Below are 56,618 nucleotides of genomic sequence, written 5' to 3'. Positions count from 1 at the left end.
GGCACAGCTCCCTGCCCTCCTCTAAGTGGCAGCCGTTCAAATACTTAAAGAGAGCAATCATGTCCCCCCCTCAACATTCCCAACTCCCTCAGCCTTTGGATCTATATTTTACTGCTGGCTCCAGTATGGTTCAAATTGATCCCAGTCCTGGCCACATCTGAAGTCTCTGGGAAATCTGCCATTTGTAGGGTTGCCAGCTCTGGGTTGGGAAATACCTGGAGACATTGGGGGTGGAGCCTGAGGAGGGCGGGGTTTGGAGGGAGGAGGGACTTCAATGCCATAGAGTCTAATTGCCAAAGTGGCCATTTTCTCCAGGGGAACTGATCTCTTATCGGCTGAAGATCAGTTGTAACAGCAGGCGATCTTCAGCAACCACCTGGAAGTTGGCAACCCTAGCCATTTGGAATGGCATCCTTTCCTTTATTATTAAGCTCATATGACCAAAGATCTTGGGCATGAATACATAAAAGATAAAAACAACATTAAAACATGATAAAATCTTAAAGGCCTTAGAACATTATAATGTTACAAATATAAACAATAAAATAGACAATCTCCCCAGAAAATAAGAAAATAAATACATAGACCCATCCAATTCGTATGTAATCAGCAATAAAATCATTTTAATGTAACTTCAAAGAAACTGCTATTGCCAGATATTTTGCAACACATCTAGTTATGCCTGGCCTCTTATGTTATTAAAATAAAGAAAGATGGATTGGTACCTAAAATCAAGCATTAAAATATCAGTTTTTGTAGGTTTTCCCAAGACAGTAAGTACCAGCTCCTCGGCCATTTCAAATTTGAAAAATGGTGTGTGTGTGAGTGTGTGGGGATGCTTAACCCTCTCTCCCCTCCTTCCAAATCCTCCCCATGTGCCTGATTTCCAGAGAAAAGGGACTTCTCGGGGGGGGGGCTCCATTCATGGAACTCCCCCATGTCTCATCTGTTTGATCCCTTCAAAAAGTTCTCCATATACTCCAGCTGGGTAAGGCAGAGACCCTCTCTATTGTCAAGAGTCACCTGATAGCACAGTAATTCCTGCGTGTACAGCTGGTCTGAACCCAATTCTTTGGTATTTTACCACCTTGGTCCTTGCCTTCCTATATGAGATATTTAACCTTTCCTCATTGTGCTGCGGCACTGGCTTTAACTCGTCTTAACTCTAACCCCTCTGAAGTATTACCTGGAGTGTTTTGTAATATTCCATATTCAGATTTTCCTTGTCCTTGTGGACAGGGTAAAATTGATACGAAAATACTGGAACACTCTTTATATACTGTTGTTAGGAACTGATGGATTTTACCTGTTTTATCACGTTAATCGTTCAGTAATTCTCCAAAGTGATATCATTCCCTGTCTGATTCTTGACAGTGATTCCTGTCTATCATATTTTCCTTTAGAAACTAATTTAGTACTCTTTTAGTCATTGCTCACGATCTATTGATCAAAGGGGAGGGGAGGGGAGAAAAGGAGACAAAAGAAGAGGAAAGGAAAAGAAAAGAAAAGGGAAAGGAGAGGAAAGGAAAGGAAAGGAAAGGAAAGGAAAGGAAAGGAAGAGAGAGGAGAGGAAAGAGAGGAGAGGGAAAGAAAGGAATAGAAAGGAGAGGAAAGGAATGCTACATTCCTGGATGAGCACCTAATGTTCTTTTCCTTGTGTTTGAATCCAAATTCACTTTGCTGTACCAGTCACCATCCACACTTAGCCGCACTCTCTGAGTTGCCCCTGATCCTCCTCTTTCGAGCTCATTCTCATCGTCGTTCACAAACCGAGAACTGTTACTAGCCATCACCAGGATAACTCGAAAGTGATTGTGTGGCAAGAATTCTTCACCGTCTTTCCTGAGGAGCAGTTTAATAGTACCCAGAAGGCTAACAACTGGGGCGGGCTGTTATCTTGCCTGTCATGTGTTATGTTCCTAGCCCAAAGCCGTATGCGCGGGAGCCATGCTCGCCCAGGACTGGATTCAGAGCTAGTACCAGCATTGGGATTTCCTGTGTGCCTCTGATCCTGCTGGGTGTTTTCCTTGTGAACACTACACGTCAGATTTAAAGAATACCTTGATGCACTTAGAGTAGATTTATTGTGACTCTGGTTAACGCAGCCTCACTCAGTGGTGTCTTGGATGTACCCTGCATGGTGCGCATCTAACACGTGGTGTCACAAAGATGATTGGAGGGTAGATTAGACCTGATTGTATGCCATGCTCCACCCACCCCGCAACGGCTGATCTTGTGTCGTGTAACGATTGTCATCCGCGTAGGAGTAACATTAACCCCTTCTTTGTCTGTGCCTCTTGCTTTACAATGACACCCCCATGCCATGTTTCCCACTCTGCTTTCTTGGATTCCTGTCATAATGTTGTCGTTTTGGCTATAAGGCATGACGTTACTTGAAAGGAGTCAAGTGTTTTTCGGGGAACCACCTGTGCAGAGCCTTGGGTGGTTTCTCTTCTTTCTTAGAAGGGAGTAAAACAAACAGCTTCCCTATCGCCACAAGAACCAAACCAATGCACAAATAAAAAGAGATGCAAACCAGAGTGGTTGAAATGTCTCATGTCCCCACATGGAGATTTACTGAAAAGTGCTATTCTGTGTGGTGACCTACAGGGCAGGGATAACCTCTCCGCCTTTGGAGTACTTAGCACAAATACATGGAACGTGGCTCCACTCCCAGAGGTCAACAGCGGTGAATGGCATTGTGTAGAAAAAGATACCTGTGGTTGTGCCAAAACAAAAGGCAACAGGTTTTTACATTCCTGTGTGTATCAAACGGGGTGTCGCCCTGCGGAAGCACTGTCAGGTCTCCACGCTGCTCCTCTAACACTACGTTAAAGTTGTTGCGCATTTCTCGCAGTAAGCCGGTAGAGGTCCCTAGCTGACAACCCAGAACTGCGTGGCTTGTTTATTTCTGAATAAAACGCCTTCTTTTCATTGACTCAACAGCTTCTTGTGAAGTTCTTGGTAATATTTCAAGCTCACGTGACGACTATATTCTGCCTCCACATTTTCATAGGACTGGGCGCACTTCATGTGGTTCCAACACTGGAGGCCCATAGTATGTTTATAGAGGATGGAGGGTCACTGCAAAAGATGGACTTCTCCTCCCTCATTTCTTAAATCTGGTCCCCTTCCTTGTGGTCTGTCTTTCTCCTGGTTGATTCACAATGTGTCTCTTTTGCGCAGTTTTTCATAATAGGAATATCCTGTGGTTATATTGATATGACAGCAACTTGTTATTGCACCGATTTAAATAACCACTACCCAACATATTTAATTCAGCTGTCATAAGACCAGTTGGCGGGCTGTTTATGACAGGAGAAGTATCATGTAATTTTTTTTGGTCATCATTCTCCCCACCATGAAATCAGTGTTACTCTGACACCGCAGCATTGCTTCCAGTGTGAACCTGGAAATTACGTCACTGAATCCGGATTCACTCTAGGATTCCACCAAAACTCTAGAATCCTAAGGTAAAACCTAGAAACCTCGCATCCTCGAATTTTAAATACATGGGTACCAAGCACTGGGAAGTGGTTTTGGGGGACAACCACATGGCAGCTGTAAAGTATACTTTGGCTCTGTGTGATATCACTCCTCAACCTTGCCTACTGATGGTACCTTAAGCAGGCAGTCTCCACTTAAATTGCCCAAAAGCTGGAGGCTGCGAGCAAGGGGGGGTAACTGGGATTGATAACCTATGTATACCAGGATAGTCCCAGATGAGACCTCTTAAACGAGCAGGCAGTTGTCTAATTGAATGGGATTTATTAAAGACTAAAAATAGTAAAACAAGAAATATATAGTTCAACCAATGAACATAGGCACAACAGCTGACTAAGAGAAAAGGGAGTTTCAGGGACGGGCGATAGTTACCAGTCTTGAAGGGACGTCCAGGGAAAGCAGCATTGAAGAGGAAAGCAACCAGCACTTCCAGGAGCAAAAGGAAGAGCCCACACGCAAGTGAGAGCACGCGCACAGATCCAGAACACACACACACACACACACACACACAATGAATGGCCAAAGGACCAATATTTATATCCCAGAATGGGTCCTGAGGCTGTATGAGGTAAGCTGGCAGGAAAGCCAAAGACAAAGAATTGATTGCTTTTCCGGGATTGCAACAATAAGATAGGAGAGGCTTGATGAGTCTTTAAATACGTGGGTACCAAGCACTGGGACGTGGTTTGGGGGGACAACCACATGGTGTCCGTAAAGTATACTTTGGTGTGATATCAGAGCCCCAATACGACTGGATATCTAATGCCACGGGCAATGGTGGAGTTGTTCCCAATGTCCCCCGAGCCCCATAGCTACACGGCCCGTACGTTGAGTGACTGCCCCCCCCCCCTTAAAGTCACTGCCATCCATTTGGGCAAAGTGGATGGGTTCAGGCAAGTTAACTGCTTTCACTTTAAGGTCTTTGAACGTTGCCTCACTGATCAGGGTGCAGGCACCGCCTGAATCAATTAAGGCTTCTACAGTCAGTTGGGGTCCCCCCTTATAGTTTTGTAAAACTACGTCCACACACACAGTGTCTCCCCAGTCTCTTACCATCGCTGGAGCTCCCTGCTCTTGAGTAGGCACAGTCTGCTGCGGAGCCCCAATTTCAGCAGACTGGGGTCGTTTTTTGATGAATGGCTCCAAGTTTCCTCCTCACTGGAAGTGGTGGAGGGACTGTCAGGGCGGGAATTTGTAATTCGAGGCTCCGGAGAGCCAGAAGGAGATGGAGACAGGTGTTGCTCCTTTCGACCTGGTTGTTGGAGATTGGGAGCGTTGGGCTTCCCCCTCAGTCTGCCGCAGTGCTTCGGCGATGGTCCTTCCCCTCGGGACACCTGGTCTCCTTGGGTGTTCGTGGGACAGGTGGTGGCCCTTCTGGTCGGGTAGGGCAACTGGCTGCGAAGTGACCCATCCGTCCACATAGTAGGCATGCGCCACTCAGGAAACGCTTGGTTCTTTATGTTGTCAGGGGTTTCCCCGGGGTCGGGCCACCTCTTCGCGGGACGGCTCTCTCTTGCCATGGTTTTGACTCCCACATAGTACGTTGCTGAGACAGGGTCAGCAGTTGTCGGCAGTTTTCTACATCTACCGCTAGACGGATCCAGGCCTCCAGGTCGGGAGGGTTCCCTTGCAGGACCGCCCAATGCAGCAGATCAGTATTGAGGCCCTCACGGAAATATTGAACCCGGGTGGCCTCACTCCAGTCCATGATTTTGCTGGCAAGTAGTTGGAATTCACTGGCATACTGCATCACTGATTTAGTCCCCTGGCGCAGCTGTAGAAGGGCTGTCTTCGCCCTCTCGCCCTGGTGGGGGTCCTCAAAACGTCATCTGAGGGCTAGCATGAAATTGTCAAGGCTGCAGAGGGCACGGGAGCGTAGCTCGTACTGTTGGACCATCCAGGCTGCCGCCTCACCCTCCAGCAGGGCAGATACGTACTGCACACAACTTTCTTCCGTGGCAAAAGTAGCCCCCTGCTCCCGCATGTACACATCCACTTGGATCAAAAAATAAGCCAGCTTTTCACTTGCCCCACCAAACGTTGCCTTCAACGTTGCCACCTGGCGGTGGGGCCGGTTGTGCAGGACCCCCAGGCGGCGGGACAGGTTGCACAGGGGCTGGAACAGGGAGCGGTACTTGGGCAGGCAATGGAATGAGTTGCCCCAGAGGCCCTACCGGCTGGTTGGGGGGGGCGAGTACATTGCAGCTCATCCATCTCCTGCCACAAGTCCTGCATAAACCCCCACATCGCGGTGAGCTGTTCCTCCAGCTCCCGATTCTGGTGCAGGAGGTGCTGGCGTTCCATCTCCCACTCACGCCGTTGCAAGTTCTTGGGGAAAGTCTCTGGCCACAGGCCCTCTGGAAGGCCCGAAATCATGGGCCGTCGCCGGAGAGCTTCTGCCCCCGAAGTCATCCACGAGCGGGGGGTGGAGGGAGTCCAGCCAGTCGCTCCAACGGAATTCTGGACACAGGCCCTCTGGGAGCACTCACTGGGCGCTCGCCATCGTCGGGCCGTCCGCCCTCATCGGGCTCCTTGGTGTCCGGGACCGGCTCCACCGGGTCCGGCACTGTAGGTGTATCCCCATTCCCCGCCATAGTGAACCACAAGAGCGGAAAACAGGAAAAAGAGATTAGTGGCCTAATGTCAGACTCAGGGTTTTGTCCTCGCAGTGTCCCTCAAGCAAACCTCGCTCAGGCAAGACTCTGAAACAGGTTAGACTTTATTTGGGGTCAGGATTGGACAAAGTCAGAAGTCGACTGCCACTCCAGCAGAAGGAGGCCACTAATGGGGGAATAGGGCTAGCATACAGAGTTAAAATACATTGCAGAGCGTTACACAAGCCAGTAGAATCTATGATAAGCTTTCCCAGGGTAGAAAGTCATAACAAAGCATATTAAAGCATAACAAGGGTGTGCAGCTGTGGTCAACAGGACGGGCACACAGACCACACCACTAGGCAGAGAGAAACACTATACACAGTATGAGAACCAGAGGCACGTGGCCGGGTCCCTGTCACCAGGCAGGGCCTGGAGCAAAGTCAGGCCAAGATGAGGAGACTGGGCCTGACAATCACTCCTCAACCTTTCCTACTGGAATCTCAACTCATGAAGATCTCTTACTTATTGGGTTTCTCTAAGCACCAACAATATTCTCTAGGAAACTTTGCCAAAGGTTTCTAGGTTTTATCTTAGGTGTCTAGAGTTTCGGGGGAATCCTAGAGTGAATCCTGATTCAGTGACGTAATTTTCAGGTCCACACTGGAAGTGATTCTGCGGTGTCAGAGTGACCCTGATTCCTCCCCCTCCCCCGCCGCCACCCTACCAAGCAGTGGCAGGTAATGGAAGCCGCCAGGCAGGAGCTCTCCCACCAGAGTTTTTCCAGGCTCCCAGCAGAGGCCACCACTCCTCCCCCAGTCCCGATCTTGGCGGGCCAGCCCAGAGTTGCTCTGGGTTCATCTATCGAACCCCTCCCCCCAGTCCTGATCTCTGAGGTCTGGAGCAGGTGTCTTTATCTGGCTGGGGTCTGAGGCAGCTGCCAAAGATAGGTGCATTCTCTGTGCATTCGCAGAGAACTATTTGGTTTTGCAGAATTTAAACCTCCGTTTATTTTTAGAAAAACATTTCAGATTTTTCTGCAGACCCAGGGGTTCCCCCGAGTCTACATAAAAACCTGTTGGAGTTCAGTGTGCCCCTTATCTGCGGATTTAAGTATCCGCAGGCTCACTTGGGAATTAGATATATAGATTACATGTTATGCTGATGATGGGCTATTTCTGGCTCACTTTTCCCAGATGGCGCATGGCCTTTATATGCCTCTGCTGTGCCGTCTTTAGTCAAACACTCTTCCACTTTTCGAGCATGAACATGCACGTCGTGCTTCATGAGAATGAAGGAGGGTCCAGTCTTAGGAAGCCAAGTTGTGGCCATTCCTACGACCGAGGGGCGCAGCTTGGACTTTGCTCCCGAAAACCTCAGCAGCTGCCACTCCCAAACTGCATGTGGTATCAACTCTCACACCCTACTGGGAGAGGTTCCATTAAAAGGTAATTTATTTAAACACACAAAAGGGGCCATCCTCCTTTGCAAAACATTTGGTCCATATAAACAGAGGTGGCCAAATCGTTAGGGCCTGCTTCCTTATTAAATAAGCTTGTGGGACAAGAGTTTCACAGACAACGATGGCTACTTGTTTTCCATAAATATCATGACACCCCTCCCACCAAGACCGAGAACGTCATGCCTAAGTCCAGTGGAGAGAGTGGTGGCCCCCACGGCCCATCTTAAGGCAAAGCCCACAAAGGAGCCGCTACATCCAAGTCCAGGGGAGAGGAGAGTCCCCTCCTCACGAGTGGGGAGGGCAGAAAAGGTCCCAGAAGACTGCAAATTTGAATTAATATAGAATAAGGACAAAGACAGTTCTCCTGTACCCAGTTCTGCATTTTTTTTCCTGCTGTTCTTATCAAGTGGGTGTTAAATATTAAAGAAATACAGTTTGTTTGCATCTGGAGAGAAACTAGTTGTCTTGGGAAGCAAGCCCCTAAGGCCTATCTGTGCTAGCCAACCCTGAGTAACCAGACAAGCCTTTATTCCCATGGGGTCGATGTTTCCATGTCAGGCGCTGCAGCACGTTCGTTCTGCACATAATGCGCCTGCCCCAGGAGGAAGCCAGCGGGGGCTTTCTCGAGCTCCTTCCCCAGGAAGGAAGGGCTGGCCGAGGCGAGGCGTCTCCCTGGCCTCCACACACACAAAGCCCACGGGTTTGTTTACCGGGCCATTTCTTCAAGCAACTCTTGACTACTCCCTGTTCTTAAAGGGTTTCTTATCCACTGATCTCCACAGGAGACCGAGACATGCTGGCTGCCAGGAGGTCATGCATTCTATGCAAGAAAAAGGAAAGATTCCTCTTTCTTCCACGCTTCTCTCCCTGAATAGCCATGTGGTGGCAAAGGCACTGCTTGGTTTGCCCTGGAGTCCTCTCTTTTAATTTTAAATCCCTGATTTGATCCTACCCTTCCTCCAGGGAACTCCAGAGGGCAGTATATACAGCTCCCCTGTTCCCCAATTTTATCTCCAAAACAACCCTGCAGGGTAGGTTAGGCAGAGAGCAAGAGTGATTGGCCCAGGCTCATTTAGTAAGCTTCAGGTGCCTGAAGAAGTGAGCTGTGGCTCACGAAAGCTCATCCCCCTGGCAGGATTTTTGTTAGTCTTTCAGGTGTCACTGGACTCTTGCTCTTTTCTATCACTGTATTATATAATATTGTATCTAATGATCTTAGTTGCCCTGAGCCCAGCCTCAGCCGGGATAGAGGGCGGGATACAAATAGAAATAAATAAATAGATAAATAAATAATACGGAAATGGCAGCTTCAGAGGGTGGACTCTGGGGCATCGTACCCCACTGAGGTCCGTCCCTCCCATCCCCAAACCCTGCCCTCCCCAGGCTCCAGCCCCGTAATCTCCAGGCATTTCCCTACTCGGAATTGGCGACCCTAAGCCAAACAGCTGTGTGGAAGCTGTTTTAGCCAGTAGCCCTAGGGTTGCCAGGTCCCTCTTTGCTACCACCGGGAGGTTTTTTTTGGGGGGGGGGCAGAGCCTGAGGAGGGTGGGGTTGGGAAAGGGAAGGGACTTCAATGCCATAGAGTCCAATGGCCAAAGCGGCCATTTTCTCCAGGGGAACTGATCTCTATCGGCTGGAGATCAGTTGTCATAGCAGGAGATCTCCAGCTCGTACCTGGAAGTTGGCAACCCTAAGTAGCCCTGTGCTCAGGAGGGTGCTGTGGAAGCAAACCTCCCCTCTGTACACCAATCTTGTTCCACTCACGAGGATGCTGATGGGGCATGAAAGTTGCTGAGTCAGATGCCAATAGTGACGTAGACACAAGAAAGTGTCCCAGAAGTCACCTGGCCTCTCAACAGGCCAGAATGAAAGGCAGAGGTGACCCGCGGGACATCCGCGTCCCTCCTGCTGGCACTCTTCCCAGCTTGGGTGGCAAAACCAACACCACAATTGACGCCCGTTTCTGCTGAGTCATGCCGAGTCAGCCAAAGGGGAAAGTGTGGCAGAGGACGATTGGCATCCGGTACCATGGGTCAGCCATTCGGTTTATTGGCATTTTTGTTGGGGGGGGGGGAATGCCACCGAATAGAGGGCTGATCCCCCATCATTGGGTACCTCTGCTGATGGTTTTGCCATGAAATTTTGAAATGTGGATGATAGGGATGCCAGTTCCAGGTTGGGGATTACCTGGATATTTGGGGGGGTGGAGCCTGAGGAGGGCAGGATTTGGAGAGAGGAGGAGGAGGAGGAGGAGGAGGAGGAGGAGGAGAAGAAGAAGAGGAGTTGGGTTTTATATGCCGACTTTCTCTACCACTTAAGGGAGAATAAAACTGACTGACCTTACCTTCCCCTCCCCCCACAACAGACACCCTGTGAGGTAGGTGGGGCTGAGAGAGCTGTGACTAGCCCAAGGTCATCCAGCTGGCCTTATGTGTAGGAGTGGGGGAACCAACCCGGTTCACCAGATTAGCGTCTGCCGCTCATGTGGAGGAGTGAGGAATCAAACCCGGTTCTCCAGATCAGAGTCCATCACTCCAAACCACCGCCCTTAACCACTACACCACGCTGGCTCTCAATGCCATAGAGTCCAATGACCAAAGCGGCCATTTTCTCCAGGGGGAACTGATCTCTGTCGCCTGGAGATCAGTTGTAATAGCGGGAGATCTCCAGCCACCACCTGGAGGTTTGGCAAAACAAAACGTAGCGCTGTGGCTAAAAGGTCAACTTGAACACCCAGTGGTCAATTGATGACAGTTTTAAACAGAACTGAATTAGCTTTCACTTATGTATCAGTATCATACAGTGCTCAGCCTGACTGACAGCTGTATAGAGAAACATTGGTGACTGAAGAAACCTATCCGTGAAAGGGGCTTATATACCGGGTGCCCCGCCTCTCGCCACTCGCGGCAGCTTGATACAAGCTTTTTTATGTTCAGCTATTCGTTTGGACCTGGCGTTTGTCATATCAGCCATTGGCTGGCATTTCTGTTTTGCATTCCTTGGATATGGGATTGTAACCTTGATCATTATAGAACCCTCAGCCAGGGATTCTTTCATTTGTTCTCATACAGACCTTTGTTGCCTAGAACAGTTATGTAATTGTGTATGTACATGTGACGGATAAACTGGTAACTATGTAATTGTGTATGATATTAATACATAATTGTAACCTAATTCAGTTCTGTTTAAAATGGTCATTGATTGACCACTGGGTTTTCAAGTTGACCCTTTAGCCACAGTGCTACATTTTGCTTTGCCAAATTTCTGTGTTAGCACGAGGTTTTTTTCACCACCTGGAGGTTGGCAACCCTAGTGGGTGATGTCTTTTTGTGCACGTCTTGCTTAGGATATTTGGCTGACTGGGGTGGGAGATCTAGTGCAGCAGGCCCGTTGTCCTTATTGGGGTGGGGTCAGGAGCCCCCCGCCCCCCGTAGAATTCTCCCGCATAATAAGCCACGGAGAGGAACCCGAGCTGAGGCTGTGTCGGCTCACTCAGAGCGAGTTAGTGAAAAACAGCTTGCTAGGATTTATGGGGGTATTTCGTCATCCTCATTTCCCCTCTTTCAAATTTTGTTGCAGCTTCGGAGTGGTGGTTCCTGCCACGCTTGCTGCTGTCCCGACTGCCAGGGGCTGCATCTATGACCCCAAGCAAGCCCCTCCTCCTCTCCCTCATCATAGCCAAACCGTCCGGTTTTGTGGCCGCACCGTCTCTCAGAAGCAAATGCAGCAGATTTCAGCTTCCCCCTTTTCTGCAAAGAAGAAGAGTTGTCGAAGGCTTTCACGGTCAGAGTTCATTGGTTCTTGTAGGTTATCCGGGCTGTGTAACTGTGGTCTTGGAATTCCAAGACCACGGTTACACAGCCCGGATAACCTACAAGAACCAAAGAAGAGTTGTTTTTTATATGCCGGTTTTCTCTACCTTTTAAGGAGAATCAAACCAGCTTACCTTCCCTTCCTCTCCCCACAACAGACACCTTGTGAGACAGAGAGTTCGGAGAGAACTGTGACTGGCCCAAGGTCACCCAGCAGGCTTCATGTGGACGAGTGGGGAATCAAACCCGGTTCTCCAGATTAGAGTCCGCCCCTCTTAGCCATTACACCATGCTGGCTGATCAGATGGGACCCTTTTTTCTTGAGCATATCTCTGTATCCATCCATTCAAACCCCAGATATGGCGGGTGGGCTCTATAGCATTACATCCCTGAGGAACTCCCTACCGAAACTCTGCCCTCCGCAGGCTCTGCCCCCAAATCTCCAGGAACGTCTCAAGCTGGAGCTGGCTACCCAGCACCACAGCCAATGTGGCATTGTGTTTCACACTAGGACCTGGGAAAGCCCAGGTTCAACTGCTTCGTCTGCCTTGAAGTTTGCTGGGTGACCCCGGGCCAGTCATGCTCTCTTCCAGCCTTACCTACCTCATAGGGGTGTTGTGAGCTGAAATGAGAGGGAGGGAGGAAGACCCGTGTACACTTTCCTGAGCTCCTTGGAGAAAGGCTGGGATTGCTCAAGGTGAGATTGGAGGCTTATGCTACGATAGGTAAGCAGAATAGCAGTTCAGTTACACATTATTTTTATTTAATAATTAATAAAATTTGCTGCTAGTTTCCTTGGGTTAAATGACCAAATAATCTTATAAAATAATACTTTCATTTTTTTAAAAGACTTTTTCAGTTTCCTAAGATTTTTAACTTAATTTTAAAAAATGATTCTAAATGAATTATATTTCTTTATGTACATTTAATGACTTGTTTTTATTAAATGAGTGTATTTTCCCTGATTACAATAGATCCCCTGATGAAACCACAATCGAGACGTGTCGGGATCAGGAAGTAAAGGATTTATTCAACACATCGATTCCTTTCTTCTGCTTTTTTATTTTATGAGATATTTTTACCCCAACCTTCCTTCACAGCGCACAGGGTGGTGTACATGGATTCTCCCTTCCTCCGGTTTATCTTCACAGCAGCAAACTTGTGAGGCAGGTTAGGCTCTGGCCATTTGTGCACAGTTGTTTCCTCACGGTCACCCCAACTACTCTGGGGCTTGGCTTGGATTATGCTTGCATTTTCTGACCGACAGAGGTTGCCTCCCTCTCCCAGCACATTTGCGTGCATTTTGCCCATGTTTTCTGGATTTGTGTTCAGCCAGCATCCCAAAAATGTGGGCAAAATGTGTAAAAATGTGCTGGGAGAGCAAGGAGACTTCTGACGGCTGGAAAATGCAAGCATGATTAAGGCAAAGCCCCGAAGTAGTCGGCGGGGTCACCGCAAGGAAACAGCCATGCATAAAAGGCTTAAAAGACAGTGGCTTTTTACCTAAGATCACCAAATGAGCTTCATGGCCGAGTGAGGATTTGATCCCAGGTCTCTCAGATACTAGTCTGGTGTTCTAACCTCTTCCATGCTTGCTCTTACTGCCAGTACACTCCAGAAACCAGCCCAGGAAGAGATCCCCAGAACAAATGACTTCTGCCGAGTCCGTAATTTAATTTGAAGTCAGAGCCAGACCCCTGGATCGAACAGCAGCGAGAGGAACCGGGAGCAGTTCTGAAGAAGTGAGCTGTGGCTCACGAAAGCTCCTACCCTACCAGGAAATATTTTTGTTAGTCTTTAAGATGCTACTGGACTCTTGCCCTTTTCTAATACTGGGGGGAGTTCTGGCAGGAGTCGCCGCAACACACCAGCAACTGACCGGAGCCACCCAGAGCAGATGTGGCTGTTTGTGGGCGGAGTGGGGACCCCCCTGCATGCAAAAGCACCACTCTCTGTCTCCCCACATCAGCGCCCTGAACCAAGACCTGCATCGTTCTGGTCTCTCAAGAGGTCTCTCAAGAAGGCCACACTGGCCCTACAACAAGGAGCCCAAAGATGCCCTTTGCTTTGCAGGCCTTCCCCAGGCCCTTGTTGGCGACTTTTCCTCCAGTGACCCCAGGAGCAGATCACACGACAGCAGTAATTTGACACTCCCAGCCACAGCTGGCTCGCACGAGAGAGAGCCTTCCCCAAACAGACATTTATGTAACTGAACTTGAACTGAGCTCCGAGAAGCCCAGAGGAGAAGCGGCTGCTGTTGGGGAAGAGAGACCTGCCAGCCGCCTGCCAAGCAGAGGCAGAACTGGCGCTCCGAAGCCCAGCAAAGGAAGAGGTGAGGAACCTTTGGGGCATCGTTGGAGTTAGGAGGGCAGGATGCCGAGGAACAGCCAAGCCATCCCTGCTTGGGCTCGCGGTTCAGTGCTTCTGCCAGCGATGCTACGGCAGGCAAATGAGCGGGCAGAGGATTCGGGGTCCAGCGTTGGAAGGGCTGGGGAGGTGAATCACACAACAGGCGGTGAGGCACTCAGGATTCTTGGGCTCCACCAGCAGGGTGTTGTGGTTAAGAGCGGAGGACTCTCCTCTGAAGGACCGGGTTCGATTCCCCACTCCTCCACATGAGCAGCGAACTCTAATCTGGAGAACCAGGTGTCTGTTGTGGGGAAGGGAAGGGGAGGTAAACCTCTGCTGCTGCTGCTGCTGCTGCTGCTGCTGCTTCTTGGGTCCTTCAGATGCAAAGTTTCTGTTGAACCACCAGTTTACATCCCAAAGTCCAATTTTGACAGCAGCAGAAGAGGAACAGGATTACATTCTGTGTGATTTGCTTATATCTGGAATATGCACTTTAGTAGTCCACAGAAGCTAATCCATGGAGCATTCTTTTCTTGTCTGTCAGGACTACAAAAATCCTGTGCTCGGCTTTAGCCTCTACCCTCAGAGTTTGCTTAATGCAACAGACCCCAAAACCGGGGGCGGGGGGGGGGAAGCAAATTGATCCTCTGAATCGGCTAGCATATTTAGCATTCCTATAGAACTTTTAGTGTCCAAAATGATTCGCTGTGGCTATTGCAGTGGTTCTTGCAACTATTGCTCCAAATAAGCCAGAGATCCAATTTAGTGTATTAGTTAGGGTATCAGACTAGGATCTGGAAGACCCGGGTTCAAATTCCCCACTCTGCCATCGCAGCTCAATGGGCGACCTTGGGCAACTCACTCTCAGCTTAACCTACCTGAAGAATCACGCGTGCCGTTTTAAGCTTCTTAAAGGAAAGGTAGGAGGAAATGATGATAGATAAATAAGAAATCTCCATATTGTAATAGCAGCATTTGCTTTTTAAAGATCATGGTAGAGATGATATCCAAACCATCGATTTCTTGCTTATGTTTCTTATGATCATGAGAGGGAGGGCACCTTGGCCATCTTCTGGGCATGAAGTATGGGTCACTGGGGGTGTGGGGGGGAGGTAGTTGTGAATTTCCCTGCATTGTGCAGGGGGTGACCCTGGTGGTCCCTTCTGACTCTACGATTCACCATTAGGCTTCTCCACTTCTTCGGTGAAATTTCCAAACTGAGCTGAAAACATCCATATGGAAAGTCAAATCCTGAAATGTGTAGATTTTAACTGACTTTGATAGTAGAAATAGTAGAATTTAATTCATTTTATCGACAATGGGAGCTAGCTACAGGATAGGGTTGCCAAATCCAGTTTAGGAAATTCCTTGAGATTTAGAGCCTGGGGAAGGCAGGGTTTGTGGAGGGGAGGGACCTCAGAGGGGTATAAGGCTTTACGGTCCCCCTCCAAAGGTGCCATTTCCTCCAGGAGAAGCTGATCCCTGTAGTTGTGATTCAAGGAGATCTCCAGGCCCTACCTGGAGATTGGCAACCCTACACACGGACACTGTGCTGTTCACTCCCTGCTGAAGCAAACGGAAGCTGCACAGTGGGTTCGTGTCGACTGGTTAAGCACTTTTCATAAAGCCCTTGAATTCTGACTGAACATTCAGCTCCTGGTGAACAGAGGGGAGGAAAGTCAGTTTGCTCTTTCCGTAGAATGGGTAGATCACTCATTCTCAACCTCAGGTAGAAATAGTCACGATCCAAATCACAAAACTTGGTATGAAGCTGTGTGAGAGAAGAAATATCCTAATGAATTCTGCACGCTGAAATGGCTGTAGATATTCCAAAATTGCGGGCGATGTTTCGGTTCCTGAAGGCTGTTGTTAACATACTGTACATTTAGAGACAAACGTTCTGTTCAAAAGTGACCTCAAAACATTTTAACCTTACAGGCACTTCGTACAGATGGGAACTGCTGATAATATCAAAGACTTTGTGAGCGTTGGCCCCATAGAGTTTTTCACCCCTGGCAAAGATGGAGCAGCAAGAGCAACCATTGGGGATGAAGGAGGGCACGCGGGCACGTTCCAGCGTTCAGTGCCAACCAGGGAATCTCTCCGGTCTCCCCGGGGGTCCGTCGTGAGTTTCCACAACATCCAGTATTCCATCAAGCGGTCTCACGGGTTCCCCTGCAAGCCAACAGTGGTGGAGAAGAAAATCCTTCAGAATGTGTAGTAAGTTTATGTGGCTTTACAAAAGCTGCCGCGCGTGTGATGGGAGAAGGGAGCTAAAACGAGCAGCTAGAAAACATTTAGAAAAGTATTCTTGGTGTGTTGCAGATTACTCTCATCTTGGGCAGTTAGTTGGACAGGCAATCTCCATAGATCGAGGTGGGTCAGCGTTGCTATCATTACTAGATCTGTTGGCAGTGTTTGACACAGTCGACCACAAACTGTTGACCCACCACCTCGTTGATGCTGGGATACGTGGGAAAGCCCTTCCATGCCTAATCTCATTTCTCCAGAATTGGGGACAGAGGGTAGAGCATGTGGAGAGGGGCTCAACACAACACCCTTTCAGCCAGCGTGGTGTAGTGGTTAGGAGTGGTGGACTCTAATCTGGAGAACCGGGTTTTGATACACCACTCCTCCACATGAGTGGTGGACACTAATCTGGTGAACCGGGTTGGTTTCCCCACTCCTTCACATGAAGCCAGCTGCGTGACCTTGGGCTAGTCACAGTTCTCTCCGAACGCTCGTAGCCTCACCTACCTCACTAGGTGTCTGAGGTGGGGAGAAGAAGGGAAAGTGATTGTAAGCCAGTTTGAGTTTCCTTAAAAGATAGAGAAAATTGGTGTGTAAAAACCAACTCTTCTTCTTCTTCTCTTTGGTGTGCGGAGTCCCCCTGGGGCGATCCTCTCCCCAATGCTCTTTAATATCTGCATACACCCCTCGCCCAGCTAGTCTAGGGTGTCATCAATATGCAGATGACACCCAGCTATATCTGTTGATGGGCGGCCGGCCGGGTGCCATCCCAGATACGTTGGCCATGTCCCTGGGAATCGTGGTGAACTGATTGAAGCAGAGTCGGCTGAAACCGAATCCAATGAAGACGGAGGTCCCGTGGCTGGTCCGGGAGGGCCAGAGTATGGACTTCAGCTCCCAACTCTTGACAGGGCACAATGGGTACCAGCTTCCTCTGCCAGGAGCCTGGGCGTGGTCCTGGAGGCCTCCCTTTCAACTGAGGCCTGGGTCATCGTCTGCCAGGAGGGTGTTGTTTCACCACTGCCAAATCACCTCAATAAAAGATAAAAGTTTCTGCAGGTATTCTGTCTGCTTTTCTGGCTCTGACTGTCAGAGGTCACCTCGCTCTTCAGAAAACGTGGTCAAAACAACCAAAAACGCGCGAAGAGAGTGAGGTGATCTCTGACGGTCGGAAAATGCAAGCATAATCAAAGCAAAGCCCCGAAGTAATCGGCGGTTGACCACGAGGAAACAGCCACGCATATATGACCACTGACTTTTTGACAATCTAAACCTGTGAAAAGAGATCTTGAAGGTATGTTATCGAAGGTATCTTAAGAGTGGATACAGAAATGGGTAAATACCTCAAAGAAGCAATTTAGATTTTGCTAAAATTTGGTCAGATTATACCCAGGCCCTCTTGGAGGCCTCAGCCACTTCCAGCTTTTGAGACCCCTTACCATAATAAAAAATTAAACGAGATAGTGTCATATTGGGTCCGATAGGATTGCACATGAAAATAAGTTGCAGAACTCACTCAATGTCAAACAATTAACATGTGCCTGGAATTGAGCTGGAGGCCCAGGGAACACATGAACATATGAACACATGAAGCTGCCTTATCCTGAATCAGACCATCAAGGTCCATCAAAGTCAGCATTGTCTACTCAGACCGGCAGCGGCTCTCCTGGGTCTCAAGGCAGAGGTCTTTCACATCACCTACCTGCCTAGTTCCTTTAACTGGAGATGCCACTGGGGATTGAACCTGGGACCTTCTGCATGCCAAGCAGATGCTCTACCACTGAGCCATGGCCCCTCCTTAAAAATGCCCCCAAACCCCAACTAAACCTCTCACCCGTCAGACTCTGTGCCAAATTTCATGCCAACAGGACGAGTCATCTTGATCTGATAATGGATGGCTGTCCAACTGTACCATGTCAGAACGCTGCCAAAACCCCCCTGCTTACTCACTATAATAACTGGAGACCCCTCGTCATTCCTTTTCCTTCTAGTGGAATTATGAAGCCGGGCATGAACGCTATTCTGGGTCCAACTGGCAGCGGTAAATCATCGTGAGTATATTTGGGGTTGTCCAACAGTGCTTCTGCTGCGCGGTGCGCTAAAAGCGACGGGGCTATTTGCAGTTAACACAAAAACACTGTTAAGGCTCTGCACTCTCTGGTTTTGGAGTCAGCCCCATTAACTCAATGGAACCGACTGCTGAGTACACATAACACTGCAGAGTAGGAGCCCCCGAGGGAAACGTCTTTAACCCATCTAATGCGTCAGCTGTTGAGAAACTTCCCAGCATTTGGTGAGACAAGCTGAGGGTTTTGACAGTTACTATCTTCAAGTCCCTTCAGTTAAAAGTAATCCCTGCGGGTGATGAGAACGCCAGTTTGGTGTAACGGTTGGACTGTCGGACTATAATCTGGGAGACCCGGGTCCGAATCCCCACTTGCGCCATGGAAGCTCGCTGGGTGACCTTGGGCCAGTTACACACTCTAACCTACCTCTCAGGGTTGTTGTGAGGATAAAATGGAGGAGAGGAGGATGTAAGACACATTTGGTCCCCATGGAGGAGAAAGGCAGGGTTTAAATGAAGTAAATAAATAGAAGAAATGAAGATGCTCTATCACAGGGGTGTCGAACTCAATTGTTCCGAGGGCCAGATATGACATAAATGTGACTTGGTACGGGCTAGGCCAACCCAGATCGAAAGTCGTGTGTGTGTGTGGGGGGGGGGGCTGCCTCGGCTGGCTTGGGGGCCAGATAAGAGCTCTCAAGGGGCTGGATCTGGCTCGCAGGCCTTATGTTTGACTCCCCTGCTCTAACAAGCAGAAAAACCTGAGAGAAACCTTTCCTCTCTGCAGTCTCCTAGATGTTCTGGCTGCTCGAAAGGACCCTGCCGGCTTGTCTGGGGATGTTCTTATAGACGGTGCCCTGCAGCCTCCCAATTTCAAGTGCATCTCAGGATATGTCGTTCAGGTTAGTGTCTCATGTGTGAGTGTATGTGTGTGTCTGTTAAGTGCTGTCAAGTCGCTTCCGACTCATGGCGACCCTATGAATCAAAGTCCTGCAAAACGTCCCATCGTTAACAGCCTTGCTCAGGTCTTGCAAATTGAGGGCCGCAGCTTCCTTGATGGAGTCCATCCACCTCCTGTTGGGTCTTCCTCTTTTCCTGCTGCCCTCAACTTTTCCTAGCATGACGGTCTTTTCCAGTGACCATGATGTGACCAAAATACGATAGCCTCAGTTTAGTCATTTTAGCTTCTAGGGTCTCATAGTGGCAGGAAAAGCAGAGAGTGGGGGGGTGGGGGGCAAAGGTTGTGAGCATAGTTATTTTTAAATAACTGTTCACAGTTCTGACAGGAGCCCACAGAAGTAGTAATAGGACTGTAATTATATTTCTGTGTATACCTCTCTGATTTACACGGTTCACCCCTCACTAGCTCTAAAAATCTGGACAAAAGGGTCAGGATTTCGCTGTGGGAAAGGACTGTCTTCTGATCACGCCAGCGTGCCGGCCACACTCGCTTTATAAAGCACGTGGCAGCTTTAACAGTAACCCAGCTGGGGGAAAAGGCCTTCCTGGGAACGAGGGGGTTACAAAATTTAAATTATCAGATTCCCCAAATATTTGTCTAGCGAGGAATCTCTTCCCAGTGGGACTGAGGTCTCCTTCCAACACGCCAAATATAAACAGCCTCAGAATGCCGTGTCAGTAGATGGGTGTGCAAGAGGCTTTTTTGGGGAGGGGTGGAACGACATCCAAATGAGCAGCCGCGTCTGGAAAGCAGGGGGGCCCTGTGGACAGTGAACGGTCAAGAGAGAGAAAGGGAGACTTCTGTGAAAGCTGGAGAGTTGATCATTCCCCAAAGGTTACACGGGACTGGAAACCCTCAGCTATAAAGGACAGGAGCTATAATTCTTTAAAAACCAACCATCCCACCATGGCAGGGGTACCCAACGTGGTGCTCGTTGGTTCCATGGCCCACGCCGACACCTTTCCTGGTGCCCGCCAAGTGTTTCCAGAAAGTGGGTGGGGCCAAGTGGGGCTTTGGCAGCAGCTGGCAACACAACAGGAAGGTCTTCACTGGGCGGCTGAAGGGAAGCTGCGGCGGCCATTTTGTGGCTCTCGCCGCCTCCTGTGGCAGCCATTTTGTGCAGCCATTTTGTGACCGCACCAACCATGCCGTGTCAGAATTCCAGACTTGCCCCCGGGCTCAAAAAGGTCGGGGATCCCTAACTATGGTGCTCTAAACTTACCGTTAAAATCTCTCGTTTGCATTCCAAGGTGACATTTTCCCCATTTGATCACCATGTAAGGTTACCAGGTCCCCTCTTGCCATCGGCGGGAGCTTTGTCATTGGCAATTAATGTCACTTTCAGGTTTACCCCGGAAGTGATGAGGATGCTCTAGCACTTTCCTCCATATATATATATATTTGGTTTTTTGAAGGAATGTGCTAAAGCATCCCTGTCACTTCCGGGATAAACCTGGAAGTTATGTTAATTCCTCCCCCCCTTCACTGGCCAGCTTCCACCTGCTTAGGGTTGCCAGGTTGCTTAGATTGGCAGGTGATTGCCTGCCAATCCAGTGCCCAGCTTGGAAGCGGGGATTGTGTACGCACGGCCGCGCTGACACAATCATGTCACTTCCGGTTTACATACGGAAGTGCCGCATCACAACAGGCCTTGAGTGGCAAAAGGCCCGTTGCAATGCGGCGTTTCTGGGTGTAAACCGGAAGTGATGCAATTACGTCAGCGTGGCCATGAGCACGCAATCTTAGCCTCAGCCCCGCCCCAAAAGCCTCCCGCCGGAGCCAAGGGGGGACCTGGCAACCCTACGCCAGGTAGCTGAGGGTCGATCGGTAGCCCCCTTAATTGGCGGGCAATTTCCTGCCATTACTGGGTATCTGGCAACGCTATCTCCATGCCAGAAAAAGGTTTACCAGCAGTTAATTTCTGCCAGGTTGTTGGAGCAGAACCCCTTCCCAAAACTATGCTTGATTTTCAAATCCTGGCATCAGGAAGAGCTGGGCAAGGGTATCCCTTTGCAAGGGCTTTCTAACACCCCAGGGGTATGTTGCTTTCAGGATGATGTTGTCATGGGCACAATGACAGTGCGGGAGAATTTACTCTTCTCTGCGGCCCTGCGGCTCCCGGACTCGATCAGCTTCCAAGAGAAAGAAGAGCGGGTGACCCAGATCATCAACGAGTTGGGGCTCAGCAAAGTGGCGGATGCTAAGGTGACGTCCTCCTGGGAGTTGGCACTCTGGGACCTCAAGGGCTTGCAGTGAGCTTGCATGTTATCTAAGAGCTGTTCCAAGGGCTTCCTTCAAAGACCCCCGAGGATTATAATTGCTGGGCTCTTTATTGCATATAAATCCCACCTCTCTGCCATCTGGTCTACCTACCCATTACGTAGGGTTGCCGGCTCCAGGTCGGGAATGACCTGGAGATTTTTGGGGCGGAGCCTGAGGAGGGCGGGGTTTGGGGAGGGGAGGGACTTCAGTGCCATAGTGTCCAATTGCCAGTGTGGTGTAGTGGCTAAGAGTGGTGGTTTGGAGTGGTGGACTCTAATCTGGAGAACCGGGTTTGATTCCCCCACTCCTCCACATGAGCGGCAGACGCTAATCTGGTGAACCGGGTTGGCACCTGAAAGATTAAGGTCTTTTATGCATGGCTGTTTTCCTTGTGGTCACCCCTGGTACAACTTTGAGTCTTTGTGTTGATTATGCATGCTGTTTCCGACCATCAGAGGTCACCTCGCTATCCCCCTGCGTTTCCCCGCCTTTTGCCCGCGTTTTCAAATTCAAGATAAAACAGGTCTCTGAAAACACAGGCAAAATGCAGGGAAACGCAGGGGGAGAGCGAGGCGACCTCTGACAATTGGAAACGGCATGCATAATTAACACAAAGACCTGAAGTCATCGCAGGGGTGACTGTAAGGAAAACAGCCATGCATAAAAGACCTAACTGTGAGGTCTAGTCCCGTGATAATCCTATAAACAGACTTCAGCAGACAGACAGTCCAAAGAAAGCTGATTTATTAGAAAAATCCACAGGTATCAGAAGCCAGGAGTCAAAAGGACACTAGTAAAGATCATAGTTCAATACATGGCATAAATAGATGGGCAAACGGGATATAAGCCTGGGTACCATGGCAACCTCCCTCCCTAGAGTTGTCAGGAGCTCTGGAAGGTTCCCACTGGAGAAAGTCAAAACAATCTGGGAGCCGCCCTTGGTCGGCACCTGGTGTAACCACAGCATACCATTCTCAGGCCTATGCCTGACATTAACTGATATTGGTGTACTAAATCCCACTTCATCAGATGTATGAAGCGTGTCTTCCATTGGCACAGAGGAAAAAACTCTATGAAAGATAATGAGATGTGTGGGGCACTTGAGTATCTGTTACAATCCTAGAATCATAGAGTTGGGTCCCTAGTCCAGCCCCCTGCTCAATGCAGGATCAGCCTAGAGCATCCCTGACAAGTGTTCATCCAGCCGCTGCTTGAAGACTGCCAGTGAGCTCACCAACTCCCTAGGAAACCGAGTCCACTGTTGAACAACTCTTACTGTAAAAATTTTTCCTAATATCCAGCCGGTATCTTTCGAACCTGGGACTGTCTGCACAGAAAGCGGAAGCTCTTCCACTGAGCCACGGCCCCTCCCCTGGAGGTTGCCTGGCCACCCACATGGGGCAGGGGCTTTTCCTCCTGGGGGCTAGAGGGTGGAGCTTTCAGCGTCCAAGGCGCACGTGGTGAGACCTTAAACTCCTCTCATGCAGGTAGGAACGGAACTGATCCGAGGGGTATCTGGGGGGGAGCGGAAGAGGACCAACATTGGGATGGAGCTGATCACAGAGCCCCCAGTCCTGTTCCTGGATGAGCCAACCACCGGCCTGGACGCGAGCACAGCCAACGCGGTGTTGCTCCTGCTGAAGAGGTAAGAACTGGCCCTCCTGGAAACCACTGGAAGAACTTCCAGGAACCCCCCTCCTTTGGAAGAAACCCAATGGCTTGCAACTGCCCCACGTCCAGAACTGATCCAGAACTCTGTACCCCACAACTCCCCTTTCTCCCTTGTTTCAGAGATGGTGCTAATGGAGTGGGGAGACCTCTTAGGATAATACTGGGACTCATGTTGCCGCCTGTGTTGTGGAATCATAGAGGGTTTCCGCGCTAATTATTTGTAACATTTAAGGAAACATCATATATTTTTGTGTCTGCACCGTTTTCCCTCCGTTTGATCTCAGGAACATTTTCCAAGCATTTAATGTTCATGTTATCAGCAAATGCTACCAATGTGATGTAGTGGTTAAGAGCGGTGAGCGGCGGACTCTAATCTGGTGAACCAGGTTGGTTTCCCCACTCCTACACATGAAGCCAGCTGGGTGACCTTAGGCTAGTCACAGCTCTCTTAGAGCTCTCTCAGCCCCACCTACCTCACAAGGTGTCTGCTGTGGGGAGGGGAAGGGAAGGTGATTGTAAGCCAGTTTCATTCTCCCTTAAGTGGTAGAGAAAGTTGGTATATAATAACCAACTCTTCTTATTCTTCTTATACTGCGAGGCATTTCCTTACTCCGTTTCAAAGATGACTACCCCGGGGTGCGGACAAGTTGGAGATGCTATTCATGTCTCTGCCCCTCAGTAGTCAACATAGAATCATAGAGTTGTAAGGGACCATCAGGGTCATCTAGTCCAACCCCCTGCACAATGCAGGAAATTCACAACTTCCTCTACCTCCTGTTCCTTTGCTGGCAGCATAACCGGCAGAAATTCAACTGTGATGGCTTTTCATGGCTTTTTTTTTTTTTTTTGCAATTGTTATAAAGTTAACCATGTGGAAGATTTTGAACTGGGAAAAAATCCAATGCTTTATTGTGATCTGATCTGGTTTGTCAGGAAAATAAACCACCAAAAAATATGCCTTCTTAGTTTTTCATGCTGGACAAACATCTGCCCAAACATTTGAATAGCGAAAAATAGTTCAACTGAAATATTTGATTAGGAAAAACATCCCCTAATATGCTTTTTTCTCACACTGGGGAAATATTATGGTAACCCTCAGTGGTTTTGTTAAAAAGCTATTTTAGTTTAGGCTTGTTACTCTGGGTTTGCCCAGATACCCAAAATATGCACTTTAATATTATAGTCAAACGACTTCGAAGCTTTTCTTAATAACGTTTATTGGAATACTTGTAAATATATTTCAGCATGGCAACTAAGTAGCATACACTTCCCTTATGTTATTTTTACCATTTAAGAAAACAGTATAACTTAAAACTATGAATACTTTCAGTTTAACATTCTGGAAAAGCTGTGTATGATATACAACTGTTGTTAGGTGTAACTTTCATTTTGGTTCGGCACTGCTTGCTTGCAAATCAATAGACCCTGTGCATGTGTGAAAGAAAGAGACATGCATGTTCCTTGAGATAGTCGCCAGAAAAAAAAGTTAACTGAAATGGTCCAATTTAACTGGTATTGTAATAATTCAATATGTATCTGCATGTTTAGAAATGGACAATGGAAAAGATCCATTGAAATCATGTCCATTTGTATATCATAAATGTTCAAAATTCAGATTTCTGACATTCAAGAAAGGTCAGAAACTTTTCGATCTCACTGCTATGCTATGGCTCACTGTTGGTTTCATTTTCCCAGGAGGCAGGAGGGTCAGCTAGGGAAGGGTGTGATTCAGTAGATATGTACTTGAAAGGGGCATCATCCAACTAGAACAATTAGCTGATCTTCCCACCAATCAAGATCACTCTGATTGGCACTTTTGTGCATGTGCAGCATTTCCACTTTTCAACCAGCGTTGCACCACTGGGAGGGTTTTCGGTATATGACCATGACTTTTGTTGATGTAAACTATTTCATCCTTAGGGCTGTACCTGCCACACATTTTTATTTGCAGGGCATATGTGGGATGAGAGAGGCTTGCCCTGACCCTCAAATAGGCAACCCGCCCACCTGTCCTTCAGAAGGCAGTATCAAAGGCTTTGCTTGCACACATTGGCAGGCACGGGAGTGCTTCAGAGAGACAGAGGTCCCCCCCAAAAAAAGAGACAGGCAGCTTATCTGCTCTACAAACAAGAGGGGTAGAAGCAGAGGCTTCCTCCAGCGCAATAACAAACATGTGTGTGTGGGGGGGGAGGTAGCTGTTAATTCCCTGCATTGTGGAGGGAGTTGGACTAGATGATCTTGGTGGTCCCTTCCAACTCTATGATTCTATGTTTCTATGCACACATGTGGGAGAGATGAGACATCAGTTGCTAACAAAGAATCAGCCCTCCTCTGTGTGAAACAGAACCCTTGGTCCTGGGTCCAAGTTCTCTGAGGAGCCTTTTTTGCACTGAAAAGTACTTCTGGGGGGGAGCTGAGTATGCACGGCCCCTCTGTTCACATGTAAAACAGGGAATCAGTTGTTCAATCAAACTAGGCTCTGAGGGCAAGGGCAGCTTCCCCTGCCTTAACTTGCTGCAGGCTGTGGGCTGAAACATGCTTTCTCACGTCAAGATCAGAGGAAGAAGAGTGCAGCAGCAGCAGGAAAAAAATCCCGCACACCACGTCCCATTTCCATGTGCCTCTGCACAGAGCCTTTGCCACTCCAAGAGACAATGTGGAGTGTTGTGTGGTTTCTTAGGCCTTGTATGCATGGCTGTTTCCCTCGCCATCACCCCTCCAACGACTTCGGGTCTTTGTGTTGATTATGCATGCCGTTTCTGACTGTTAGAGGTCGCCTCGCTCTCCCCCTGCATTTCAACTGCATTTTGCCCGCGTTTTCAGGGACCAATTTTATCACGAAAACGTGGGCAAAATGTGCGGAAACGAGTGGGGAGAGCGAGAAATGGCATACATAATCAACACAAAGACCCGAGGTCGTTGGAGGGGTGTGTATTTTTCCTCGTGGACTTTTGAAACGTTGGCCTTTTCCTTCCCTCGCAGGCTGTCCAGAAGAGGCAGAACCATAATCTTCTCCATCCACCAGCCTCGATATTCCATATTCAAGCTTTTTGATAGCTTGACTTTGCTGGCTTTGGGGAAGGTTCTTTACCATGGCCCAGCCAATAACGCACTGGAGTATTTTCGTTCTGTGGGTGAGTTTGTTCAGTTCTTAAAAGAGGTTGTAAAGCCAGGATGAGCCTGCCCTGTGACCGGCAGAAACATCAAATTACCCTGAAGTAGGGTTGCCAGCTCCGGGTTGGAAAATACCTGGAGATTTTGGGGGTGGAGCCTGAAGAAGGTGGGGTTTGGAGAGGGGAGGGACTTCAATGCCATAGAGTCCACTTTCCAAACCAGCCATTTTCTCCAGGTGAACTGATCTCTATCTGCTGGAGATCAGTTGTAATAGTGGGAGATCTCCAGACCCCACCTGAAGGTTGGCAACCTACCCTGAAGTGAATGCCTGTTAGAGTTTGTGCCGGGTTTAGTATTAATCTTTATGGGGTTTTATTTCTCATACTTGTTTTAGATATCTGCTTTTCACTGTGGAGTTCAGGTTTTGTCACTGACATTTAAATATTGCTCTATATCCCATTTAAGTAGCCCTACCCTGACCTGGATGGCCCAGGCTAGCCTGATCTCGTCAGATCTCAGAAGCAGGGTCAGCCCTGGTTAGTATTTGGATGGGAGACCGCCAAGGAACACCAGGGTTGCGGTGCACGCGGAGGAAGGCACTGGCAAACCACCTCTGTTAGTCTCTTGCCATGAAAACCCCAGAAAGGGGTCGCCAGAAGTCGGCTGCGACTTGAAGGCACTTTACACACACAATAGCGCAGACGGCCGTGATCTTGTCAGAGCTCGAAAGCTAAGCAGGGTTGACCATGGTGGGTATTCAGGTGGGAGCCCCCCCCCCCAAGGAAGTCCAGGGTTGTTATGCAGAGGCAGGCAATGGCAAACCACCTCTGTTCATCTCTTGCCTTGAAAACCCCATGAGGTGGTACTTCATGGGGTCCCCATAGGGTTGCCAGCTCCGGGCTGAGAAATACCTGGAGATTTTGGGGGTGGAGCCTGACGGGGGAATGGAGAGGGGAGGAGCTTCAATGTCATAGAGTCCAATTGCCAAAGCGGCCATTTTCTCCAGGGGAACTGATCACTATCAGCTGGAGATCAGTTGTAATAGCGGGAGATCTCCAGCTACTACCTGGAGGTTGGCAACCCTACATATTTAACATTTAATTTTAGTTCTAAATTAAGGCAATCCTGAACTCTCTGAGTATGTTTTGGAATATTTTCTTCTCTCTCTTTTCACCCCCAAGGATATGAGTGTGAACCTTTCAACAACCCAGCAGACTTTTTTCTTGATGTGATCAATGGCGACTCTACGGCTGTGGCAGCAGAGAAAGGTGGCCAGAAGTCCATGAAGAGCCACACTGGTAAGAAGGCGGGTTTGAGTGACCAAAGGCTCACTCTTGCTCATAAGAACATGAGACAAGCCCTGCTGGATCAGACCCAGGCCCATCGAGTCCAGCAGTCGGTTCCCACAGGGGCCAACCAGGTGCCTCCAGGAAGCCCACAAACAAGATGGCTGCAGCAGCATTGTCCTGCCTGTCTTCCACAGCACCTGATCTAGTGGTTAAGAGTGGTGGACTCTAACCTGGAGAACCGGGTTTGATTTCCCCACTCCTCCACATGAGCAGCGGACTCTAATTTGGAGAACCAGGTTCAATTCCCCAGATGAGCAGGGGACTCTAATCTAGAGAACCGGGTTCGATTTCCCCACTCCTCCAGATGAGCAGCGGGCTCTGATCTGGAGAACCGGGTTGGTTTCCCCGTTCTTCCACATGAAGCCTGCTTGGTGACCTTGGGCTAGTCACAGTTCTCTCTGAAACTCTCTCAGCCACACCTACCTCACATGGTGTCTATTATGAGGAGAGGAAGGAGATTGTAAACCGGTTTGATTCTCCTTAAAAGGTAGAGAAAGTCGGCATATAAAAACCGACTCCTCTTCTTTTTCTGTCCCTAAGAAATTAACATAAATGTCAATACATCAGTCATGCTGATCAGGTGCTTTTGTTTCAGAGACGGATGGCACGAATCCTGTGGAGGGGGAGGGGGAGGAGGAGGAGGAGGCCGTGGCAAAGACCGTGGTGGACTCGCTGCATGAGAAATACATCACTTCCAGCCAATACGAGGACATGATGAAAGAGCTCCAAAGATGGGAAGGTGCCCGAGGGATCACTCCGAAGAAGTTGAGGCATGGGACTCAAGTGACATATGCAAACGGTTTCTTCACCCAACTCTACTGGGTGTCTCAGCGCTCCCTCAAAAACCTCATCCGGAACCCTCAGGCTTCCGTGGCACAAGTAAGGAGCGAGGTTCTGTGACGGGAACATCTGGATTCCTCTGTGTCCGTCAGTCCCTTCCATGTGTCTGGGACTGGCAGACTTGAGGGTCCCTCTACAGCCTTTTCGAGACAGTGGGCATTTTGGGATTCTGACACAGGGTGGTGGGCACAACCACCAAAGGGCTGCCCGCAGGAGGTTGCCAAACCCCAGCCAGCCGTGGGGCATTCCCCATCCCTGGCTCCCATTTCCAGGTAGGGTTGCCAGGTGCCTGTTAATGGTGGGCAATTAGGGTTGCCAGGTCCCTCTTCGTCACCTGCGGGAGGTTTTTGGGGCAGAGCCTGAGGAGGGGCTATGTAGAGCATCTGCTTGGTATGGAGAAGGTCCCAGGTTCAATCCCCAACATCTCCAGTTAAAGGAACCAGGCAAGTAGGTGATGTGAAAGACTGAGACCCTGGAGAGCCACTGCCAGTCTGAGTAGACAATATTGACTTTGATGGACTCTCAAGGGTCTGATTCAGTATAAGGCAGCTTTGTGTATTCATGTGTGTGTGGCGGGGTTTGGGGAAGGGAGGGACTTCAATGCCATAGAGTCTACCTTCCAAAGCGACCATTTTCTCCAGGTGAACTGATCTCTATCAGCTGGAGATCAGTTGTAATAGCAGGAGATCTCCAGCTAGTACTGCATTCTCTGTCCTTTCTTGGAATTGTATATTATATATAAGCTTTGTATTCATGAGCCTGGTGCTGTAATTATTTTGGGTCGTACCACTTTATTTGACAGCACTATCTTATATTTGGTTTTCCAGTACCTGGAGGTTGGCAACCCTATGGGCAATTGCCCGCCAATTAACAGGCCTGCCCGCAGCTCCTCAGCTAGCCAGCGGGGGAAACAGGCTAGCTAAAGGGTGGCACAATAATGTCCCTTTCAAGGTAAACCCAGAAGCGACGGGGACGCTCTAGCATGTCCCTAAAAAAAAAGACTATGGAAACCATAGAGTTTTGGGAGGAATATGCTAGAGCATCCCTGTCACTTCTGCATTTACCCCGGAAGGGACATTATTGCATGCCCGCGCAAATCTCCACCACCACCACCAAATCTCTTGCCAACAGCGGGGGGGGTGGAGGGACGACACCTGGCAATCCTATTTCCAGGTGCCACTGCTGTGGCCAACAGGAGAAAATTAATCTGGAAAAAATGGCTGTTGGGCAACCGCATGATGTCACTTCCGGGGAAAACCTGGCAGTGTCGCCAATCCTTTCTAGGAATCACCGAAAACTCTGGTTCTGGTGATTCCTAGAGAGGACTGACATCACTTCCAGGTTTTTCCCGGAAATGACATCATGCCACAAGTCCCCTCCCATGTCACCACCACCTCCAGTCTCCCTCTGGTTGCCAGGCCATGACTGGCAGCCCTACTTCCACAAGAGGCTAAGCCAGCCACAAAATGTCAGAGAGTAAGGTCACGCACGGTTCTTACAGTAACTCTTTCAACATTTCAGGCAGAAGCTCTGTCTAACAGGATGGCTTTTAAGAGTAATGTGTTGTTTCCAAAATATTTCCATGCGTACACACAGCTTACCTTCAGTCACACAGGGAAGACCCTGGAGGCGCTGGTGGCAGCGGCTACCAAAACAACATGTCGCGAACGGAATCGATCTGGGGCTAATGAAGAACATTCCCGCTTGTTTTGAATTTTTCAGACCTCTTGGATTTTGAAGTAATTGGTGTCAATGAGTTCTTGGGGGATTTCCTCTTCATTTAATTCTTCTTGTTCCCTTCCAGGTTCTGGTGACGGTCATCCTGGCCCTCATTGTGGGGGCCATTTTCTTTGGCACGAAGCTTGATCAGAGCGGCATTCAAAACCGGTAACCGCTCAACCCTGCGTGAAAACAACTTGCTCCCACCTCTGAGAAACACAAACCAGGCAGTGCCAATAAATCCATTGACTGGGGGGCTGGAGGCATAGAATTAGCAGACATGTTCAAAGATTTGCTCTTGGTTATATTCAAGATTAAAAGGGCCATCCGAAACAGGGTTACACCCTTTAGGCTTGCCAACCTCCTGCTATTACAACTGATCTCCTGCCGATAGAGATCATAAAATCATAGAGTTGGAAGGGACCACCAGGGTCATCTAGTCCAACCCCCTGCCCAATGCAGGACATTAACCACTACCTCCTCCCCCACATCCCCAGTGACCCCAACCCTCCCTCCACCATGCAGGATCCCACAATCAAAGCATTCCCGACAGATGGCCATCCAGCCTCTGCTTAAAGACCTCCAAAGACGGGGACTCCACCACCCTCCGAGGCAGCGCATTCCACTGTCGAACAGCCCTCACTGTCAGAAAGTTCTTCCTAATGTTTAGGTGGAATCGCTTTTCTCTTAGTTTAAATCCATTACTCCGTGTCCTAGTCTCTGGAGCAACAGAGAACAAGCTAGTTCCCTCATTAACATGACATCCCTTCAAATATTTAAACATGGCTATAATGTCTTTCCTCAACCTTCTGTGAGAGATCCCCCTCTCTGAGTTTGCTTCTCCAAATCAGTTGCTCAGACGTTGATACAGAAACAATAGATTTATTGAAGCCTTCAGGAGATGAGACAGGCACAGGTAGAAAGTTGCAAGTGAGGGGCTATACGGGTTTACAGAATATATTACAGATTTTTGAGCAACCATGGCCAGGTGGATTTAACCACCTGAATCCACTCCTGAAGATCAGGGGTAGACTGGAGCTCTGGCGAGACGGGGGCAGAACCGAAAGGGCCAAAATCCGTCCCGTATATAACTTGGAAGGGACTAAAGCCGGTAGAGGAATGAGGCGCATTGTTGTACGCATATTCGGCAAATGGCAGCAGGTCGACCCAGTCGTCCTGGTGGAAATTTACATAGCAACGCAAATAACATTCTACTACCGCATTTACTCGTTCCGTTTGACCATCCGTTTGGGGGTGATAGGCGGAAGAAAGGCCCTGTTCCTCCACTCCCGAGTCGACCAACGCGGGGACCTCTAACGGGGGACCCCCTTTGGGTAGGGACAGATGAACACGCACAAATACATTGTCCTCTTGGGCGCTTACCATCGGTGGAGCTCCTTGCACAACGATAGGGACGGTCTGCTGCGGAGCCCCCTCTACAGCAGACCGACGGCGTTTTTTGCCGGCTGTTCCCACTCTTCCTCCTCGCTGGAAGAGGGGGACGGGGTGGTGGCTTCCGGGGAGCCGTCCGAATCAAAGACGGTATTTGTAATCCGGGACCCCGATGGGACCGTAGAGCCGGATGCCCCATCCTGGGGGCGCGCGTGGAGAGCGGAGGGTGCGCCGGAGCGTCGGCTCAGTGGTCCACTTCTGCGGCGAGGCTGGCTGTCGGCGGCCGGTTTCGTCGGCTCGGCCTGGGTTTGGCGGGGGGGGGTCGGGCGGCCTGAGCGAGAGGGGCATTGCGATGCAAAGTGACCCTTTCCCCCGCAGATCAGGCAGACGCCGGCCTCGAACCGCTTGCGGCGTTCCGCGGCCGAGAGACCCCCGCCACCCCCTTGCCGGAGTTCCCGGCCACGGTCACCTCGGGGCCTGGGGTCTCGCCCAAGCCGTTGCTTGGACAAGTTCAGGAGTTGTTTGCGATTCTCGATGTCAGCAGCATGGCGAACCCAACCTTCCACATCCGGGGGGTTCCCTTGCATGAAGGCCCAATGTTGGAGGTCTGGGTTGAGACCCTCCCTGAAACATTGTACCAAGGTAGCTTCACTCCAGTCCAGAATTCGGCTAGCCAGTGACTGGAACTCACTTGCATACTGCGCCACCGACTTAGTCCCTTGGCGCAGTTGCATCAGGGAGGCTTTAGCCCGCTCACCCAGAGTCGGGTCCTCAAAACGGTTTCGGAGTGCTACCATGAACTCGTCCAGGGTTCGCAGCACCGGCGAGCGGAGTTCATACTGCAACACCATCCAGGCAGCCGCCTCCCCTTGCAGTAAGGAAGCCACGTACTGCACCCGGGACTCCTCAGAAACGAAGGTTCGGCCTTGTTCCCGCATAAAAATGTCTACTTGGACCATAAAAAAGGTCAACTGGTCTCCCGACCCGTCATACGTGACTTTCAGGTCCCGACGGGCCGGGGGGGCAGGGGTTGCGGGCGGAACTACCGGCGCCCCGTCTGGGGGAGCACCGGCTGGAGGTTGCAACTTCAGCGCATCTAGGGTCGTGGCCATCTCACCCATTACGCGTTGCATGATCTCCATCTGCTCCTGCATAGCCCGGCGGTCTTCCTGCCACTGCTTTCGTTCTTCCTCCATGAGGGCCTCTTTGCGGGCCGGGTCCCCTTCGAGTCCCGTGCTGGGGAAGGCCAACCGGCGATCCTTCGCCGCAGTCCGCGAGAGCGACCAGCCCTTGGGAGAGTCCAGCCAATAAGTAAGCCCCCGGGGATGTCCGTCCCGATCTTGGTCGGGTGCGCGACCCTTCGGTTTCTTTGGCTTGGCTCCCTCCTCCTTCGGGTCCGGCTTCTCCGGCTCGTCCGGTTCCTTGGGGGCATCGGGGTTAGGGGTGGTGTCCTCGTCGGCTGACATTCTGTCCAAAGCGGTACAGCTGCAGTCCGAGAGGCAAGGACTTGCAACTTAATGTGAGAGATCCCCCTCTCTGAGTTTGCTTCTCCAAATCAGTTGCTCAGACGTTGATACAGAAACAATAGATTTATTGAAGCCTTCAGGAGATGAGACAGGCACAGGTAGAAAGTTGCAAGTGAGGGGCTATACGGGTTTACAGAATATATTGACTCCAGGGCACTGGGGCACTGGGGTTCACACTTATTGTTATGGGAAGTTACAAGCTTGGCATAATACAAAACATCAGACGGATCCCAGGAAGTTTGGTGCGGCTATCACACTTCCAAGGCCGCACCGGCCTGAGGGAGTACTGGCAGGAAGAACAGCGGGGGGGGAAGATACATGGGCCATCAGGCCTGGCGCCTGAGACCAGAAGGTGTGAACTGCTTTTACGAGTTCACTGATAACACCGCAGGTGATGGAAAGCAGAGACACAAAGACAGAGACCCTCACACCTTCTCTTCTCCAAACTAAACAAACCCAACTCCCTAAGTCTCTCTTCATAGGGCATGGATTCCAGACCTTTGACCATTCTGGTTGCCCTCCTCTGGACACGCTCCAACTTGTTGACAGCCATCTTAAATTGTGGAGCCCAAAACTGGACACAGTATTCCAAGTGAGGTCTGACCAATGCAGAATACAGTGGTAGTATTACTTCCCTTGATCTAGACACAATACTCCTTTTGATGCAGAATTGCATTGGCCTTCTTAGCTGCCATATCACACTGTTGACTCATGTTCAGTTTGTGGTCCACTAAGACTCCCAGATCTCTTTCACATGTACTGTTGTCAAGCCAACTATCTCCCATCCTGTACCTGTGCCTTATGGTGTTTCTGCCTAGGTGAAGTACCTTACACTTCTCCCTATTGAAATCCATTTTATTACTTATGGCCCAGCTCTCCAGTCTATCGAGGTCATTCTGAACTCTGACCCTACCCTCCGGGGTATTAACTACCCCTCCTAACTTGGTGTCATTTGCAAATTTAATTAGCACGCTCTCTATTCCATCATCCAAGTCATTTATAAAAATATTAAATAGTACCGGTCCCAGGACAGACCCCTGTGGTACCCCACTGGTCACTCCTCTCCAGGATGAAGTTGTGCCATTAATAAGCACCCTTTGGGTTCGGTTGGTCAACAAATTACCAATCCACCTAACAGTAGCAGTGTCCAGCCCACATTTTACTAGCTTTGTTTCAAGAAGATCATGGGGGATTTTATCAAAGGCTTTACTGAAATCAAGGTACACTACATCTACAGCATTCCCTTCATCTATCATACTTGTCACTCTTTCAAAAAAAGATATGAGATTAGTTTGGCATGACCTGTTTTTGAGAAACCCATGTTGACTCAGTGAGCACGGCATTTCTTTCTAAGTGCTTACAGACTGTCTGTTTAATTATCTGCTCTAGTATTTTACCTGGTATTGATGTCAGGCTGACTGGGCGATAATTGTTTGGGATTTCTTTTTCCCCCTTTTAAAAGATGGGGACCACATTTGCCCTCCTCCAGTCTGCTGGAACTTCTCCTGTTCTCCATGAATTCTCAAAGATGGTTGCCAGTGGTTCTGAAATCACTTCAGCCAGTTCTTTTAACACTCTTGGATGCAGTTCGTCCGGCCCTGGAGACTTGAATTCATTAAGAGTAGCCAGCTATTCCCGTACTATCTCAGTGACTATACTATGCTGTAATTCCCCTATTGCATCCTCTGCTCCATTATTCCCAGGTTGAGCACTATTCCCCTTTTGGAAGAAGACTGATACAAAAAAGGAGTTAAGTAATTCTGCCTTTTCTGCCTCCCCTGTTAATAACTCACCATCCTCTTTACGCAATGACCCGATCGTTACCTTGATCTTCCTTTTGTTATGGACATAACCAAAAAACCCTTTTTTGTTGTTTTTAACTTCCTTGGCTATCCGGAGCTCATTCTGCACTTTAGCCTTCCTGACTTTCTTCCTACATGTGCTGGCTACTTGTTTGAATTCCTCTTTGTTGATTTTTCCCTTTTTCCATTTCTTGCACATGCCCTTCTTAAATCCTATCTCAACCAAAAGTTCTTTAGTCATCTACCCTGGTTTCTTCAAACCTCTACCTTTTTTTCTCCTCGTGGGAATTGACTGAAATTGCGCCTTCAATATCTCCCTTTTAAGAATTTCCCATCCTTCATGTACTCCCTTCTCATTCAGTGTTCTCACCCACGGGATCATACCCAGTAGTTCCCTAAATTTATTTTTTTTATATAAATTTTTTTTATTGCTTTTTCCATAAAGTTGATACAATAATCCCATTCGATATACCATCTAGCTTATTTTTCCATATATAAACAATAGTAGTACAATGCTGAATGGATATCCTCATAGTAAAATACATATATCAATTTGAACTCCCCCCCAACTTCCTCTAACCCATTCTTAATCCAGTCACTTCTTTGTATTACTCTTTGCCTATCCTTCTAAAACAGTATATATTTATTTTTATTTATCTATTTCTTTCTTATATCCGTGCATACGCCATAACTTTGTAACCCTATCTGATATGATTAATTAACATTGAAAGTAATTAAAAATGCTAATAGAGTATAAATTATTCCAAAAACTAGGATAGAACTACACATACTTTACATTATCATGTAAATTAAAAAAAATTATATTTCCCTACACCTCCCCTTATTCCCATTATTTTAATACCCTCCAACCCTTCATCCCTTCTTTTTAAAAGACTTCTTCTGTCAGGGGTTTCTACTGTTCTTTTCTTGCTTTCTCGGTATAGTCTCTTGAAGTCGATGGTGCCCAGTTGCTACATCTTGCCCAGTTGAGTCTTCATCCCGTCGCATTTCTTCTTGGTCTCTGCCTTGAATTGGATCTGTCAGTTCTTTGTGGTTTAATACAAATCTTTCAGCTTCAACTGGTGAATTGACGGCACATCTGCTCTGTTTATAGATGAACGTAAGTCCTTGTGGTATTAACCAGGCATACTTTATTCCATTTTTCCTCAGCATCATTGTGAAGTCTTTGTAAGCATTTCTCTTTGCAACCAAGTGGCGAGGTATATCTTTTAGCATTATTAAGGGTAATCCATCTACCGAAAGAGGACTATCATATTGGATTTACATGATTGTATTCCTCATTTTGAGATCAAAAAAGACAATTACAATCTCCCTGGGTGTTGATTTCTGTATTTTTGGTGACAGGGGAACTCTGTATATTTTATCTATTGCGTAGTTTAATTTTTGATCACTTAAATGGAAAATGTCAGCAAGTGACTTTATCATAGTCTTTCTGGTATCCCCATATTTTTCCGCGAGATTGCGTATTCGTAGATTTGATTCTCTCGATTTCATCTCCAAAAATGCCATCTGGTCCTTCAAAATCTCTCCTTGCATTTGTAGGTTTTCAATTTATTTCTCATTATCTTTGGTTTCCTTGTAAATTTCCTTTTGTTCCTCCTCCACTTTTGTTATAGTAAGTTCCATCTTATTCATGTCTATTTTTAATACCTTCACTTGTTCTTTAATTGACTTAATCTCATTCATAAGATTGTCAAGTTTCTGGTCGAGTAGTTGAGTCATATGCTGTGGTAGATGTTGAATTTGCTTGTTAAGTGTTTCAGTTTGCTGCATCAAAAGTTCCTCCATTCTTTTGAAATCCATGGTTCCCTGTAGAATTAGTTGCATAGACGGGCAGTATTGATGTAACACCCACCATCGAGTTTCAAGAGTCTTCTAGTTAGGTCTGTAGGGACATCCGGTACTTCTCACTGAGTCTCCTCGCTCTCACAATGAGACGTGGCAGGAAGGCTCAAAAGCTAAAGTATTTCAAATCGGAAATAAAACTTCTTCCCTCCCCCTTCTAACTCGAAGTCTTCAGTTGCTGCGTACAATGTCACTCAAATCCTCAGTTGTTATGTCTACCCGCAAGAAAGATTTATAATCCTCAGTCTGGTTGGTGATTTTTTTTATTTATTATCAAGTTATCTCATGGTCTTGGGAAGGGAGGGGTGGGGGTGTACAGCTAGTTTAAAAAAACTCCTCCATCTCTTTTTTTTTTAAGAAAAGCAAACAAAAGAAGTTCTTGGCACTTACAGGTCTCGGATGTTGGGGTTTCTGATGATTAAAATATTTCAAAAGCTGGTATTAGGTAGAGGAGATCTGATCCCGGTTCCATTAGAGGTGCTCGCAGCGATGGTCCTCCCTCAGCCGAGCGGGACAGCCTCAACCCCCCCCCCCGGTTTTCGTTCCCGGGGGAGAGTTTGGGAGTCAAACCGCACTGGTCGGCAGCAGGAATTGCCTGCTCCACGTTCCACCTTTTAGGAACGTGGTCGAGTCACTGAAGGTGACTCATATCCAAAGCGCCTCCAGGTTCTCTCAAGAGCTCTTGAGAGAAGTTGCGATCAGATCAGCCATCTTGCCGGAAGTTGAGTTCCCTAAATTTATTGAAATCAGCTTTCTTAAAGTCTAGAGTACATGTTCGACTATTTCTTGCTTCTCCTTTCTGTTGTATAACAAACTCCAGGAGAACATGGTCACTCCCACCTAAAGATCCCTCTCCTTCTACCCCATAAACCAAGTCATCATAATTGGTAAAGATCAGATCCAAAATGGCTGTTCCCCTTGTCGTTTCTTCCACTTTTTGGACTATGAAGTTGTCTGCAAGGGAAGTGAGGAATTTGTCGGACCTAGTTGTTTTGGCAGAGTTAACCTTCCAACAGATGTCAGGATAATTGAAATCTCCCATTACGACTACATCTTTCTTTTTTGAATGTTTGGACATCTGTTCCAGGAAAGCATCATCTAACTCTTCAGTTTGGCTTGGGGGTCTATAATATACCCCCACAATAACATCACTATTTTTCTCTCCCTTAATTTTTACCCAGATGGTTTCAAGCTGGGTTCCAGCATTTAAGTCCTGGATCTCCACGCAGCCAGAAAATGGCTGCTTTGGCAATTGGACTCTATGGCATTGAAGTCCCTCCCCTCCCCAAACCCCGCCCTTCTCAGGCTCTGCCAGTGGCGAAGAGGGACCTGGCAACCCTAACACCCTTCCAAGCCCGTTGACTTCAGTGGAATAAAAGGGTGTCACTCCGCTTAGGACAGCTAGGGTTTGCCAACTCTGAGTTGGGAAATTCGTTGAGATTTGTGGGTAGGGTTGCCAGGTCCCTCTTCGCCACCAGCGGGAGGTTATTGGGGTGGAGTCTGAGGAGGGCAGGGTTTGGGGAGGGGAGGGACTTCAATGCCAAGGAGTCCAATTGCCAAGGCAGCCATTTTCTCCAGGTGAACTGATCTCTATCGGCTGGAGATCAGTTGTAATAGTAGGAGATCTCCAGCTACTACCTCCAGCTACTACTTGGCAACCCTATTTGTGGGTGGAGAGCAAGGTTTGAGGAGGGGCGAGACCTCAGCAGCGTTTTATATATTCTTAAATGGTTTACTGTGAGCCCAATGACATTTGGGGATGTTTTGGCACAGAATGGGAACAGATCTGTTTCTAAAGGAACTCGCGATGGCATCTGACTCCATTTTGGTTAACTTTTTCAGGGTTGGATCCTTGTTTTTTGTAACCACAAACCAATGCTTCTCCAGTGTGTCTTCCATTGAGCTGTTCATCAGGGACAAGAAATTGTTTATGTAAGTATCAACCCTCCTCACAAGGAAATAAGGGGGGGTAGATGGAGGTAAGGAAATTTGGAGTTTGGAGTTGAGATGATGATATCTTGTTACCTTGAAAAGCCTTGTCTTTCTCTTGCACCTGAGATGGTGGAGGGCAGGGTTGCCAGCTCCGGGTTGGGAAATACCTGGATATTTTGGAGGCAGAGCCAGAGGAGGTTTGGGAAGGGGAGGGACATTCAATGCCGTGGAGTCCAATTGCCGAACCAGCCATTTTCTCCAGGGGAACTGATCTCTACATGCTGGAGATCAGTTGTAATAGCGGGGGATCTCTCCAGCTAGCGCCTGGAGGTTGGCAACTCTACTTAAGAGAGACCACCAGTGGCTGAGATAAGATGTGAACTCAGGAATCGGGTAGAATGGAATCAACTCTTACAAAAATGTCTGGGGGGGGGTCGTTACCTCCTGACGTGTGCCCCCTTTCAGCTTGTGAGCAATGTCCCGTTCTATCCCATCAGCCACCAGTACACCAGCGGCTACTACCGCGTGTCAGCCTATTTCCTCGCCCTGATGTTCGGAGACCTCCTCCCCATGAGGACCATGCCTGCCATCATCTTTTCGTGTATCAGCTACTGGATGATTGGTATGGATGCTGCTGGATGCCTGGCATGGGCAAAATGGTAGTGGGAAGGGGCGGGCAGCAGTATTTCCCACCTTCTGCCCTTCGCTTCCAATTAGGGTTGCCAACGTCTGGATGGGGCCTGGAGATCTCCTAGAATTACAGCTGATCTCTAGATGACTGAGATCAGTTCCAGGTATTTCCCAACCCAGAGCTGGCAACCCTACATATTGGTCATTTGAATGGGTATAGAGATGAGTCAGAGGCCCTTCCTAATTGTTCCAATGTGTCCCTGTCCCACTGATTCAGATTACAAGGGCACGTTTTTGGCTCCCTTTCTACCTCCTGCCTTTCCGAGAGGGCCTTTCCTTTCCGGCACTCCTCCTCGGAACTCCTCCGTTCACTGGCCTTCTCCGTCCCACTCTTCTTAGGCTACCAAGCGGAGGCAGGGCGGTTCTTCTTCTTCATGCTGACAGTGGTGCTCTTGTCCTACACGTCCACCTCCATGGCCCTGGCCATCTCTGCCGGGATGAACGTGGTCGCCATCGCTAACCTCCTCATCACAATTTGCTTCGTCTTCATGCTGGTGAGCCCTGTCTGAATCGATTTAGGGGTGCCGACTCTGGCTAGGAAAATTCCTGGAGATTTGGAGGCAGTGCCAGGTGAGGGCAAAGTTTGGGGAGGGCAGTGACCTCGGCAGGGATGCAGCAGCACAGAATACTCCCTCCAAAGCTGCCATTGTCTTCAGGGGAACTGGTTTTTGAGATCTGGAGATCTGTTGCAATTCCAGGAGAACCCCAGGCCTTACCTGGAGGTTGGCAACCCTATAAATCATGCCGGTTTGGGACCCCCTCCTGTTAACATATACACTTGTCTGTAAATTTGCATTTGAAACACTCATCCGTGAATTCTGACCTCTTTAGGGTTGCCAAGTCTGGGTTGGGAAATACCTGGAGATTTTTGGGGTGGAGGCTGAGGAGGACAGGGTTTAGGGAGTCCAAAGTGGCCATTTTCTCCAGGGGAACTGGCCTCTATCAGCTAGAGGTCAGTTGTAATAGCGGGAGCTCTCCAGCCACCACCTGTGAGGTTGACCATCCTACCTCTTCCACAGGAACAACGTAAATGGCTACCAAGGGAAGGGCGTTCTGACGAGTGGCTCCTTCTCCTGACTTAGATTCTATATTTGCCAAGAACATTCTCTTGAAGAATGAATTAACACATAACTTTTCTCCTCCCCCACAAAAAAAAATTCTAGATTTTTTCTGGATTATTGGTGAATCTTCCCTCCGTGATGGGTTGGCTGAACTGGTTGAAGTACTTCAGCATCCCAAGATACGGTCTGACGGTCAGTATGCCATTTGTGTGTACTTTCTATGACCTTCTTTTGATTTCTTCGGTTTTGTAAATGAAGCACTCTGGAGAGTGCCAGGGGGAGAGGAGAAGAAACAGGCTGGTTGGCTTTGCCAGCCACGTGCTGGGGGCCATTGTCGTTTGGCCTAGGGTTGCCAGGTCCCCCCCCCCCCGGCCACCGGCAAGGGATGGGGAGGGAAGGGTGGTCAGATCCAGGTAACTCCTGGAGATTTGAGGATGGATCCTGGGGAGGACAAGGACCTCAGTGGGGTACAATGCCATAGAGTCCACCCACTGAAGCATCCATTTTCTCCAGGGGAACTGATCTCTAGTCTGGAGATGAGCGGTAATTCCAGGGGTTCCCCAGGTCCCGCCTGGAGGGTGGCATCCCTAGTTTGCCCTAGGGTTACCAACTCCAGGTTGGAAAATTCCTGGAGATTTGTGGATGGAACCTGGGGACGGCGGAGTTTGGGGAGGGGTGTGATGCCATAGAGTTGGCCCTCCGAAGCATCCATTTTCTCCAGAGGAACTGATCTCTGAGGTCTGAAGATCATAATTCTGGGAGAACTTCAAGTCCCACCTGGAGGTTGGCAACCCTGTTTTGGCCTCATGGGCACAAAGATATCGAAAAGCAACTAATCTGAATGCAGCATTCAGTATTTCCAAAGGGAATTGTTGTGAGCCTTGCTTCAAAAAGGCATGTTTTCCAGAGGTCAAGCACACCACAGTTGCCTGAAAATCCAGACCTGTTCAGCTATTTAAATCAGGGCAGACAAAATGAATTTGGTCACGTCATGAGACGACAAGAGCCACTGGAAAAGACAGTCATGCTAGGAAAAGCTGAGAGCAGCAGGAAAAGAGGAAGACCCAACAAGAGATGGATTGACTCAATAAAGGAAGCCACAGCCTTCAATTTGCAAGATCTGAGCAAGGCTGTCAAAGATAGGACATTTTGGAGGACTTTCGTTCATAGGGTCGCCATGAGTCGGAAGCGACTTGACGGCACTTAACACACAGAGACAAAATGAAAGCTAAATTCAACTCTTTGCATTAAATAGTGATAATCAGTAGTGAAAGGAGGCTTGGTGGTTTTGCTGTCGATGAATTGACCGTGGATTTATTAAAAACTACCAATGCTGAATGTGCAAAACAGTATTGTTCAAGACGGCATTTTAATTAGAGATTAGAAATGAATGAACAAACTTTGTAAAGGAATAGAATTGTAATCCACTGCAGTGATTATATCACCTGTATTTACTGCATTGTCTTTACCTGGTAATTCCACTTTGTCTTGTTTAGAGTATTCGTCATTTTAGACAGTTCGCCCTGTTTTCACTGTTGTCTAATTCTGTAATCCCAGTTCTTTTGCATTATTCATTGGTTGCATTATACTGTCGCATGAACACACATGAAGCTGCCTTATACTGAATCAGACCTCCCTTGGTCCATCGAAGTCAGTATTGTCTACCCAGACTGGCAGTGGCTCTCCAGGGTCTCAGGCAGAGAAAGGTCTTTCGCATCACCTACCTGCCTGGTCCCTTTAACTGGAGATGCCGGGGACTGAACCTGGGACCTTCTGCATGCCAAGCTGAGGCTCTGCCACTGAGCCATGGCCCCTCCCCCAGTCTGCCTTCACTGTATTATATCCTGTGTTCCAACTCGAGTCTCAGTGAGAAAGGTGAGCTATAAATAAAGTAAATAAATAAAATAAATATAGTCTGCTAGTTTGAGGGTTTTCCCCTCCATCCATATTGTTGCTCTGTTTTCGGTCTCTGGTTTTCCGCGCAGGCTCTTGAAGTGAACGAGTTCAGAGGATTGCATTTCTGCAGCGATAATCCGTCGGACGCCAGTGGATCCACGTTGATGACCAGTTGCCCCACAAATTCTACCCTTGTGCAGACGTAAGTGCCACCCTGCTGCATTCTGTGCCGCATAAACAACTGGTTCTCGCTCGCCTTAAATTTGGGGTTGCTTATTGCTCGCTAAAGTAACTCCTGCTAAAGAATACACATCATTTGGCCCTTTGGAAAACTCAGTTGAAGTCGAGTAATTTTTCTGTCGCAGAGAAGCTTATAGAAAAGGGGCAAACAGAATAAATGTCCATAGGGGCCAAGAGAATAAAATTCTGACTTGGAAGCAATTTAGGATTGCCAATTTCCAGGTGGTGGCTTCCACTATTACAGCTGATCTCCAGCCAATAGAGATCAATTCCCCTGGAGGAAATGGCTGCTTTGGCAATTGGACTCTATGGCATTGAAGTCCCTCCCCTCTCCAAACCCCGCCCCCTCAGGCTCCATCCCCAAAACCTCCAGGTATTCCCAACCCTCCCTCTATGGCTTTATACTCCAAACCCTGCCCTCCTCAGTCTCCACCCCAGGGCTGCCAGCTCTGGGTTGGGAAATACCTGGAGAATTTTGGGGCGGAGCCTGAGGAGGGAGGGGTTTGGGGAGGGGAGGGACTTCAATGCCATAGAGTCCAATTGCCAAAGCGGCCATTTTCTCCAGGTGAACTGACCTCTATCGACTGTAGATCAGTTGTAATAGTGGGAGATCTCCAGCTAGTACCTGGAGGCTGGCAACCCTATAGCAACCATATCTTCCAGCTGTAACTGACTCAGATTTAATTTCAAAATGAATTTGCAAGACAGAAGGAAGCCTTCCAATAATGCAAAAGTGTCTGCAAATCAGAGCTGACCTCTCTGGGGAGTAAGTTGCCCCTCACAATGGCAATGACAACTTCAGCTGCGGCCTTTGCTCAGTATGCAAAGTTTGTATTTGGGGCTGGTGAAAAGGTTATTTTTGTACTGATCGAGCGCTCGTCTAGTTAATGTGTAACACTCCAAATCTGCACATTTTTATTTTTTTTAGCATTTGCTCCGGTGAACAATACCTCTGCGGCCAGGGAGTGGAGCCAACTAACTGGGCTATGTGGGAGAACATTGTTGCCCTCCTCTGCATGATTGTCATCTTCCTCACGATAGCCTACGCCAAACTCCGGTACATGAAAAAGTTCACCTGAGCCATCCTCCTTCTGCTGGCGTTCAAGAAGCCATGTGCCTTCGCAGATCCAACTGACGAGCTCTTTTCTCGACCCGGTTTGGAGGATCGCACTGTGCCAGTCACTGTTGACATTTAATCTACTTTTTAAATTATTTTTTGGTAAAGGAATGATTTGCCTAACAAGCCCTTGTATATAAAGTCCCACATTTAGCACGTGTTTTGAGGCTAGTCCCAGTTTTTCTCAGGGGATTTGTTTGGACCTCTGGTCTACCAGAAGTAGGGTGGCCAACATCTAGGTGGCATCTGGAGAACTCACAACAGATCTCCAGTTATTACAACAGATCTCCAGACTACGGGGAACAGTTCCCTGGGAGAAAATGGACCCTTTGGAAGGTGGGCTCTTTGCCATTATCCCCCACAGAAGACCCTCCCCAAACCCCACCTTCCTCAGGGAAGGACCCAAAAATCTCCAGTTATTTCCCAACCCAGAGCTGGCAACCCTAACTTAGAAGGTAGTTTTCATAGACGGCCAGTTTGAAAACGGAGACTGTCAGGTTGTAGGCCAGTATTCTGTTGCAATGCCTTTTGACAGCTATTAGTGTTCTAGAGCCAGTGTGGTGTAGTTATTAAGAGCAGTGGTTTGGTGCGGCAGACTCTAACCTGGAGAACCAGGTTTGATTCCCCATTCCTCCACATGAGCGGCGGACGCTAATCTGGTGGACAGGGTTGGTTTCCCCACTCCTATGCATGAAGTCTACCAGAAGTAGGGTGGCCAACCTCCAGGTGGCATCTGGAGAACTCCCGTTATTACAACAGATCTCCAGATTTTCTGGAGACCAAATCATATGAGGAAAGGTTGAAGGAGCTGGGTATGTTTAGCCTGAAGAGGAGAAGACTGAGAGGAGATATGATAACCATCTTAATGGACTTGAAATGCTGTCACATAGAGGAAGGTGCCGAGTTGTTTTCTGTTGCCCCAGAAGGTCGGACCAGAACCAACGGGTTGAAATTAAATCAAAAGAGTTTCCGTCTTCACATTAGGAAGAATTTAACAGTTAGAGCGGTTCCTCAGTGGAACAGGCTTCCTCGGGAGGTGGTAAGTTCTTCTTCCCTGGAGGTTTTTAAGAAGAGGTTAGATGGCCATCTGTCAGCAATTCTGATTCTATAACCTTCAGCAGATGATGAGAGGGAACGCATCTTGGTCATCTTCTGGGCATGTAGTGGGGGTCACTGGGGATGTTGGGGGAGGGTAGTTGTAAATTTCCTGCATTGTGCAGGGGGTTGGACTAGATGACCCTGGTGGTCCCTTCCAACTCTATGGTTCTATGCTTCTAAGTCTGCTGGGTGACCTTGGGCTAGTCACAGATCTCTCCGAACTCTGCCAGCCCCACCCACCTCATGAGGTGTCTGTTGTGGGGAGGGGAAGGCGATTGTAAGCCGGTTTGATTCTTCCTTACGTGGTAGAGAAAGTCAGCATATAAAAACCAACTCTTCTTCTCCTTCTCCTCCTCCTCCTTCAGTTGTTAATTGCTATATAGCTAGTTTGCATCAACAGCTAGATTCGAGTCCCGTAGCAGCTTAGGGGTATTCTTCACGGAGATTTGCTGCTGTTTCGACGCTGATTTGCGTTGGAGTCAAATTTTGGTTATTCACCGGAGATCTGTATTTTCCCCCACTGAGCAAAATAAGCCGCATTAAAAGAGAGGCAATCCAAACCACTTTTGAGACGATCTTTCCTGTGGACGCGTGTTTTGTTGCTCAGATGCCCATGAAGAAATGTTTGCTTCGCTCCCCGGGACGTCTCCTTTCTCCTCCCCCAAGAACAGTGATTGGCTGGGGGAGTTTCGCGCTCGGACAAGAATGCCGCCCCTTTTGCTGCCTGCCTGCCTGCCTAGAGTCCTGGCACTTCTCTCCCTCCGTCCCGGAGGCTGGCGGGTGGGCAGGCGGCACGCCTTCCCCGCCCCTCGCCCGGGATGGGCCTTGGAGCTGGGCCCACACCTCCAAGCCCAGGGGGAGGTCGGACGGACGGCTCCAGGGGGAGACCGGCAGGGCCACGCCATGTGCTCCTCGCGCGCTGGGGGTGGTGGTGGTGGCAGCTCAGTCTAGGGCAGCTGGACCCGTGGGGGGGGATGTTCAAGGGAAGGGGCTGTTGGCCCTTCTGCCCCAGAGGGGAGGGGGATTTTTGAGAAATCGGATGGGAAAAATGTGCATCCTGAGAGCGGAAAACCCAAGGCAAAACTCCCTCCCATCACTCTTCTGAAGAGGGGCGGCCAGCCTGCTTTTATCTCCCTCCTCTCTCTCAATGCACTGTGGCCGGATCATGGCCAGCGTGCAATCCAGGGGCCTTCTTTCCTCTCCCCCCCCCGCCATGCACACTGGCTGGATCGGGGCTGGTGCGCAAGCTAGGAGCCCTCCTGTCTCTCACGATGCAATGTGGCCGGATCATGGCCGGCGCGCAATCCAGGGGCCTTCTTTCCTCTCCCCTCCCCCATTCCCACTTTCAGCTAAACACTTCTCTGGGCACATGGATTACCTGCACCCCCCCCCCCCAATCCTGTCTATCATTAAAGGGCAATGGGTTCCACACCTATAGAAAATCGAGGGAAGCTTTGAGGAAAGCGCTGCCTTGTCCCCCCCCCCCCAATTTGGAATCTGACTGTTCCCAAAGCAGAACAGAGCGAGGGTGGAAGAAAAATGGAGGAGACCAGAGGGACTGGTGCTTGTTTTTTGCACTGGGGCTGGTTTACCGCCCGAGGTAATCTGCTGGGCTGAGTTGGGGCGGAGCTGGGGGCAGCATAAACAATGAGCCTGTTGGAAGGGGAGGCCTCCTGCAAAAGGGACGGACCAAACTGTTGTCAAATACAGCGTACTTTGTTCCCATGAAAAACAAAAACTACAGATAATTGACGGGGATAAATCGCGGCCATGAAAAAAACATTTAAATCGTGGGGTTTTTTTAGTCCGTGGCAAAACAGAAGCAAAATCTACCGTGAAAAATGCCCCCTAGAGACTAAAAAGATTTTTTGGGTACAAGCTTTCGAGAGTATCTGATGAAGTGTGCTTTAACTCCTGAAAGCTCATACCCCAAAAATCTTGTTGGTCTCTAAGTTGCTACTGGACTAGAACCCAGCTGTTCTACTGCAGACCTACACGAATAACCTGTGCTTGTATGTTTGTACGTGCTGTTTTATCCGTTTGAAAAACAAAATACACCAGGCTACTTATCCAGCAGGTTAAGTTTATTCTTACTTTACGTTTATAATCATAGCAAACAACAGATACAAAATCACAACGCAAACAGTGACGTTGCCAGCTGTAGCAAAAAATTCACAACCCTAATAACAAAGATCCATTTCATAATATCTTACATAATAATAAACTACCCCATAACAAAGATTGCTTTATCATAATGAAAGTATTGATCAGAAGACTTACTTCAAGAGATTTTAACTGTCTTATTCATAACAACCACGGCAATAAACTTTGTCATTAGCAATGTTATCTGTTTATTTCTAGCCGCAAGTAGCATTAGAAGTTTATTCACATCTGATCTCCCTGACAATCGTAATAAGATATTTCCAAGACATCTTTCCCGACGTAATCCTTGAGCATTGGGCAGGTTTATTTTTATCATGGTTATTTCATTAGAAACTGATGTAAACATTATTGTATGATATTTTGTACAGTTAAAAAACAACAACCATGAGGAAATCTCCTGTCCTGGAATTTGTTGTTCCAAAATGAAATCAATACGGTTTTCCACAGTCTTGTCCAGATAAGCCTTAGGATTTCTCTGCTGTTCATAGTAATATGTTAACTTGGATTTTAAAAGCACTATTCCAAACTCCAATAAGTTATTTGATGAAGCCAGGAGTCCGGGACGCTCTTCTTTGATTCCAACTGGCGGCAGTACCCAGTCCAGCAGCTAGAGGCAAACTGTGTGCTGCCTTACTCTCCCGATGGCAAAGCAGCCTGGTTTGGGGGGGGGGGGGTGTCATATACCAAAAATTAAACCCAGTATCTGCAGCCAAAATATCTAGATATGGGAACAATGCCAAAATATATGGTTTAAACCTGCCACTGAGAAGCCACACCCTCAGCAGGCATCCAGATAGGAAACAATGGATCTGATTATAGGTTATCTTAGGTGCTGTGGAGCACAGGCAGGATAAATGCTGCTGCAGCCGTCTTGCTTGTGGGCTTCCTGGATGCACCTGGTTGGCTGTTGTGTGAACAGACTGCTGGACTGGATGGGCCTCCTGGGTCTGATCCAGCAGGGCCTTTCTTATGTTCTTATGGAGGATGGGGCTATCCATGGATACTAGTCATGCTGCAGACCTGTTCTCTCCAGTATCAGAGGAGCAGGCCTATCATATTGTGTGCTGTGAAACACAGGCAGGATAAATGCTGCTGCAGCCGTCTTGCTTGTGGGCTTCCTAGAGGCCCCTGGTTGGCCACTGTGTGAACAGACTGCTGGACTGGATGGGCCTGGGTCTGATCCAGCAGGACCTTTCTTATGTCCTTATGATGCATACCTATTCTCTCCAGGATCAGAGGACCATGCCTATTATATGAGGTGCTGTAAAGGAACACAGGCAGGATGGTGCTGCTGCCGTCGTCTTGTTTGTGGCCTTCCTGGAGGCACCTGGTTGGCCCCTGTGTGAACAGGTGGCTGGACTTGATGGGCCTGGGTCTGATACAGCAGGGCTTTCCTTATGTTCTTATGATGGCTTAAAGCAGGGGTGGGGAACCTTTTTCCTGCCAAGGGCCATTTGCACATTTATAACATCATTCAGGGGCCATACCAGGTGTAGATCTCCCGGTGTGGGGGGGAGAGGCTAGATTTGCCAGGTCTCCGGCCACCACCTGGAGGTTGGCAACCCCAGGGGAGGCCACGCAGAAAAGGCCTGGAGGGTGCCCCCGCTCCCCTCCTCCAGGCGGGAGGGCAGCCAGCGGTGGGCCCGAGCAAACGAGGTGCCAGGGGGGCGCAGCACGCGGTCGATCAGCAAGGGAGGAAGAGAGGAAGGAAGGAAAACAGACAAAGAGGAAAAGGGAGAGAGGGAGAAAGAAATGGAAAGAGGGGGAAAAAGAAAATGACCGAGGCAGACAAAGAAAGAGACAGAAAGAGAGGGAGAGAGAAAAGCCTTTCCCCCCCCACACACACACACAACCGCCGGCCGCACATGCTCTGCCACTGGGAGCCATGGGCCTCTTCCCCCCCCCCTCGCTGCTCAACAGCGGACAGGCAGCGAGAGGGGCTTACAGAGTAAGCCCTGGCATTCCTGCACGCTGCGGCTATAGGGGGCAGCGTCCTTCCTTCTCCTCTCGCCGACCAACAGCTGTCAGTCGGTGAGAGGAGGTCCAAAGGGTGCCGCAGCGCCTCTGCAAGTCATGGCCCCAGGAACACCCTCAGGGAGGGCTGCCCTGCCTCGCCCCTCCGCTGCAGGGCCCTGGAGCTCCCGAGGGCCACAAAAAATGTCCTCGGGGGCCACATACAGCCCCCGGGCCTGAGGTTCCCCATCCCTGGCTTAAAGGCCATTTATGCAGGATAACTTTGTGCTGGGTTTGCCGCCCCGTTTTCTGATCCGAGAATTGAGTTGACTGACAATACCTGGCTAACTGCTTCCATCTTAACAAACCTGCATCTATTTAGCTCGCAAAGTCGCACGAGGCGCCTTTTCTACCACCAGCCCATCTCAGAAGGCGGCTGCTGCAAGATGGGGAGATTTTAACAATAGACCACTCTGCAGGGGTGTTGTGAACACAACCCCCTTCTTTCAGACACACACACAATAAGAAAAGATCTCTCAGCATCTTCGGCCGTCTGCAACAAAAAATAAACGGATTCCCCGCCCCCTCCCTGCCTTTTATTTTTCCCCACTCGAAAAAATGGGGGACAAAAGGACGTCCAAAAATGCCCGGAAGTCGTTGATGCAATAAAAGCCACCGGGCTTCTTTAGGTTCGGAAACCACGCCCACCCCGGAAGCCGCCCGCAGCCAATCGCCCAGGGGGCAGCTCTGACGCGTGCGCAGTAGGCGCACGGCGGGTCGCACCCGGAAGTAGCTTCGTTCTCCGGCGGTGGGGGGCTGGTCGTCATGGCGACGGCAGCGGCGGCGGCGCCCCCGGAGGAGGAGGCGGCGGCGGCGGCCCCCGAGGCCCGGCCGCCAGCCGCCAAGCGTAAGGAAGGCAGGGCGGCGGGGAGGGTGCTCGTTTGCGCGTGTGGACCCCTAAACGCGTGGAAAGTGCGACACGCGTGCCTTTGTTGGCATGGGGCGGACGGATATGCTGTGTACTGCTTGAGCATTATTGTGTGTGTGTGTGGGGGAAAGAGTGTGCAATTAGCATCATTAAAAAAAGTGCAATGAGCATTATCATTTTTTAAAAAGGGGGGTTAGCAATGTGCCTTATTTTAAAAGGGGGGGTTGCAGTGAGCATTATCTCTCTCTTTTTTTTTAAAGGGGGGGTTTGCAGTGAGCATTATCATTTTTTTGTTTAAAAGGGGGGTTCCAATCAGCGCCATCATTTTAAAAAATGGTTTGCGATGAGCATCATCTTGTAAAATGAGACACTCGGCGCTCGAAAAGGTGTCTGTGCGCTCCGGTTGCCAACAGGCCTGGAGAAGGATGTCCTGCCCTTACAGTTCTCCTTTTAAGGAGCCAACCACTTTTATTTCAGACATTTTTTTCTGGCTTTGTTTATACTTATTTAAGGGATCCTGGAGGTTTTTTCACGGCCATCTTTTTTTTTTTTGCCAACTTCTGGGCATGAGGTCACTGGGGATGTGGGTGGGGGGAGGTAGTTGTGAATTTCCCTCCTTGCGCGGGGGGTTGGACTAGATGACCCTGGTGGCCCCGACTTCATTATTCTATGCCATCCACATGCCGGGAGTTTGGTGTGTGGCCACCCCTACTCCAGCGTGGTGTAGTGGTTAAGAGCGGTGGTTTGGAGCAGTGGACTCTGATCTGGAGAGCCGGGTTTGATTCCCCCACTCCTCCACCACATGAGTGGCAAGGGCTCATCTGGTGAACTGGGTTGGTTTCCCCACTCCTACACATGAAGCTAGTTGGGTAACCTTGGGGTAGTCACAGCTCTCTCAGCCCCACCTACCTCACTGGGTGTCTGTTGTGGGGAAGGTAATTGTAAGCCGGCTTGATTCTTCCTTAAGTGGGAGAGAAAGTCGGCATATAAAAACCAACTCTCCTTCCTTCCTTCCTTCCTCTTCTTAGCTGGTAATATGGGTCCATGTATCCATTGCATGTCCATGAATTTGTATGAGTAGCATTTGGACCTAGATCCACCCGAGTGAGTTTTGGTGCTGGCTGTCCCCAAGTGATTTTGTATCTTTACTTTCTTACCAAAATCAGTAGTACACCAATGTGGCTTCACAGGTGGGTTCACTTAATAGGAGCAGAGACAATATTATAATGTAACTTCATTTGTACTAACAGTGTTTTTACTGTTCTGTTTATTGCCCGTTTTCTTTATCTCTTTCCAGTCCCCAAACATCTCCTAGTCCTTGGGATCCGTCACTTATTTCTGCCATAGAATTAAGTATCAGTATTGTTTTTGTTTATTGAAAATTAGGGTGTTGGCCTTGTCATATTTAGGAATAACTTTGCTCTTTCTTATTTTCCATTTTTTATATAAATCAGCATACATTATCAAACACGTAGAGGAAAATACAAACATACATTGACCAGACCATATATAGAAGCATCAAGGAATCGTAATCAGAGATGTGGGGTGGAAAGTTTTCCAAGAAGGAAACAGTGCTTTATTTTTCAATTTCTAAGGATTCATTTTACACCCATAAAATTAATCAGTGAATGGAAGCCTTTGCCAGAACAAAGGCTACTCAGACTGGCAGCGGCTCTCCAGGGTCTCAGGCTGAGGTCTTTCACATCACCTACTTGCCTAGTCCCTTTAACTGGAGATGCCGGGGATTGAACCTGGGACCTTCTGCATACCAAGCAGAAGCTCTACCACTGAGCCACAGTCCCTCCCCTGGTTTCTAGTCAGGTGAGTGGAGGGGAAGGGGGATAAAAATTCAGATACGTATAACAATTCAAACATAAAATCCATTGACCTGACTGGCTGCACAGGCCAAATCAAAACCAGATTTTTCGTTATACAGTGAGATGATATTGTAATCACTGCTAAGAAGTGGGGTTGTGCATAATGCATGTTATGCTACAGACCATCACAGTGAAACTACATAGCACAGTGAGGGCGATGCTGACACAATATTTAATATTTGTATTAAGATATTACCGATTTTCCCGTTGGAATCATAACAGCATAACTGAGCAATATCAACTCAAAAACCTCTAAAGAGACAAGAGGCTTGAAACCATCCGCCAGATTCTTGGTGTATAAAGAATAATAGCCTTGCTCACTTTCCAGCTGCTGGAGGGGGAGAGATTCAAAACAGACAAAAGGAAGTATTTATTCACACAACACATAGTTAAATTGTGGAACTCCCTGCCCCAGGATTTGGTGATGGCTGCCAACTTGGAAGGCTTTAAGAGGGGAGTGGACATGTTCATGAATGAGAGGGCTATCCATGGCTACTAGTCTGAAATGGGTACTAGTTGTGATGTATACCTATTCACTCCAGTTTCAGAGGAGCATGCCTATTATGTCCTGTGGAACACAGGCAGGATAATGCTGCTGCAGTCATCTTGCTGGTGGACTATCGATGGACACTAGTCAAAATGGATACTAGTCATGATGCATCCCTATTCTTCCAAGTATCGGAGAAGCATGCCTATTATCTTAGGTGCTTTGGAACACAGGCAGGATAATGCTGCTGCAGTCGTCTTGTTTGGGGGCTTCCTAGAGGCACCTAGTTGGACAGTGTGTGAACAGACTGCTGGATTTGGTGGACCTTGGTCTGATCCAGCATGGCCTTTCTTATGTTCTTAAGAGCAGGGCTTTGTTCTTATGTTCTTACATGTGACTGTAGCTATAATGGCTCTGTTTCGTAATGCTTTTTTCCCCTTATTTTGTCCTTACAAATATTCACAGAGGATCCTGTTATTGAGACAGCAGAAGAAGCCACTGAACCCGCAGAGGCAGATATTAATGAACTTTGTAAAGATATGTTCAACAAAATGGCCATTTACCTCACAGGTGAACTGACAGGTAAGTTTATGGGAAGCCTTAAAGAAAGGCCGCATTCACAGGCATGCTTTCCCTAGGAGTACTTCTGAGTCGACTTGGCGGGGTTCTCTGAAAATCTTGTGTCTTCCCTGGATGCCGGCCCCCGGTGGGGGTAGGCTCTTAACAGAAGAGGGGGGTTTTCTAGTTAGGTGACCCCTAAATGGCCCCTGAGCTGGAACTGGAACCACCAGCGCTGCTTCCACATTGCTGCCGTTTCTTGTGAATTTGTGTCTGCAGATTGGTTAGAGATGCTTGTTTGGATCGGACTGAGGTTTTTCAGGCCTGCTGTTTTCAGTGGCTGGGCAAGCAACCAGCTGGCCCCGTGTTTACCACGATGGAAACTGCATCTTGTATAATGCCTATTTCTCTAAACGGTTGCTTTTCTTTCCTTCTCCCCCACCCTCCCTCCTATTTAAAGCCACTAGCGAAGACTACAGACTCCTGGAAAACATGAACAAGCTCACGAGTTTGAAATACCTGGAAATGAAAGATATCGCTATAAACATCAGCAGAAACCTGAAAGACTTGAATCAGAAATGTAAGGCGGGCGAGAGAGAGACTCGTTTATTTGAATCAGGCACATGTTTTTGAGTTTTGCGTACAAACTCCTCGGTCTGTCACAAGATTCTGTTAGTACATCCAGGCCGTGCGCCAAAGAAGCCATGTGCCCTGGTGTTAGAACTGGGGGCCCTGCTGGGGTTTTCTTGGATGGTTTTCTGGGACGGCCAAGGAGGCAAGAAGCTCTTCAACCTCACCAGAAGTCCCTTTAAAGAGCGCAACCGTGATAAACATTGAAAAGGAAGCTCTTGCCGTGCATATTGTTCGTGTCATCCGTGAAGTACAGCCCGTCGAGATATTCCCACAACTGTGCCTTGTTCACTCGTGTGGTTTTGAGCTGTTGCAGTTTCTCTGCCCACTTTAGTATAACCCAGTTTGGTCTTGGGTATGTCCTCTGCCCCTTCCTTTTAGCTTTTTAAAAAAACAGTCAGCGATGTAGGATCAGACATGTCTGTGGAGCAGCTTCTCCGCGGATTCTCATTGAGTCAGTTCCTCGGTGAAGATGTGGGCATTGATTGGCTGGGGCAATGCTGTGGTTTTCTTTTGTTAAGGTGCTTGTGGCTTTGACTAGAGCATGACAAGGAAATAGCAGTCCTGTATCTCGGTTTCTGGAGCCCCATGGCGCAGAGTGGGAAGCTGCAGTACTGCAGTCAAAAGCTCTGCTCACGACCTTAGTTCAATCCCGGCGGAAGTCGGTTTCAGGTAGCTGGCTCAAGGTTGACTCAGCCTTCCATCCTTCCGAGGTCGGTAAAATGAGTACCCAGCTTGCTAGGGGTAAAGGGAAGATGACTGGGGAAGGCACTGGCAAACCACCCCGTAAACAAAGTCTGCCTAGTAAACGTTGGGATGTGATGTCACCCTATGGGTCAAGAATGTCCCGGTGCTCTCATAGGGGACCTTTACATTTTTTATCTGGGTTTCTGGTAGTGCAGAGAATGTGGGGTGATTTTTACCGGTTCCCCCCCAAAGGAGACCTCCAGCATGGTGTGGTTAAGAGAAATCGAGGCTAATCTGGAGAACTGGGTTTGATTCCCCATTCCTCCACATGCAGCCTGCTGGGTGACCTTGGGCTAGTCACAGTTTTCTTAGAGCTATCTTAGCCTTGGCTCTCTTAGAGCTCTCGGTTGTCTTAGAGCTCTCTCAGCTCTCTCCCCTCTGTGTTGTGGGGAGGGGAAGGGTAGGAGATTGTAAGTCAGTTTGATTCTCCTTAAAAGGTAGAGAAAACCAGCATATAAAAACCAACTCTTCTTCCTTCCTTCCTTCCTGAGCTATTCCTGGGAGTCCCCTGCTCCCCAGAAGCAACATTTCATGGGATGTTAAGGCTGCTCTGGAAAGGGGAAATCAGCAAAAGTTGGTACCCCCTCCTTGTGCCCTCAGAAATCTACATAGGACCACTAAACTCTCCACACTGTCACAGGCTTCTGTGAGTTGATTGCCCCCCGCTGCAAGACTTCTGTAACTTACCAGCATGGGCAGCAGAAGACTTAGGTTTGTGGAGAAGTCATAGCAGGGGTCCCTACCTTTTTGAGCCTAGGGGCACATTTTGGAATTCTGAAACATCACTGTGGGTGCAGGCACAAAATGACTCCAGCACAAAATGGCTGCTGCAGCTGACCTTCAGTCACGCAGAGAAAATCCTTGGGCTGTGGTGGCAGCTGCTGCCAAAGCAATGTTTTTTAAAAATTTTGCACAGCCGATCAAACGTCCAGCGTTAATCAGAACGCTTGCTGGCCAAAAGCCCCTCCTGGCACCACCCACTTTCTAAAAACAGTTGGCAGGCACCAGGAAAGGTGTCAGCGGGTGCCGGTGCACCCACGGGCACAGCATTGGGGACCCCCGTGTCATCGCTTTGTGTGCAGAAAATCTCAAGATCAGTATCTGGTATCTGCGGTGACTAGTCTTTTAGGAACAGACCTAGGAAAGATCTTTGAGAGCTGCTGCCAGTCCGACATCAGTCTTTCTTTCTAATCGCCCTTTGTAAGAGAACTGGATTGAATAAGGACCTGGGATTCCTGTCTCATAGGAATTCCTGGATTGAATAGGGACCTTGTTGTGCATTCCTTGTTGTGGTTTTGAAAATATTACCAAGTGGCGCAGAATGGTAAGCCGCAGTACTGCAGTCAAAAGCTCTGCAACCAGCTTGCTGGGGGTAAAGTGTAGACGACTGGGGAAGGCAATGACAAACCACCCTGTAGACATAGTCTGCCTAGTAAACGTCGGGATGTGACGTCACCCCATGGGTCAGCAATGACCCGGTGCTTGCACAGGGGACTACCTTTACCTGTATCCTGATCGTGTTCTTTAAGGTTACTGACTTAAGGGTGGAATAAACCGCTCACTTTCCATGAAGCAGAAACTAATATCTGTTGTTTCCCCCCGCTATTTTCTCAAGATGCTGGCCTGCAGCCGTACCTGGACCAGATCAATCTGATCGAGGAGCAAGTGGCGGCTTTGGAGCAGGCCGCCTACAAGCTGGATGCTTATTCCAAGAAGCTCGGTAGTTCCTTCTGATTTATTTTTATTTTATCAAATTTATAATCTGCCCTCCCCAGCCAGGACTGGGCTTAGGGCAACTCGCATAGATATAAATTATTCCTAAAACACAATAAAAAAAACCCTTTAAAACAATAGTTTTAAAAGACCTGTAACATCTGTATCAACAACAGCACGTATCAAGACGCGACTAGTGTGATATATAAGCCACAGCAAAACCCACTGCGTTCCCATATCCCCAAGACAAAACAGCTCAGGAGAGGGGTGTGTGCAAGGTAGGGAGGGCAGCATTAGTGGAAATAAACCATAGCTGTCCCCAACCATAAGCCTGGCAGAATAGCTCTGTCTTGCAGGCCCTGAGGAACTCTCCAAGGTCCCACAAGGCCCTGGTCTCACTGGAGAGGCTATTCCACCAGGCAGGGACCAGGGCAGAGAAAGCCCTGGCCCTGGTTGAGGCCAGCCAGACACTCTCAGCCCCACCTGCCTCACAAGGTGTCTGTTGTGGGGAGGGGAAGGCGAGTTTTGATTCTCCTTAAAAAAGGTAGAGAAAAGTGGGGTATAGAAATAAACTCTTCTCCTTCTGTAATGACTTCAAAATGGCAGAGTCATCTTTGTGGTGGCTACGAGGACAACCTCATGTCTAGTTTGGCTCTAAGGGTTGTGCTGACAAGGGGGTTTGTGCTTTTTTTCAGAAGCAAAGTACAAAAAACTGGAGAAACGTTGAGAGAAGCCCTTTCTGTTGCGAGCCTTCTCTTCCTTCTGGAATTCTTGACCGACTTCCAAGCAGTCAGAAAACGCATCACTGACTTCACTCAATGCGTACTATGAAAAATACTCCCGACCAGACCTGTGGTGAGACTCTTGGAACAGGGACGCTGCTCTGAGGTGTCCTGAGGTGGAAAACGTCTTCCTCTCCTCGGAGATCCTGGTCCCTTTTACTGCTTTTCTTACGCGTTTCCTTACAAGCTGATAATCCACAAGCTGCCC

At 48.7% G+C, this 56,618-nt stretch overlaps 2 protein-coding genes across 2 annotated transcripts; both read left to right on the top strand.

Annotated features, from left to right (window-relative positions):
- The first annotated feature begins 15,672 nt into the window (after nt 1–15,672).
- Nucleotides 15,673–43,436, top strand: LOC130477843 (broad substrate specificity ATP-binding cassette transporter ABCG2-like). Its single transcript, XM_056849920.1, has 15 exons — nt 15,673–15,941; nt 17,963–18,022; nt 18,824–18,938; nt 21,050–21,202; nt 22,747–22,904; nt 25,913–26,064; nt 27,226–27,342; nt 27,989–28,272; nt 30,038–30,120; nt 38,381–38,470; nt 38,968–39,092; nt 39,500–39,654; nt 40,324–40,413; nt 42,207–42,319; nt 43,286–43,436. The coding sequence occupies exons 1-15, from the start codon at nt 15,673–15,675 to the stop codon at nt 43,434–43,436; spliced, it is 2,115 nt and encodes a 704-aa protein (XP_056705898.1).
- A 6,077-nt stretch (nt 43,437–49,513) lies between these two features.
- On the top strand, nt 49,514–56,371 carry BLOC1S2 (biogenesis of lysosomal organelles complex 1 subunit 2). Its single transcript, XM_056850165.1, has 5 exons — nt 49,514–49,595; nt 52,446–52,562; nt 52,999–53,118; nt 55,531–55,635; nt 56,324–56,371. Exons 1-5 carry the CDS (start codon nt 49,514–49,516, stop codon nt 56,353–56,355), a joined length of 456 nt encoding a protein of 151 aa, XP_056706143.1. The 3' UTR covers nt 56,356–56,371.
- Nucleotides 56,372–56,618: the final 247 nt, after the last annotated feature.

The sequence above is a fragment of the Euleptes europaea genome, chromosome 5 (genome assembly GCF_029931775.1).
Source record: "Euleptes europaea isolate rEulEur1 chromosome 5, rEulEur1.hap1, whole genome shotgun sequence".
NCBI lineage: Eukaryota > Metazoa > Chordata > Lepidosauria > Squamata > Sphaerodactylidae > Euleptes > Euleptes europaea.
This window is presented reverse-complemented; position numbering and strand designations above follow the sequence as displayed.

Excerpts from the sequence above, each read along its gene's own strand:
- LOC130477843 (XM_056849920.1), top strand. The coding sequence starts at position 15,673 with ATGGGAACTGCTGATAATATCAAAGACTTTGTGAGCGTTGGCCCCATA. Across the intron at positions 15,942-17,962 it reads AAAATCCTTCAGAATGTGTA|TGGAATTATGAAGCCGGGCA; the intron begins GTAAGTTTATGT and ends TTTTCCTTCTAG. Across the intron at positions 28,273-30,037 it reads CTCAGGCTTCCGTGGCACAA|GTTCTGGTGACGGTCATCCT; the intron begins GTAAGGAGCGAG and ends GTTCCCTTCCAG.
- BLOC1S2 (XM_056850165.1), top strand. The coding sequence starts at position 49,514 with ATGGCGACGGCAGCGGCGGCGGCGCCCCCGGAGGAGGAGGCGGCGGCG. Across the intron at positions 53,119-55,530 it reads GAAAGACTTGAATCAGAAAT|ATGCTGGCCTGCAGCCGTAC; the intron begins GTAAGGCGGGCG and ends TATTTTCTCAAG. Across the intron at positions 55,636-56,323 it reads TGCTTATTCCAAGAAGCTCG|AAGCAAAGTACAAAAAACTG; the intron begins GTAGTTCCTTCT and ends GCTTTTTTTCAG.